The 72,089-nt window shown below is 48.6% G+C and overlaps 2 gene segments (V, D, J or C); both read right to left on the bottom strand.

Annotated features, from left to right (window-relative positions):
• Positions 1-8,660: 8,660 nt before the first annotated feature.
• On the bottom strand, positions 8,661-9,318 carry LOC130283801 (immunoglobulin kappa variable 4-1-like). The segment is given in 2 exon segments: positions 8,661-9,079; positions 9,270-9,318. Coding segments are annotated over 2 exon segments (468 nt in total).
• A 47,685-nt stretch (positions 9,319-57,003) lies between these two features.
• LOC130335921 (immunoglobulin kappa variable 3-20-like) lies at positions 57,004-57,491 on the bottom strand. The segment is given in 2 exon segments: positions 57,004-57,329; positions 57,443-57,491. Coding segments are annotated over 2 exon segments (375 nt in total).
• Between the last annotated feature and the right edge of the window lie 14,598 nt (positions 57,492-72,089).

Below are 72,089 nucleotides of genomic sequence, written 5' to 3'. Positions count from 1 at the left end.
CCTTTTTAAAATTGTAAAAATTTTGGGAAACCAAGCATTTTAGGTAAAAAAAATATATATTTTTTTACATATGCAAAAGTCGTGAAACACCTGTAGGGTATTAAGGTTCACATTACCCCTTGTTACGTTCCCCGAGGGGTCTAGTTTCCAAAATGGTAAGCCATGTGTTTTTTTTTGCTGTTCTGGCACCATAGGGGCTTCCTAAATGCGGCATGCCCTCAAGAGCAAAATTTGCTTTCAAAAAGCCAAATGTTACTCCTTCTCTTCTGAGACCTGTAGTGCGCCAGCAGAGCACTTTTCACCCCCATATGGGGTGTTTTCTGAATCGGGAGAAATTGGGCTTCAAATTTTGGGGGGTATTTTCCGCTATTACCCTTTTTAAAAATGTAAACATTTTGGGAAAACAAGCATTTTAGGTAAAAATTTTTTTTTTTTTTTTACATATGCAAAAGTCGTGAAACACCTGTAGGGCATTAAGGTTCACGTTACCCCTTGTTACGTTCCCCGAGGGGTCTAGTTTCCAAAATGGTATGCCATGTGTTTTTTTTTTTGCTGTTCTGGCACCATAGGGGCTTCCTAAATGCGGCATGCCCCCAGAGCAAAATTTGCTTTCAAAAAGCCAAATGTGGCTCCTTCTCTTCTGAGACCTGTAGTGCACCAGCAGAGCACTTTTCACCCCCATGCGAGGTGTTTTCTGTATCGGGAGAAATTGGGCTTCAAATTTTGGGGGGTATTTTCTGCTATTACCCTTTTTAAAAATGTAAAATTTTTGGGAAACCAAGCATTTTAGGTAAAAAAAATATATATTTTTTTTACATATGCAAAAGTCGTGAATCACCTGTAGGGTATTAAGGTTCACTTTACCCCTTGTTACGTTCCCTGAGGGGTCTAGTTTCCAAAATGGTGTGCCATGTGTTTTTTGTTGCTGTCCTGGCACCATAGGGGCTTCCTAAATGCGGCATGCCCCCCAAAAACCATTTGTCGCTCCTTCCCTTCTGAGCCCTCTACTGCGCCCGCCGAACAATTAACATAGACATATGAGGTATGTGCTTACTCGAGAGAAATTGGGTTTCAAATACAAGTAAAAATTTTCTCCTTTTTACCCCTTGCAAAAATTCAAAAATTGGGTCTACAAGAACATGCGAGTGTAAAAAATGAAGATTTTGAATTTTCTCCTTCACTTTGCTGCTATTCCTGTGAAACACCTAAAGGGTTAATACACTTACTGAATGTTTTTTTGAATACTTTAGGGGGTGTAGTTTTTATAATGGGGTCATTTATGGGGTATTTCTAATATGAAGACCCTTCAAATCCACTTCAAACCTGAACTGGTCCCTGAAAAATAGTGAGTTTGAAAATTTTGTGAAAAATTTCAAAATTGCTGCTGAACTTTGAAGCCCTCTGGTGTCTTCCAAAAGTAAAAACTCATAAATTTTATGATGCAAACATAAAGTAGACATATTGTATATGTGAACCCAAAAAAAATATATTTTGAATATCCATTTTCCTTACAAGCAGAGAGCTTCAAAGTTAGAAAAATGCAAAATTTTCATTTTTTTCATCAAATTTTGGGATTTTTCACCAAGAAAGGATGCAAGTTACCATAAAATTTTACCACTAAGTTAAAGTAGAATATGTCACGAAAAAACAATCTCGGAATCAGAATGATAACTAAAAGCATTCCAGAGTTATTAATGTTTAAAGTGACATTGGTCAGAATTGCAAAAAACGCTCCGGTCCTTAAGGTATAAAATGGCCTGGTCCTTAAGGGGTTAAACAAAAACCCTGACCCTCACAATTGGGGGTAGTTAAGGGTTAAATTAACTATCCTATATTTTAAGTGGACATATAAGTAACATGTGACCAAGTATTATCAAAATATTTCCAGCCGTTCGGAAGTTATGCAGTAACATATATTTCCCATTGACTTGTATGGGACTTTAACCCCTACGGGACACATGACGTAACGGTACATCCCGACACCCTGGGTCTTAAGGACCAAGGACGTACATTTACGTCATGGGCAGTTCTGGTCCCCGCTGTGCGCTGGGCGGGGATCGGACCGGGATGCCTGCTGAAATCATTCAGCAGGCACCCCGTGCAAATGCCCAGGGGGGTCATCAGACCCCCCCCATGTCGGCGATCGCGGCAAATCGCAAGTGAATTCACACTTGCGATTTGCGCGATTCCGGGTCACAGTGACCTGGTGACCCGGAATGTAAGGGGGATCGCGGGTGTCTAAGACACCCAGGATCCCCCTGAAGCGATAGGAGTGAGGTGGCATGGGTGCCACCCCTCCTATCGCTGCTATTGATGGTCTAGACGCGACCACCAATAGCAGATCGGGGCGGGGGGGTTAACTTTTGTTTTCCCCGTCCTGCCCTCCCACAGTAGGCGGGGCAGGACGAGGAAACGACGGGGACCGGTGCTGAAGATCCACTTACCGATCCGGGCAGGCAACGGAGGCTGCGGGCGACGGAGATCGGCGGGCGGCGATGACGTGCAGCTGGATCTGACGGAAGCTGGTGAGTTGCCTAGCAACATCTGGAGGGTACAGTTTGAGACCATTATACAGTGGTCTCTTACTGTAGCCCTCCAGATGTTGCAAAACTACAACTCCCAGCATGCCCAGACAGCTGTTTGGGCATGCTGGAATATGTAGTTTTACAACAGCTGGAGGGCTACAGTTCGAGACCACTATATAGTGGTCCCTAAACTGTAGCCCTCCAGATCTTGCAAAACTCCAACTCCTAGCATGCCCAAACAACTGTTTGCTGTCAGGGCATGCTAGGAATTGTAGTTTTGCAACAGGAATTGTAGTTTTGCCCCTGCTAGGCTCTGCAGCTCGTCAATCTTCTGCCACGCTCCTATTGCACCCAAATCCCACACACAATAAATTAAAATTTATATATGTAAGAAACACTTAAACATAGGTAAATTTCCATGACCAATAATACTGGTATACAAGGAGTAATTATATACCACCACATAATAACTGTATAATACCGCCATACTGTATAAAACCACTATATACAGACCAGTATACTATAAAGGATCTGTATAAGTGATTATATACAGCACCATATGGCGGTAGATATCAGCTGTACACAGCATGTGTATACCATATAAGTGATTACAGTTACATTTTGGGACTCACAATTATGTCTTTTCTGATCAGCGGTGTCCTCTTTCCTTTTCTTCTCCGTCTGGATAAGACCGCCATGTGGATCTCTTAACATCTGCAGGAAAAACATGTCAGACTCTGCATATATTCAGTGCCCTCCCCTCCTCTACACAATCTTTCCATCTATAGGCCCACAAACTGTAATAATTCCCTCCTTGGTGTCCTACACAGTAAAAGGGCAGGTAGGTAGGTAGCCAGGTGACCCCCTCTTTCCCATAGGTATATGCAGAGCTATGCTACAACCCCGCCCTTTTTCCCATAGGTATATGCAGAGTTACACCCCCCCTTTCCCATAGGTATATGCAGAGCTACGCTACACCCCCCTCTTTCCCATAGGTATATGCAGAGCTACACCCCCCCCTCTTCCCCATAGGTATATGCAGGGTTACCCCCCCCTCTTTCCCATAGGTATATGCAGAGCTACACCCCTCCTCTTCCCCATAGGTATATGCAGAGCTACACCCCCTTTCCCCATAGGTATATGCAGAGCTACACCCCCCCTCTTCCCCATAGGTATATGCAGAGCTACACCCCCCTTCCCCATAGGTATATGCAGAGGTACACCCCCTCTCCCTCCCTTTCCCATAGGTACATGCAGAGCACCCCCCCTCTCCCTTCCTTCCCTATAGGTATATGCAGAGCATCCCCCTCTCCCCCCCTTCCCTATAGGTACAGTATATGAAGAACACCCCCCCTCTCCCCCCCTTCCCTATAGGTACAGTATATGCAGAGCACCCCCTCTCTCCCCCTTCCCTAAGGGTACAGTATATGCAGAGCACTCCCCCCTTCCCTATAGGTACAGTATATGCAGAGCCCCCCTCTCCCCCCCTTTCCTATAGGTACAGTATATGCAGAGCACTCCCCCTCTCCCCCCTCCCCTATAGGTACAGTATATGCAGAACCCCCCTCCCCCGCTTCCCTATAGGTACAGTATATGCAGAGCACCCCCCTCTCCTCCCCCTTCCCTATAGGTACAGTATATGCAGATCACCCCCCTCTCCCCCCCTTCCCTATAGGTACAGTATATGCAGAGCCACCCCCTCTCCCCCCCTTCCCTATAGGTACAGTATATGCAGAGCCACCCCCTCCCCCCCCTTCCCTATAGGTACAGTATATGCAGAGCACCCCCCTCTCCCCCCCTTCCCTATAGGTACAGTATATGCAGAGCACCCCCCCCTTCCCTATAGGTACAGTATATGCAGAGCACCCCCCCTTCCCAATAGGTACAGTATATGCAGAGCCCCCCCTATAAGTATATGCAGAGCACCCCCCCCCTACTATAGGTAAAGGCAGGGTTAAAAATAAATAAATAAAGGATGCTCACCCGATATCCCACGCAGCAATCTCCTCAGCAGCAGGGCCTGCGTCTTCTCCCCTCCACAGTACAGGTGCCGATGAGTGACGTCACTGGCGCCTGTACTGCATGCTGCGTGGGGGCCGAGGTCACGTCTCCTCTGTGTAGCTGCAGATGCGGCTCACACAGAGGGGACGCCTTCTCCTGTATGTGTGTGTATCGCGCATACAGGAGAAAGCACCGCTGTTTTCTGGGGATCTAGGACGAGCGTCCCGGACCTCAGCAGTGGCGGCGGCGGGTCAGTCCGCCCCTGGCACCCCCCTTGAGAGTGGCACCCGGGGCAGACCACCCCCCCCCCCCCGCCCCCCCTTGGTATGCCACTGCCCCCCCCCCCCCCAATAAAAATGAAAACCGTATTGTATGGCAGTGTTTCCAAAACGGAGCCTCCAGCTGTTGCAAAACAACAACTCCCAGCATTTCCGGACAGCCACTGACTGTCCAGGCATGCTGGGAATTTAGCAACAGCTGGAGGCACCCTGTTTGGGAATCACTGGCGTAGAATACCCCTATGTCCACCCCTATGCAATCCCTAATTTAGTCCTCAAATGCGCATGGAGCTCTCTCACTTCGGAGCCCTGTCGTATTTCAAGGAAACAGTTTAGGGCCACATATGGGGTATCTCCGTACTCGGGAGAAATTGCACTACAAATTTTGGTGGGCTTTTTCTCCTTTTACCCCTTATGAAAAGGAAAAGTTGGGGCTACACCAGCTTGTTAGTGTAAAAAAATTCAAAAAATTTACACTAACATGCTGCTGTTGTCCTATACTTTTTATTTTCACAAGCGTTAAAAGGAAAAAAACGCCCCCCAAACACCCCTCACATAATGTAATAAGGGGTACAGTGAGCATTTATGCCCCACAGGTGTCTGACAGATTTTTGGAACAGTGGTCCGTGAAAATGAAAAATTGTATTTTTCATTTGCACAGCCCACTGTTCCAAAGATCTGTCAAACGCCAGTGGGGTGTAAATACTCACTGCACCCTTATTAAATTCTGTGAGGGGTGTAGTTTCCAAAATAGGGTCACATGTGGGGGGTCCACTGTTCTGGCACCACGGGGGACTTTGTAAACGCACATGGCCCCTGACTTCCATTCCAAACTATTTTTTTCCCAAAAGCTCTATGGCGCTCCTTCTCTTCTGAGCATTGTAGTGCGCCAGCAGAGCACTTGACGTCCACACATGGGGTATTTCCATACTCAGAAGAGATGGGGTTACAAATTTTGGGGGGGTCTTTTCTGCTATTAACCCTTGCAAAAATTTGAAATTTGGGGGGAAACACACATTTTTGTGAATTTTTTATTTTTTTTTACATATGCAAAAGTCGTGAAACCCCTGTAAGGTATTAAGGCTCGCTTTATTCCCTGTTACGTTCCTCAAGGGGTCTAGTTTCCAAAATGGTACGCCATGTGTTTTTTTTTTTTTTTTGCTGTTCTGGCACCATAGGGGCTTCCTTAATGTGACATGCCCCCCGAGCAAAATTTGCTCTCAAAAAGCCAAATATGACTCCTTTTCTTCTGAGCATTGTAGTTCGCCCATAGTGCACTTCAGGTCAACTTATGGGGTACCTCCATACTCAGAAGAGATGGGGTTACAAATTTTTAGGGGTATTTTCTGCTATTAACCCTTGCAAAAATGTGAAATTTGTGGGGAAACACACATTTTAGTGAGAAAAAAAAAACATATTTTTTTTTTTACATATGCAAAAGTCGTGAAACACCTGTGGGGTATTAAGGCTCACTTAATTCCTTGTTACATTCCTCAAGGGGTCTAGTTTCCAAAATGGTATGACATGTGTTTTTTTTTGCTGTTCTGGCACCATAGGGGCTTCCTAAGTGCAACATGCCCCCCAAAAACCATTTCAGAAAAACGTACTCTCCAAAATCCCCTTGTCGCTCCTTCGCTTCTGAGCCCTCTACTGTGCCCGCCGAACAATTTACATAGACATATGAGGTATGTGCTTACTCGAGAGAAATTGGGCTACAAAAATAAGTATACATTTTCTCCTTTTACCCCTTGTAAAAATTAAAAAATTGGGTCTACAAGAACATGCGAGTGTAAAAAATTAAGATTGTGAATTTTCTCTGACTGACTGACTGTATATCATTTTGAATACTTTGGGGGGGTGCAGTTTTTATAATGGGATCATTTGTGGGGAATTTCTAAGATGAAGACCCTTCAAATCCACTTCAAACCTGAACTGGTCCCTGAAAAATAGGGAGTTTGAAAATTTTGTGAAAAATTGGAAAACTGCTGCTGAACTTTGAAGCCCTCTGGTGTCTTCCAAAAGTAAAAACATGTCAATTTTATGATGCAAACATAAAGTAGACATATTGTGTATGTGAATCAAAAAATGTTTTGTTTGGAATATCCATTTTCCTTACAAGCAGAGAGCTTCAAAGTTAGAAAAATGCTATATTTTTTAATTTTTCATCAAATTTGGGGATTTTTCACCAAGAAAGGATGCAAGTTACCACAAAACCACTATGCTAAAGTAGAATATGTCACAAAAAAAAAACAATCTCGGAATCAGAATGATAACTAAAAGCATTCCAGAGTTATTCATGTTTAAAATGACAGTGGTCAGATGTGCAAAAAACGCTCTGGTCCTAAGGTGTAAAATGGCCTGGTCCTTAAGGGGTTAAACATAAACCCTGCCTCTGGCAAATGGGGGTGAGTAAGGGTTAAATCACCTATCCTATGTTTGTTGTTGACATATAAGTAACATGTGTGCCAAGTTTCATGTTAATATCTTTAGCAGTTTGGACGTGATGCTGGAACATACACACTAGTGTTGAGCGGCATAGGCCATATTCGAATTCGCGAATATTCGTGGATATATGGAAGAATATTCATCATATATTCGCGAATATTCGCATATTCGTAACATTCTCGGTTTATTTTCGCATATACGAAAAATTTGCGTATGCGAAAAGAACATATGCGAAAATTAGCATATGAAAATTCACACACCAGTCTCACACAGTAGTATTAGAGCCTTCTTTACACCACACAAGCTGGAAGCAGAGAGGGGTGATCACTGTGATGTGTACTGTGAAAAAAAAAAAAAAAAATATTCGCGAGCAACACTATTACACACACACGTTGAGTTTTATATATATATATATATATATATATATATATATATATATATATATATATATATATATATATAGTGTAGAGGAGCTTAGATCTTCTGATCTCTACTGTAGATGAAGAGGGAAGGAGGTTTCTGTCATAACAACCTCTGCCTCCCAGCAAGAAATAGAATAAACTAAACTATGTATCTGTCCTTAAAGGGGTACTCTGGTGCTTAGACATCTTATCCCCTATCCAAAGGGGATAAGATGCCTGATTGCGGGAGACCCACTGCTGGGGACCCCCGTGATCTTGCACGCGGCACCCAGTTCATAATCAGTCCCCGGAGCGAACACTACGTCTGATTACCGACGACCACAGGGCCAACGGCGTGTCCGCCCCGCCCCCGTGTGACGTCACGCTCTGCCCATCAATGCAAGCCTACGGGAGGGGGCGTGATAGCTGTCACACCCCCTCCCATAGACTTGCATTGAGGGGCGGAGCTTGAGGTCACACGGGGGCGGAGGCATGACGTCACACGCCGCCGGCCCCCTGATCGACAGTAATCAAACCGTGAGCGAACACGCTCCGGGGACTGATTACAAACGGGGTGCCGCGTGCAAGATCACGGGGATCCCCAGCAGCAGGACTCCCGCAATCAGGCATCTTATCCCCTATCCTTTGGATAGGGGATAAGATGTCTAAGCACCTGAGAACCCCTTTAATATATTGTGTAACATGGACTATGGATGGATGAGGAGTAAAAAATGTCTCCTAAACATATACAGGGGGCCTTGAAAGTAAAGAAATAAACATATAAAATAAATTGCTTGTCAGATAGTGATTCAGTAAAATGTATAGCTATCTTATATATCACAACTTCTGATCAGTTATGACTATTATATAGGCCAAAACAAATCATCAAGCATGTAAATGTTGTCATAAAGACACATAATCTGAAGGTTTCAGGCGGATATCTTTTACTTGTAACATAGTAAACAGTTAGGGTGTTTATTTTTTGTTTGTTTTATGTTTTATTAGCTACATCAAAGACAACCTTTACCTATATCTCCTGTAGTTGTTCTCCCTTTACTAATACTAAAGATGAAAAGGGAAGGAGGTTTTTGTACGGCTCTGTATCGCTGTGTGTTTACTGCAAATCTATATTGCATACAGTAATAATCTGCAGCATCCTCTTTTGTAAACCCTTTAATATTCAGGGTGAAATCAGTTCCTGATCCGGATCCTTGGAATCGTTCTGGGATTCCTGATGGTCGTTCAGACACTTTATACATAATACGTTTTGGAGGTTGTCCTGGTTTCTGTTGTAGCCAGGCTATTGCATCATACTTCCATTCTGTATGGAATACACTCTTACTGGCCGTACATGAGATGGTGACTGTATCTCCCGGGGACACCAAAATATAATCTGGGGTCTGGGTCATTACAGCCTGTCCATAAGATCCTAAATAAGTATATGATATAATGTATGATCATTTCTTGTACAGAAAATGTTCTTTTTTATGTAATAAATGTTATCACTAAAATTGTTTTAAAATATTTATCAACATAACAACAATATAGATACAATTATATCCCTTCCTACTAAAAGGTTATTTTACCATATATCCCCCATTGGTCAGATATTACAATACCTGGAATGTAAAGATACAGGACACAAAGCAGATACGTTAGAGATATCATCATTTCTGAGCAGTCACAGATACACATCATAGGTCTCATAACCAGCTGTATATAGAGCAATAAATCTATAGGGAAATACAGGAAAGGAAGCATAATGCAAAATCTATGCAAATTCTGTAAAGTGATCTAATAATAATCCAGCACAATTTCGTACTGCCTTCTGCAGATCTCTATTATAGAATGTCACTTTATGAGAAGTCAATGTAATACAGGCCGGTGGTGAAAGCAGACAATAGCGCAGCCTGTAATATGTATATTGTACGTATAAAGTACCATTTAGGTTACCTGTTATTTCAGGTGACTTTACAGGATACACTGACTTGTGTGTGTACATGAGGAGCAGCACTATTTCCATCCATTGCATAAATGTATGTGGTATTTTTTAGCTCTCTAGGCTTCATCTCTAATTTGCAGTTCTACCAGAGCTGGTCGGTGGAGTTCCCTCCTCTTCCATTTATAGATTTGTATTGTTTATCTTGCAGATACAGAACAAAGTTGAGCTGATTTTCAGAGAGGAATACAGTCTTACAGGAAGGGGGGGGGGGTGGAGGCTTGATATCAGGAAAAAGAAGCATTTTAGGCCAACTTGCTACATGGCATTAAGGAGGATTGCTATTTCTTCCTTGTGTAGATATGAGGTGGCATAACTAGGACGTCACCATCTGTAAACTGCAGAAAGGTTGGAGTCCAGCCCCCTGATGATGGTAGTGATGTAGATAGTGATAATCCAACAGAATAAACAAGATGGCATCAATTGCTGCATCAGAAATGCGGAAAACTGGCACCATGTGAACACATTCTTAAGTATATTTCTAAATGCTGTTAAAATAGCTTAGGCAGGATTGCAGTCCCCATAATATTGTGCTAAAACGAAATTTAAAACAATACAATGGAAAAATTAGCAAAAATTTTTTAGAAAAACAAAAAACAAAAACATGTTACTGTGCTTGATCCTGATTAGTAAAAATATTTAGGCATTACATTCACTTTCAATGAGGTTTCTAAAACCATTCTTTTAGCAACATCTCGTGGTGAAAATCTGATATGAGAGCCACTTTTACTACAAAAGGTCATAAAAAGCCTATTGAGGACATCTTGTGGTGAAATTGATTCATTACACCAATACTAATACTGGCCCTTCCAGGCTTCCATAGTCTTAAGAAACACAAATCGGTACCATCTATCATGTAGAAGAGATCCAGCACAATTGGATTTTCCAAGAATAAAACTTCTTCTTTGTTTCAAATCCATTATAACACACAACCAAGGGACACAGAAAACAGGTCTGAGGTGTTTTGGATTTTAAGCCTGAGTCATAGAAGGAATACATAGTAAATTGCCATCTTTAAAATTCTACCAGGTAAAATACATGGTATAATACATAAACCAATTGAAGAATAGTCCACACAAACACATACCTGGTAGCTATATATATAGCGGTCTGCGGATCTCATCTTGATACCTAATGGCAGTCAAGCTACCTTTGGCAAGCACATGGAGGGCTGTGCGGCCCCCCCAAAGAAATGCCACCCCACACCATTACTGACCCACCGTCAAACTGGTCATATTGGAGGATGGTGTAGGCAGCAAAACGTTCTACATGGCGTCTCCAGACACTGTCTCTGTCTGAATGAAGCTTTAAAGCATCCATTGTGGACTGATACAGTTCCAACTGATCTGCAATTTCTGCTGATCCCTTTTTAGTAAATTGTGGTATTGAGTAGTACTCAGAATCTCCTAGCATGCCATCTCTCCCGGAGAGAGTCATCTCCATCCAAGGACAGATATGCATCCCCCTATCCACATTACCCAGAAAATCACTAAAACATCTCTCGTCTACTCCATCCTGACTACGAATGGGCAATTCAACCCTATGCCCTTTACTTGCAGGAGTGTGCGGTAGCACCCCTCTTGGAACCATTCTTCATTGGAATCTTATAACATTGTTATTGTTTGATTCATTAGTTCTAACTGGGCCCATATTTCCTGGACAAATGAGTCTATGAATGGTGGACAGTGGATAGTGGCATCTTGGCTGGGTTGAACCCCTAGAGCGCCTGGTTGTGGGATAGCTGGGACTGGAGAAGCACATATTGTACAGTCTGAAGTTACGCTGTCACTGGACCACACACCTTGAGGATCGGTTACTGTGTGGCTCGGTCTGGTCTCTGCACTAGTAAGCTCAAATTGTGTGATCAACTGCTAGTTTATTTCTCTTAATTCCTCCATTTCACCCTGTAGGGTAAGATAATTAGCTTGGAGATTACCAATTTTTCTTTTTAATGCATTGGTCACTACTTTTTTTAGATGCTGATTCTGAATACAGCTTATCACGACCAGAAGGTCGCTAACCTCTAATAGTGCATACAATATTGCCGGTAACATCTCTAAAAGATAAACATCCCATTTCTTGCCACTTAGTATTGTTGACATATGGGTTAAATCCCTTCTAATTGAACTATCCCGTTCCTAGACATCTCTAACAAACATCAGGGCATCATCGCTCATCTCAGTTACCCATTCCTTCCTATCAAGTTTTATTTTCAATTGACCTTGCAGATAGTTGGCTACATCATAGATTAATCTCTCCGGACTAGAGGGCATGTCCCCAGACTCTCCTGAACTCATTTTATCACCTTGTAAACCCATTTTAGACCACCATTTTTTTATATGAATATTACCATATAATCAGCAAAAAATACAATGAGCAGTTTTACTTTCTGTAAGATTAACTAATCGCTAGATCTCGGTGAGACCTCCAGTTTGTCAGATAAAATCAAATAGTTCCCTAAGGATCTATCGATTTTATGGCCATATAAAAAATACCAATGGTGTGGATGGCCTGTATGAATTGCGGAAAAATATTTAATGAATGCAATTCATATGACCTGGGCTGACAAATAACAGTTAACCCTAGGTCTTTGATTTGAGCTCTTTTATCTAGCGTAGTTTATATCTATTCAATAATAGACTTGTGCACTAGAAAAGTTTTCGTTTCGTTTTTTTCGTTTTGGAAACATTTTTCGGTTTGGCAATATTTTCGGTTTAGATTTTTCGGATACATTCGGTATTCGGGTGTTCGGGTCGATTTTTTTTTTCGAATACATTCGGTATTGGGGTACATTCGGTAAATCTTTTTATTCTTTTTTGTGACTTTAGCGATCCTAAAAGATTATGGAGATACCTTTTTTTTATTAAGATTTCGTGGGGTACCATAAAAAAAATCATAATAAAAAAGATACAGTAGTGATGGAAAAAAATTGTATCTAACGAAATGTATCTTTTTTATTACGAAGTGTTTATAAATTTTTAAACAGGGATCAATTTATGTGAGCGGGTAAAGCACTAAAAATGTAGCCGACAATAATAAAAATGTAGTGTGTGCGTGTTTTTCACTTTTTTTTTAACATTCTTTAGGTAGTACTACTACTCCCAGCATGGCACACACTCTTCCATGATGGGAGTAGTAGTTACCTGTAATAATTGACAGATCTCCGGGGTCCCTTGTGATCCTCTTGTATAATGTATAGATGTGGCGGCCGCTCTTCTATGGTCCCCTGCACTCACGTATATATACACATATTCATATTTCCGCAGAGCTGTGATTGGCCAGATGGTTCCAGCCCATCACAGTTCTCTGTGTGAAATAGGAATATGTGTATATATACGGCTGTGCAGGGGGCCATAGGAGAGCGGTCGCCGCATCCATACATTATACAGGAGCATCACAGCGGGTGTCAGGAGTGATACCCGCAGTGATCTTTCCTTTACTACAAGTACTACTACTCCCAACATGGAGTACACTCTGCTCCATGCTGGGAGCTGTAGTACCTGCATTAATAGACAGATCGCAGCGGGTGTCAGAAGTTACACTCGCTGCGATATGTCTATTAATGCAGGTACTACAGCTCCCAGCATGGAGCAGAGTGTGCTCCATGTTGGGAGTAGTAGTACCTGCAGTAAGGGACAGATCCCAGGGATGTCACTCCTCCTGACACCCGCTGCAATCGTCCTTATGTGAATGTCGGAATCAGCTGTTCTCAAGGCTACAGAGCCGGGAGAACAGCTGACGCTGAGCCGTAGGTATACATCGTATATCTACTGCCCAGCAAGAACTTACAGTGAGCCTGCAATGTCTATACAGTATACACATTGCTGGCTCACTTAACTCCTTGCTGAGCTGTGCGCTATGCGCAAGCCCAGCAAGGGAAGAGTTAACTTACACTGCTAGACAGATCTATAGATAGCTGTATACAGTGTATACAGAAGACGAAGTCCAGCTTACATCCTTAGAGCATTTCCGTGTAGCTCCGCCCCTAGTGATGACGTCATCAGGGGGGCGGAGCTACAGAAGGGAACTAGGCTAGTTAATCTGAAGCTCTGTTCACATTGTCCGTTTTGTATAATGTGAACAGACCCTTCTAACAGTGTCTACCCAGACAGGGAAACTCCAGCTGTTGCTAAACTACAACTCCCAGCATGCCCAGACAGCCAAAGGCTGTCTGGGCATGCTCGGAGTTGTAGTTTTGCACCAATTGGAGGCTCCCTGTTTGGGTAGACATTGCATCATAGGCAGGGCCGGACTGGGGACAAAAACCAGCCCTGGAAATTATTGCATACCAGCCCTACAGCACTGTGTCATTGTCGGCACAGGCATATATATATATATATATATATATATATATATATATATATATATATGTGTGTGTATATATAGTTTTTTTAAGAAAACAGCACCTGAATGCATTGAAGAGTGCAGGCAAGTGTAGGAATCCACAGCAAATTTTATAAAGAAAAAATACAAAGTGGGTTTTATTCCAACATGTGTAGAGTTACAGGCAACGTTTCTGCTGCTCACCCAGACATTGGGGAGATTTATCAAAACCTGTGGAGAGGAAAAGTTGCCTAGTTGCCCACAGCAGCCAATCAGATCGCTTCTTTTATTTTGCAAAGGCCCTTTTAAAAATGAAAGAAGCGATCTGATTGGCTGCTGTGAGCAACTAGGCAACTTTTCCTCAGGACAGGTTTTGATAAATCTCCCCCAATGTCTGGGTGAGCAGCAGAAACGTTGCCTGTAACTCTACACATGTTGGAATAAAACCCACTTTGTATTTTTGCAAGAAACACAGATGTGCTGCAGGGATTCCTTCTCTCTCTCTTTCTCTTTCTCTCTCTCTCAGTATATACACACACATCTATATTAATTTCTACATCTATATGGACCCGATACCCACTGCGCATGCGCGGACCGACAGGTTTGACCGCAATACGTCATACATGATGACGCGGTCACCGGGCCCACTGGCGCAGCCGCAGTGGGTAGACAATGACGTGCACGGGTCAGGCCAGCCCCGCACCTGATCAGCTCGCAATGTGTTGAGCGATCGGAGGCGGACATGACGTAGTCACGGGCGTGACAATCCTTTGACGCATGTGCAGATGCTTTGTTTACAAACTGAATGTGACAGCGATGGTTGCGATCGGCTGGCAGACGAAGCGACCACGATGGCTAAATGGCTGAAAGTGAAGGTACCTTCCTAATCTCACATATGTACACAGGTTTTATGACACAGATTAGTATTTATGCACATTGATTGTTTTGTATATGTAATGTTACTATGACAACCGAGTTCCTACTATGATTGACATGATGGATTCCCAATGGGATTTGAAAGGAGGTGTGGTGTTGATTAACTACACATTCACAACACATGAGTTGTACCCAATGAAATGCACTTGCTGTATATATATATATGTGCACTTTTGATAATAATGTTATGCTTGATAAAGGCTATTGTTGCCGAAACGTTGTATTTTTGGGGTGAATAAAGAAACCAGCTTATGAAGATCCTAGACCTATTGGTGCTGTGATTCCTGGACTTTGCATATATATATATATATATATATATATATATATATATAATATCACCCATAGAATACAGCCAGTGGTATTGCTAGGGTTGGTGTCACCCGGTGCGGTAGAAAATAGTGTCACCACATACCTACACGCCCCCCCCAAAGTAATTTTTTTGCCAGTTGTGACAGACGCCACTGGTGTAGCGCATTGTGAAAAAATCCAGTATAATAATCAACTATACCAATTGCCATAGAATGGGAAAGCGCTAAAGAAGTCTTCACCATTTAAAACTACAGCTCTCAGAATGACTTAAAGTGGTACTCTGGTGGAAAACATTTTCTTTCAAATAAACTGGTACCAGAAAGTTAAACAGATTTGTAAATTACTTCTATTTAAAAATCTTAATCCTTCCAGTACTTATCAGCTGCTCCTCAGGAAGTTCTTTTCTTTTTGAATTTCCTTTCTTTCTGACCACAGTGCTCTATACTGACACCACTGTCCAGAGCAGGAGAAGTTTGCTATGGGGATTTTCTCCTACTCTGGACAGTTCCTAAAATGGACAGAGGTGTCAGCAGAGAGAACTGGGGTCAGACAGAAAGGAAATTCAAAAAGAAAAGAACTTCCTGTGGAGCATACAGCAGCTGATAAGTACTGAAAGGATTTTCAAATAGAAGTAATTTACAAATCTGTTTAACTTTCTGGCACCAGTTAAATCAATTTTTTTTCCAGTAGAGTACCCCTTTAAGCAGTGGTAAGGTTATGCTAGGAGTTGTAGTTTCACTCATAGTGTCACTGTAGAACTTACAAGTGACTCCAGCTCTGATAGGACATAGTGAGGAGAATACACAATAATATCCGTGACTATAGGTGACGTCTTCTCTATTCTTTTCTTATTTAATTCAGATGGTACATACCGCCAGGACTTGTTCCAGCTAAATGTTCACTCAGCAGAACTTGACGCCCGGATGGCTCCTCACTATGTCAGTGGATTCTGATCCTCTATATGAAAACAATAATCATTATAATACTGCCCAACACTGTACCCTCTGAATATAATACTGCCACACACCTTACCCTCTGAATATTATACCGCCACACACCTTACCCTCTGAATATATTACTACAACACACTGTACCCTCTGTATATAAAACCGCCACACACCGTACCCTCTGTATATAAAACCGCCACACATCGTAACCTCTGAATATATTACTACAACACACTGTACCCTCAGAATATAATACTACCACATACTGTGCTCTCTGAATATAACCTTGCCATGCACCCTCTGAATACAATACCGTAATGTATTGTGGCCCATAAAAACCAAACTACCCCAGAAATTCCTTATAATATACACTATGGCCGACATGTATAATTGTCTTTAGACAGTTTTTTGTGTCTAAAAATGGTGCAAAAAAGGCGCAAGCAGGGTTTATTTGCGCTTCAGTTGCAATCCACTGATTTTGGCAATACACATGATATGGACGGGTTTTATGAACTGCGTCTTTTTGTGAAAAGGCGCAAAAAAGGCGCAAAGCCACTGAAAAGTCTCTAAAACTACACCAGCCCAGACTTACCGTATATACTCGAGTATAAGCCGACCCGAGTATAAGCCGAGACCCCTAATTTCAACCCAAAATCCCAGGAAAAGTTATTGACTCGAGTATAAGCCTAGGGTGGGAAATACCTCATCCCCCCCTGTCATCATCCAGACCCGTCATTAACATCCTCATCATCCCCTTGTCATCATCCCACACATCCCCCCTTCATCATCCCCTTGTCATCATCCCACACATCCCCTTATCATCCCACACATCCCCCCTTCATCATCCCCTTGTCATCATCCCACACATCCCCCCTTCATCATCCCCTTGTCATCATCCCACACATCCCCTTATCCCACACATCCCCCCTTCATCATCCCCTTGTCATCATCCCACACATCCCCTTATCCCACACATCCCCCCTTCATCATCCCCTTGTCATCATCCCACACATCCCCCCTTCATCATCCCCTTGTCATCATCCCACACATCCCCCCTTCATCATCCCCTTGTCATCATCCCACACATCCCCTTATCCCACACATCCCCCCTTCATCATCCCCTTGTCATCATCCCACACATCCCCTTATCCCACACATCCCCCCTTCATCATCCCCTTGTCATCATCCCACACATCCCCCCTTCATCATCCCCTTGTCATCATCCCACACATCCCCTTATCATCCCACACATCCCCCCTTCATCATCCCCTTGTAATCATCCCACACCCCCCCCTTCATCATCCCCACCCCCCTTCATCATCCCCACACCCCCCCCCCCCCCTTCATCATCCTCTTCTCATCATTCGCCCTCAGTGGTCTTCAACCTGCGGACCTCCAGAGGTTTCAAAACTACAACTCCCAGCAAGCCCGGGCAGCCATCGGCTGTCCGGGCTTGCTGGGAGTTGTAGTTTTGAAACCTCCGGAGGTCCGCAGGTTGAAGACCACTGCGGCCTTCAACCTGCGGACCTCCAGAGGTTTCAAAACTACAACTCCCAGCAAGCCCGGGCAGCCATCGGCTGTCCGGGCTTGCTGGGAGTTGTAGTTTTGAAACCTCCGGAGGTCCGCAGGTTGAAGACCACTGCGGCCTTCAACATCATCCAGCCCCCTCTCACCCCCTTTAGTTCTGAGTACTCACCTCCGCTCGGCGCTGGTCCGGTCCTGCAGGGCTGTCCGGTGAGGAGGTGGTCCGGTGAGGAGGTGGTCCGGGCTGCTATCTTCACCGGGGGCGCCTCTTCTCCGCGCTTCCGGCCCGGAATAGAGCCGTTGCCTTAACAACGACGTATCTGCGTCGTTGTCAAGGCAACGTGACTATTCTGAGGCCGGGCCCGAAGCGCTTAGAAGAGGCCTCCCCGGTGAAGATAGCAGCCCGGACCACCTCCTCACCGGACCACCTCCTCACCGGACAGCCCTGCAGGACCGGACCAGCGCCGAGCGGAGGTGAGTACTCAGAACTAAAGGGGGTGAGAGGGGGCTGGATGATGTTGAAGGCCGCAGTGGTCTTCAACCTGCGGACCTCCGGAGGTTTCAAAACTACAACTCCCAGCAAGCCCGGACAGCCGATGGCTGCCCGGGCTTGCTGGGAGTTGTAGTTTTGAAACCTCTGGAGGTCCGCAGGTTGAAGACCACTGCGGGTGGGGGAGTTCACTCGAGTATAAGCCGAGGGGGGTGTTTTCAGCACGAAAAATCGTGCTGAAAAACTCGGCCTATACTCGAGTATATACGGTAGCTTTTTAGTGTATGTGAAGAGAGAAATTTCAGAAAATGTGATCTGCACAAAATTTATCAAATGCTCTGCGACCACTTAATAAATTTGGTGCAACTACATAGAAAAATACTTCACTTACACCTACAATGATAAATGCCGGCCTATACCTCTGAAATGCAAAACACTCTGTGCCCCTGACATATAATGCACCCTGTCCTGTGCCCCTGACATATAATGCACCCTGTCCTGTGCCCCTCACATATAATGCACCCTGTCCTGTGCCCCTGACATATAATGCCCTCTGTCCTGTGCCCCTCACATATAATGCACCCTGTCCTGTGCCCCTGACATATAATGCACCCTGTCCTGTGCCCCTCACATATAATGCACCCTGTCCTGTGCCCCTGACATATAATGCCCTCTGTCCTGTGCCCCTCACATATAATGCACCCTGTCCTGTGCCCCTGACATATAATGCACCCTGTCCTGTGCCCCTCACATAAAATGCCCTCTGTCCTGTGCCCCTCACATATAATGCCCCCTGTCCTGTGCCCCTCACATATAATGCACCCCTGTCCTGTGCCCCTGACATATAATGCACCCCTGTCCTGTGCCCCTCACATATAATGCACCCTGTCCTGTGCCCCTCACATATAATGCCCTCCTGTCCTGTGCCCCTCACATATAATGCACCCTGTCCTGTGCCCCTCACATATAATGCCCTCTGTCCTGTGCCCCTCACATATAATGCCCCATGTCCTGTGCCCCTCGCATATAATGCACCCTGTCCTGTGCCCCTCATATATAATGCCCTCTGTCCTGTGCCCCTGACATATAATGCACCCTGTCCTGTGCCCCTCACATATAATGCCCTCTGTCCTGTGCCCCTGACATATAATGCACCCTGTCCTGTGCCCCTCACATATAATGCACCTGTTACGCCTAGCGCTCCGGGTCCCCGCTCCTCCCCGGAGCGCTCACGGCGTCTCTCTCCCTGCAGCGCCCCGGTCAGTCCCGCTGACCGGGAGCGCTGCACTGTCTTGGCCGGCGGGGATGCGATTCGCACAGCGGGACGCGCCCGCTCGCGAATCGCATCCCAGGTCACTTACCCTTCCCGGTCCCCTGCTGTCATGTGCTGGCGCGCGCGGCTCCGCTCTCTAGGGCGCGCGCGCGCCAGCTCTCTGAGACTTAAAGGGCCAGTGCACCAATGATTGGTGCCTGGCCCAATTAGCTTAATTGGCTCCCACCTGCTCCCAGACTATATCTGCTCACTGCCCCTGCACTCCCTTGCCGGATCTTGTTGCCTTGTGCCAGTGAAAGCGTTTAGTGTGTCCAAAGCCTGTGTTACCTGAACTTCTGCTATCCATCTTGACTACGAACCTTGCCGCCTGCCCCGACCTTCTGCTACGTCTGACCTTGCCTCTGCCTAGTCCTTCTGTCCCACGCCTTCTCAGCAGTCAGCGAGGTTGTGCCGTTGCTAGTGGATACGACCTGGTTGCTACTGCCGCAGCAAGACCATCCCGCTTTGCGGCGGGCTCTGGTGAACACCAGTAGCCTCTTAGAACCGGTCCACTAGCACGGTCCACGCCATTCCCTCGCTGACACAGAGGGTCCACTACCTGGAAGCCGAATCGTGACAGCACCCCTGTCCTGTGCACCTGACATATAATGCACCCTGTCCTGTGTCCCTCACATATAATGCCCCCCTGTCCTGTGCCCCTCACATATAATGCACCCTGTCCTGTGCCCCTCATATATAATGCACCCTGTCCTGTGCCCCTCACATATAATGCCCTCTGTCCTGTGTCCCTCACATATAATGCCCCCCTGTCCTGTGCCCCTCACATATAATGTACCCTGTCCTGTGCCCCTCACATATAATGTACCCTGTCCCCCTTATATATAATGCACCCTGTCCTGTGCCCCTCACATAATGCACCCTGTCCTGTGCCCCTAACATATAATGCCCCCCTGTCCTGTGCACTTCACATATAATGTACCCTGTCCTGTGCCCCTCACATATAATGCCCTCCCTGTCCTGTGCCCCTAACACATAATGCCCCCCCCCCCCTGTTCTGTGCCCCTTATATATAATGCACCCTGTCCTGTGCACCTCACATATAATGCCCCCCTGTCCTGTGCTCCTCACATATAATGTACCCTGTCCTGTGCCCCTCACATATAATGCCACCCTGTCCTGTGCCCCTCACATATAATGCCCTCTGTCCTGTGTCCCTCACATATAATGCCCCCTGTCCTGTGCCCCTCACATATAATGCACCCTGTCCTGTGCCCCTCACATATAATGTACCCTGTCCCCCTTATATATAATGCACCCTGTCCTGTGCCCCTCACCCTGTCCTGTGCCCCTAACATATAATGCCCCCCTGTCCTGTGCACTTCACATATAATGTACCCTGTCCTGTGCCCCTCACATATAATGCCCCCCTGTCCTGTGCCCTTCACATATAATGTACCCTGTCCTGTGCCCCTCACATATAATGCCCCCCCCCTGTCCTGTGCCCCTAACACATAATGCCCCCCCTGTCCTGTGCCCCTTATATATAATGCACCCTGTCCTGTGCACCTCACATATAATGCCCCCCTGTCCTGTGCACTTCACATATAATGTACCCTGTCCTGTCCCCTCACATATAATGCCCCCCTGTCCTGTGCGCTTCACATATAATGTACCCTGTCCTGTGCCCCTCACATATAATGCCCCCCCTGTCCTGTGCCCCTAACACATAATGCCCCCCCCCCCTGTCCTGTGCCCCTTATATATAATGCACCCTGTCCTGTGCACCTCACATATAATGCACCCTGTCCTGTGCACCTCACATATAATGCACCCTGTCCTGTGCCCCTAACATATAATGCCCCCCTGTCCTGTGCACTTCACATATAATGTACCCTGTCCTGTGTCCCTCACATATAATGCCCCCCTGTCCTGTGCCCCTCACATATAATGCACCCTGTCCTGTGCCCCTCACATATAATGTACCCTGTCCCCCTTATATAATGCACCCTGTCCTGTGCCCCTCACATATAATGCCCCCCTGTCCTGTGCCCTTCACATATAATGTACCCTGTCCTGTGCCCCTCACATATAATGCCCCCCCCCTGTCCTGTGCCCCTAACACATAATGCCCCCCCTGTCCTGTGCCCCTTATATATAATGCACCCTGTCCTGTGCACCTCACATATAATGCCCCCCTGTCCTGTGCCCCTCACATATAATGTACCCTGTCCTGTGCCCCTCACATATAATGCCCCCCTGTCCTGTGCCCTTCACATATAATGTACCCTGTCCTGTGCCCCTCACATATAATGCCCCCCTGTCCTGTGCCCCTAACACATAATGCCCCCCCTGTCCTGTGCCCCTTATATATAATGCCCCCTGTCCTGTGCACCTCACATATAATGCACCCTGTCCTGTGCACCTCACATATAATGCACCCTGTCCTGTGCCCCTAACATATAATGCCCCCCTGTCCTGTGCACTTCACATATAATGTACCCTGTCCTGTGTCCCTCACATATAATGCCCCCCTGTCCTGTGCCCCTCACATATAATGCACCCTGTCCTGTGCCCCTCACATATAATGTACCCTGTCCCCCTTATATAATGCACCCTGTCCTGTGCCCCTCACATATAATGCCCCCCTGTCCTGTGCCCTTCACATATAATGTACCCTGTCCAGTGCCCCTCACATATAATGCCCCCCCTGTCCTGTGCCCCTAACACATAATGCCCCCCCTGTCCTGTGCCCCTTATATATAATGCACCCTGTCCTGTGCACCTCACATATAATGCCCCCCTGTCCTGTGCCCCTCACATATAATGTACCCTGTCCTTTGCCCCTCACATATAATGCCCCCCTGACCTGTGCCCTTCACATATAATGTACCCTGTCCTGTGCCCCTCACATATAATGCCCCCCCTGTCCTGTGCCCCTAACACATAATGCCCCCCTGTCCTGTGCCCCTTATATATAATGCACCCTGTCCTGTGCACCTCACATATAATGCACCCTGTCCTGTGCACCTCACATATAATGCACCCTGTCCTGTGCCCCTCACATATAATGCCCCCCTGTCCTGTGCCCTTCACATATAATGTACCCTGTCCTGTGCCCCTCACATATAATGCCCCCCCTGTCCTGTGCCCCTAACACATAATGCACCCCCTGTCCTGTGCCCCTTATATATAATGCACCCTGTCCTGTGCCCCTTATATATAATGCACTCTGTCCTGTGCCCCTCACATATAATGCACCCTGTCCTGTGCCCCTCACATATAATGCACCCTGTCCTGTGCCCCTCACATATAATGCCCCCCTATCCTGTGCCCCTCACATATAATGTCCCCCTGTCCTGTGCCCCTCACATATAATGCCCCCTGTCCTGTGCCCCTCACATATAATGCCCCCCTGTCCTGTGCCCCTCGCATATAATGCACCCTGTCCTGTGCCCCTCACATATAATGCCCTCTGTCCTGTGCCCCTCAGATATAATGCCCCATGTCCTGTGCCCCTCGCATATAATGCACCCTGAGGGGCACATGACAGGGGGGCATTGTATGTGAGGGGCACATGTCAGGGGGCATTATATGTGGGGGCACATGACAGGGGGCTTTATAAGTGAGGGGCACATGTCAGGGGGCATTATATATAAGGGGCACATGACAGGGGGGCATTATATGGGCACATGACAGGGGGGGTCCTGTCATTTGCCCCCACATATAATGCCCCCCTGACATGTGCCCCTTATATATAATTCTCCATGCCCTGTGCCCCTCACATATAATGCCCCCCTATCATGTGCCCCTCAGGGTGCATTATATGTGAGGGGCACAGGACATAGGGCATTATATCTGAGGGTCACAGGACAGAGGGCATTATATATAAGGAGTACAGGACAGGGGGGCATTATATGGGCACATGATAGAGGGGGGGGTGCTGTCATTTGCCCCCCTGCCATGTGCCCCTCATATATAATGCCCCCCTGACATGTGCCCCTTATATATAATACCCCATGCCCTGTGCCCCTCACAATATAATGCCCCGCTGTCATGTGCCCATATAATGCCCCCCTGTCATGTGCCCCTTATATATAATGCCCTCTGTCCTGTGCCCCTCAGATATAATGCCCCCTGACATGTTCCCCTCACATATAATGCCCCCCATTCATGTGCCCCTCAGGGTGCATTATATCTGAGGGGCACAGGACAGAGGACATTATATATAAGGGGCACATGACAGGGGGGCATTATATGGGCACATGACAGCGGGGCATTATATTGTGAGGGGCACAGGACAGAGAGCATAATATATAAGGGGCACATGACAGTGGGGCATTATATGGACACATGACGGGGGGGGTCCTGTCATTTGCCCCCACATATAATGCCCCCCTGCAATGTGCCCCTCATATATAATGCCCCCCTGACATGTGCCCCTTATATATAATACCCCATGTCCTGTGCCCCTCAAAATATAATGCCCCCCTGTCATGTGCCCATATAATATCCCCCTGTCATGTGCCCCTTATATATAATGCCCTCTGTCCTGTGCCCCTCAGATATAATGCCCCCTGACATGTGCCCCTCACATATAATGCCACCCTATCACGTGCCCCTCAGGGTGCATTATATGCGAGGGGCACAGGACATGGGGCATTATATCTGAGGGGCACAGGACAGGGTGCATTATATATAAGGGGCACATGACAGGGGGGCATTATATGGGCACATGACAGGGGGCATTATATTGTGAGGGGCACAGGACAGAGGGCATTGTATATAAGGGGCACATGACAGGGGGACATTATATGGGCACATGACGGGGGAGAGGTCCTGTCATTTGCCCCCACATATAATGCCCCCCTGACATGTGCCCATCACTTATTATTTGCTTCCCCCGTGACACCCGTCACCTTTCTCACGCTGCGGGCTGCGGCTGCTCCGTTCTTGATGTGTCAGTAACAGCCGCGGGGACGTGATTTCCGGGCGCCGGCGCGATGGTGTGATCGCGCCGGCCTGCCATGGATGGCGTCACTTCGGCTGTCACTAACACTTCAAGAACGGAGCAGCCGCAGCGTGAGAAAGGTGATGAAGTGGTGGAGCGGGACAGCTGACAGCTCCCGCTCCACCATGCTAGCCGGAGCTTATAGCTCCTTCATTATGCGGCCGCTGCTGCTCTGCATACAAGGGCCTGAAACTAGTATCAGGCCCTTGTATGCTAGTGTAGTGTGCATGGGCGGCCGCCGCGGCCCGACCGCACTCCGCCGCAGCCGCGCTAAATATATAAAAACGGGTCAGTCTGATGGTGCCTGAATTGCTCAGGCACCATCAGACTGACCCGTTTTTATATATTGCCGACCCCAGGGTGAGCGGCCCACCGGGAATTCTCCCGTTATCCCGCCAAGCCAGTCCGGCCCTGATCATGGGTGCTCTCCCCAGCGGACAGCGCCAAAAATATCATAACCATTTTTTTGTGTTTTTTTTCTTCTCGTTTCAGATCCATGTATGCAGAGGATTACTGCGGATTCGATGGATTACGACGGATTATTATTATTTTTTTCTTTTAATAAAATGGTTTACGAGGGCTGTGGGGAGTGTTTTTTATAATAAAATAATTTTTCCAATGTGTTGCGTTTTTTTTTTTTATTGAATTTTCAGGCTTAGTAGTGGAAGCTGGTTTTATTAACTGAATCCATTACTAAGCCAGGGCTTAGTGTTAGCCCCCCAAAACAGCTAGCGCTAACCTCCAATTATTACCCCAAACCCACCGCCACAGGGGTGCCGGGAAGAGCCGGTACCAACAGGCCCGGCGCATCAAAAATGGTGCTCGTGGGCCTAGGCGGTAACAGGCTGGCGTTATTTAAGCTGGGGAGAGCCAGTAACAATGGTCCTCGCCCACCCTGGTAACGTCAGGCTGTTACTGTTTGCTTGGTATTGTGCTGAGAATAAAAATACGGGGAACCCTATGCATTTTTTATTTTCTTTTATTTAAATAAATAAAAATAAAAAAACGCATAGGGTTCCCCGTATTTTCATTTTCAGCACAATACCAACCAAGCAGCAACAGCCTGATGTTACCAGTGCGGGCAAGGACCATTGTTACTGGCACTCCCCAGCCTAAATAACGCAAGCCTGTTACCGCCTAGGCCCTGGAGCGCCATTTTTGACGCTGCGGGCCTGTTGGTACCGGCTCTTCCCGGCACCCCTGTGGCGGTGGGTACCGGGGTAATAATTGGGGGTTAGCGCTAGCTGTTTTTGGGGCTAGCACTAAGCCCTGGCCTAGTAATGGATTCAGTCAATAAGACCAGCTTCCACTACTAACCCTGAAAATTCATTAAAAAAAAATACACAACACATTGGAAAAATTATTTTATTTAAAAAAACACTCCCCCACAGCCCTCGTTAACCATTTTATTAAAAGAAAAAAAAATAATCCGCTGTGATCCATCAAATCCGTCGTAATCCTCTGCATACACGGATCTGAAACGAGAAGAAAAAAAACACAAAAAATTGGTTATGACATTTTTGGCACTGTCTGCTGGGGAGAGCACCCATGATGCATTGTCTACCCAAACATGGAGCCACCAATTGGTGCCAAACTACAACTCCCTGCATGCCCAGACAGCCTTTGGCTGTCAGGGCATGCTGGGAGTTGTAGTTTAGCAACAGCTGGAGTCTCCCTGTCTGGGTAGATACTGCCAGAAGGGTCTGTTCACATTATACAAAACGGACAATGTGAACAGAGCTTCAGATTAACTAGCCTAGTTCCTGTTTGTAGCTCCGCCCCTAATGACGCCATCACTAGGGGGCGGAGCTACACGGGCCTGCCCGGTACTCGAGGGAAGTAAGCGGACTTCGTCTTCTGTATACACTATATACAGCTATCTATAGATAGCTGTATATAGTGTATACCGCCCGAAGGGTTAACCTACACTGTCCAGCAGTGTAAGTTAACCTCTTAAGGACCCAGCCATTTTACACCTTAGGACCCGGCCATTTTTTGCACATCTGTCCACTGTCACTTTAAACATTAATAACTCTGGAATGCTTTTAGTTATCATTCTGATTCCAAGATTGTTTTTTCCTGACATATTCTACTTTAACATAGTGGTAAAAAAAATGTGTAACTTGCATCCTTTCTTTTTATGAAAAATTAGAAAATTTAGCATTTTTCTAATTTTGAAGCTCTCTGCTTGTAAGGAAAATGGATATTTAAAATATTTAATTTTTTTTTCACATTTACAATATGTCTACTTTATATTTGCATCATAAAATTGACAAGTTTTTACTTTTCGAAGACACCAGAGGGCTTCAAAGCTCAGCAGCAATTTTCTTATTTTTCACAAAATTTCCAAACTCACTATTTTTCAGGGACCAGTTCAGGTTTGAAGTGGATTTGAAGGGTCTTCATCTTAGAAATACCCGACAAATGACCCCAATTTAAAAACTGCACCCCCCAAAGTATACAAAATGATATTCGGTCAGCCTTTTAACCCTTTAGGTGTTTCACAGGAATAGCAGGAAAGTGAAGGAGAAAATTCACAATCTTCATTTTTTACACTCGCATGTTCTTGTGGACCCAATTTTTGAATTTTTACGAGGGGTAAAAGGAGAAAATGTATACTTATGTTTGTAGCCCAATTTCTCTCGAATAAGGACATACCTCATATGTCTATGTAAATTGTTCGGCGGGCGCAGTAGAGGGCTAGAAGGAGTGACAAGGGGATTTTGGAGAGTATGTTTTTCTGAAATGGTTTTTGGGGGGCATGTTGCATTTAGGAAGCCCCTATGGTGCCAGAACAGCAAAAAAAAAACACATGCCATACCATTTTGGAAACAAGACCCCTTGAGGAATGTAACAAGGAATTAAGTGAGCCTTCATACCCCACATGTGTTTCACGACTTTTGCATATGTAAAAAAAAAAAAAAAAAAATGTCACTAAAATGTGTGTTTCCCCCCAAATTTCACATTTTTGCAAGGGTTAAAAGCAGAAAATACCCGCCAAAATTTGTAACCTCATCTCTTCTGAGTATGAAGGTACCCCATAAATTGGCCTGTAGTGCACTACGGGCGAACTACAATGCTCAGAAGAGAAGGAGTCATATTTGGCTTTTTGAGAGCAAATTTTGCTCGGGGGCATGTTGCATTTAGGAAGCCCCTATGGTGCCAGGAGAGCAAAAAAAAAAACCATGGCATATCATTTTGGAAACTAGACCCCTTGAGGAACGTAACAAGGAATAAAGTGAGCCTTAATACCCCACAGGGGTTTCACGACTTTTGCATACGGAAAAAAAAAAAAAAATCACTAAAATGAGTGTTTCCCCCCAAATTTCACATTTTTGCAAGGGTTAATAGCAAAAAATACCCCCCAAAATTTGAAACCCCATCTCTTCTGAGTATATAGGTACCCCATAAGTTGAGCTGAAGTGCACTACGGGCAAACTACAATGCTCAGAAGAGAAGGAGTCATATTTGTCTTTTTGAGAGCAAATTTTGCTCGGGGGGCATATCGCATTTAGGAAGCCCCTATGGTGCCAGGACAGCAAAATAACCCCCACATGGCATACCATTTTGGAAACTAGACCCCTTGAGGAACGTAACAAGGGGTACAGTGAGCATTTACCCCCACTGGTGTCTGTCAGATCTTTGGAACAGTGGTCTGTACAACATTTTCAATTTGCACAGCCCACTGTTCCAAAGATCTGTCAGACACCAGTGGGGTGTAAATTCTCACGGCACCCCTCATTACATTCCGTGAGGGGTGTAGTTTCGGAAATGGGGTCACATGTGGTATTTTTTATTTTTTTTGCGTTTGTCAAAACCGCTGTAACAATCAGCCACCCCTGTGCAAATCACCTCAAATGTACATGGCGCACTCTCCCTTCTGGGCCTTGTTGTGCGCCCCCAGAGCACTTTGCGCCCACATATGGGGTATCTCCGTAGTCGGGAGAAATTGCATTACAAATTTTGGGGGGCTTTTTTCCCTTTTACCTCTTGTCAAAATGAAAACTATAGGGCAACACCAGCATGTTAGTGTAAACAACTTCAAATTTTCATAAGGGGTGAAAGGAGAAAAAGCCCCCCAAAATTTGTTAGTCAATTTCTCCCGAGTACGGCGATACCCCATATGTGACCCTAAACTGTTGCCTTGAAATACGACAGGGCTCCAAAGTGAGAGCGCCATGCGCATTTGAGGCCTAAATTAGGGATTTGCATAGGGGTGGACATAGGGTAATTCTACGCCAGTGATTCCCAAACAGGGTGCATCCGGCTGTTGCAAAACTCCCAGCATGCTTGGACAGTCAACGGCTGTCCAGCAATACTGGGAGTTGTTGTTTTGCAACAGCTGGAGGCTCCATTTTGGAAACAGTGGCGTACCAGACGTTTTTCATTTTTATTGGGGAGGGGAGGGGGGCTGTGTAGGGGTATGTGTATATGTAGTGTTTTTAACTTTTTATTTTATTTTGTGTTAGTGTAGTGTTTTTAGGGTACAGTCACATGGGCGGGGGGTTACAGCGAGTTTCCCGCTGCGAGTTTGAGCTGCCGCGCAAAATTTGCTGCATCGCAAACTTTCAGCCTGATACTCACTGTAAGCCCCCTGCCCATGTAAATGTACACTGTACATTCACAGGGGGGGACCTCCAGCTGTTGCAAAACTACAACTCCCAGCATGCACAGTCTTTCAGTGCATGCTGGTAGTTATAGTTTTGCAACAGCTGGAGGCACACAGGTTGGGAAACACTGAGTTAGGAAACAGACAATGTTTCCCAACCAGTGTGCCTCCAGCTGTTGCAAAATCACAACTCCCAAACATTCTCAGGCATGCTGGGAGTAGTAGTTCTTCAACATCTTTAGAGCCAGATATTGCCGAACAACAATTTCCAGCATGCTTGGAGTTGTAGTTTTGCAACATCTGGAGGACTACAGTTTGCAGACCACTAATACAGTGGTTCCCAATCTGTGCCCTTCCAGATGTTGCAAAACTACAACTCCCAGTATGCCAAAACTGTCCAGGCATGCTGGGAGTTGTAGTTCTGCAACATCTGAAGGGCCAGATGTTACAGAACTACAACTTCCAGCATGCCTGGACAGTAAGGGCATGCTGAGCATGTGTAGTTTTGCAACAACCGGAAGGGCACAGTGGTCTCCAAACTGTGGACCTCCAGATGTTGCAAAACTGCAACTCCCAGCATGCCCAGACGCCAAGGGCTGTAGTTTACAGGGTCCCATTACAGCAATGCATGTCGCTTTATGGCGACATGCATTGCTGTAAAGGGCCCGACCACGGCTGAAGATCAACCCACCTGTCGCCGCCGCCGTCTTCATCGTCTGGATCCGGGTCTTCAGGGATGAGGTAAGTACCGGGGCCGGTCCCCAGCACTCCCCCGTCCCCCGCCGCATCCTCCGGTCTTCCTCCCGTCCTCTCCGGACTTTCAGGGGCCGGGCAGGGCGGGAGGAAGTAACCGCCCCCCCTCCTGCAATTGGTCGGTTAACTAACCGAAGAATCGCAGGGGATAGGAGGAGGTGGCAGGCTTGCCACCTCGCTCCCATACTTTAGCATGGTCCTGGCTGTTTGTGACAGCCGTGATCATGCGAAATTACCGGGCGGTCGGGTCCCAGAGACCCGATCAGCCCGGTATCGCCGCAAATCGCAAGGGCGATTTCCCTTGTGATTTGCGGCGATCGCCGACATGGGGGGCCTACATGGCCCCCCTCGGCGTTTGCCCTGGATGCCTGCTGAAGGATTTCAGCAGGCATCCAGTTCCGATCTCTGTCCGGCGTGCGGCAGAGACCGGAAAATTCCATCGCGTATGGATACGCCCTGGGTCCTTAAGGCCCAGGGTGTGAGGGCGCATCCATACGCCCTGGGTCCTTAAGAGGTTAACTCTTTCCTTGCTGGGCTTGAGCGTAGCGCACAGCTCAGCAAGGGGTTAAGTGAGCCAGCAATGTGTATACTGTATACACATTGCAGGCTTACTGTAAGTTCTTGCTGGGCAGTAGATATACGATGTATACCTACGGCTCAGCGTCAGCTGTTCTCCCGACTCTGTAGCCCTGAGAACAGCTGATCCCGACATTCACATCAGGAGGATCGCAGCGGGTCTCAGGAGGAGTGACATCTGCTGGGATCTGTCCCTTACTGCAGGTACTAATACTCCCAACATGGAGCACACTCTGCTCCATGCTGGGAGCTGTAGTACCTGCATTAATAGACATATCGCAGCAAGTGTAACTTCTGACATCCGCTGCGATCTGTCTATTAATGCAGGTACTACAGCTCCCAGCATGGAGCAGAGTGTACTCCATGTTGGGAGTAGTAGTGCTTGTAGTTAAGGAAAGATCACTGCTGACACGCGCTGCGATCTTCCTGTATAATATATGGATGCGGCGGCCGCTCTCCTATGGTCCCCTGCACTGCCATATATATACACATATTCCTATTTCTCACAGAGAGCTGTGATTGGCTGGAACCATCTGGCCAATCACAGCTCTGCGGGAAATATGAATATGTGTATATATACGTGAGTGCAGGGGACCATAGAAGAGCGGCCGCCGCATCTATACATTATACAAGAGGATCACAAGGGACCCCTGTGATCTGTCAATTTGTACAGGTAACTACTACTCCCATCATGGAAGAGTGTGTTCCATGCTGGGAGTAGTAATACTACCTAAAAAAAATTTTCAAAAGTGAAAAACACGCACACACTGCATTTTTTATTACTGTCGGCTACATTTTTAGTGCTTTACCCGCTCACATAAATTGATCCCTGTTTAAAAATTAATAAACATTTCATAATAAAAAAGATATATTTCGTTAAATACAATTTTTTCCATAGCTACTGTATCTTTTTTATTTTATTTTTTTGTTATTTGAATGAATTATTTACGTTCGTTTATGGAAAACGAATGCATTCGTTATTTACCGCATGCATTCGGTAAATAACGAATGCATTCGTTATTTTGCTATTCGTATTATTGTGGCTATTCGGGAATGTTAGCTAAAGGCTGCCCAGACATGCTGGGAGTGTTAGTTTAGCTTAGATTAGACAGCAAAAGGACTACAACTCCCAGCATTCCAAGACAGCTGAAGGCTGCCCAGGCATGCTGGGAGTTGTAATTTAGCTTAGATTAGACAGCGAATGGACTACAACTCCCAGCATGCCCAGACAGCTTAAGGCTGCCCGGGTATGCTGAGAGTTGTAGTGCAGTGAAGGGACCATAACTCCCAGCATGCCCAGACAGCTAAAGGCTGCCCAGGCATGCTGGGAGTTGTAGTTTAGCTTAGATTAGACAGCAACGGGACCACAACTCCCAGCATGCCCACACAGCTGAAGGCTGCCCGGGCATGCTGGGAGTTGTAGTGAAGTGAAGTCACCACAACTCCCAGCATGCCCAGACAGCTAAAGGCTGCTCAGGCATGCTGGGAGTTGTAGTTTTACACAGGTATAAAGTAGTTAGCGTAGCGTTAGCTCAGTTTTAGCGTAGCTTTAGTTTAGTGTTAATGCAGTTTTACAGTTTTTAGCGTAGCATAGTGTTAGCGCAGTTGTAGCGTATTTAGCATAGCGTAGTGTTAGCACAGTTGTAGCATATCTTAGTGCTAGCGTACTTTTAGCGTATTTAGGGTAGTGTGGTGTTAGCGTAGTTTTAGTGTATTTAGTGTAGATTAGTGTTAGTGCAGTTTTAGTGTATTTAGCGTAGTGTAGTGATAGCGCAGTTTTAGCGTAGAGTAGCTTAGTGTTAGCGCAGTTTTAGTTTATTTAGCGTAGAGTAGTGTAGTGTTAGCGTAATTTTAGCGTATTTAGCGTAGCTTAGTTTTATCGCAGTTTTAATGTATTTAGTGTAGTGTAGTGTTAGCACAGTTTTAGCATATTTAGCGTAGCGTATTGTTAGCGTACTCTTAGAGTAGTGAGCGCAGAGTAGTCTCGGAGTAGTTAGCGTAGTGTTAGTCCAGTTCTAGCATAGTTGGCATAGTTGTACACGGGTGTAGTGTAGCTAACTTTGTTTTACAGGCAGATAAACTGTAGTTTGGAAAGTTTAGTGTGGGGTGTAGCTTAGTTTAGTCAAAAAGTGAAGGGGCTACAACTCCCAGCATGCCCAGAGAGCCAAAGGCCGTCCGGGCAGGATGGAAGTTGTAGTTTTGCAAAAGTAGCAGAGGCAGTTGCACTCTGCTACGTCAATGCAGTATACAGCCATCTGTATAGATGGCTGGATACGGTGATCAGAAGGCCACTTACCCACCTCCGTTCCTGCTCCGTCACTGGATGTGTAGCAATGCAGGAAGATGACGGAGCTGGAACGGGGGTGGTAAGTTAGGCTCTCCAGGTACTAACCAATTTTTTTGTGTTTTTCTTCACGTTTCAGATACGTGAATGCGGAGGACTACATCAGAATCGGTGGACTACGATGATGACCTGCAGTTTTTTCTTTTCTTTTAATAAAATGGTTAACAAGGGGTGTGGGGGAGTGTTTTTCCTAATAAAAAATGTTTTAACTTGTGCGTGCTTGTGGAAGCCGTTGTGTAGACGGAGTCCATTACTATATCGGGGCTTAGCGTTAGTCCCAAAAACAGCTAGCGCTAACCCCCAATTATTACCCCGGTACCCAACGCCACAGGGGTACCGGTAGGAGCCGATACCAACAGGCCTAGAGCGCAAAATATGGCGCTCTTGGGCCTAGGCGGTAACAGGCTGGCGTTATTTAGGCTGGGGAGGGCCAGTAACGATGGTCCTCGCCCACCCTGGTAATGTCAGGCTGTTGCTGTTTGGTTGGTATTTGGCTAAAAATGAAAAGACGGGGAACCTCACACGTTTTTTTTTTTTTTTTCAATGTTTAAAAAAAAAAAACCTGAGTGGTTCCCCGTCTTTTCCTTTTCAGCCAAATACCAACCAAACAGCAACAGCCTGACGTTACCAGGGTGGGCGAGGACCATCGTTACTGGCCCTCCCCAGCCTAAATAACGCCAGCCTGTTACCGCCTAGGCCCAAGAGCACCATATTTTGCGCTCTAGGTCTGTTGATATCGGCTCTTCCCATTACCCCTGTGGCGGTGGGTACCGGGGTAATAATTGGGGTTAGCGCTAGCTGTTTTTGGGGCTAACGCAAAGCCCCGACTTAGTAATGTACTCCATCTACACAACGGCTTCCACTACTAAGCCTGTAAAGTAATAACAAAGAAAAACAAGCTAAAACATTTTTATTAGGAAAAACACTCCCCCACAGCCCTCGTTAACCATTTTTTTAAAAGAAAAGAAAAAACTGCAGGTCATCGTCGTAGTCCAACGATTCCGATGTAGTCCTCCGCATTCACGTATCTGAAATGAGAAGAAAAACACAAAAAAATGGGTTAGTACCTGGAGAGCCTAACTTACCACCCCCGTTCCAGCTCCGTCATCTTCCTGCATTGCTACACATCCAGTGACGGAGCAGGAACGGAGGTGGGTGAGTGGCCTTCTGATCACTGTATCCAGCCATCTATACAGAGGGCTGTATACTGCAGTAACGTAGCAGAGCGCAACTGCCTCTCCTACTTTTGCAAAATTACAACTTCTATCCTGCCCGGATGGCCTTTGGCTCTCTGGGCATGCTGGGAGTTGTAGCCCCTTCACTTTATGACTAAGCTAAGCTACACCCCACGCTAAACTCTCTAAACTACAGTTTATCTGCCTGTAAAACTGAGTTAGCTACACTACACCCGTGTACAACTACGCCAACTATGCTAAAACTGGACTAACACTACACTACGCTAACTACTCTAAGACTACGCTGCGCTCACTACTCTAAGACTACGCTAACAATACACTACGCTAAATACGCTAAAACTGTGCTAACACTACACTACACTAAATACATTAAAACTGCAGTAAAACTAAGCTATGCTAAATATGCTAAAACTACGCTAACACTACTCTATGCTAAATACGCTAAAACCGCGCTAACACTACACTACTCTACGCTAAATACACTAACACTGCACCAGTGGCGTACCTAGGGGGGGGGGGGGGGCGGGGGGTGCGGCCCGCCCCGGGTGCCGCTCACAAGGGGGGTGCCAGGGGCGGACTGACCCGCCGCCGCCGCTGCTGAGGTCCGGGACACTTGTCCCAGATCCCCAGCAGACAGCTGTGCCTTCTCCTGTATGTGCGATACACGCACATACAGGAGAAGGCGTCCCCTCCGTGAGCCGCATCTGCAGCTACACAGAGGAGACGTGACCTCCGCCCCCACGCAGCACGCAGTACAGGCGCCGGTGACGTCACTCATCAGCGCCTGTACTGTGGAGGGGAGAAGACGCCGGCCCTGCAGCTGAGGAGATCGCTACGTGGGAAATCAGGTGAGCATCCTTTTTTCTTTATTTTTTTTGCTCTACATTTACCTATGGGGAAGGGGGGTTGCTCTGCATTTAACTATAGGGAAGGGGAGGAGATGGAGGGGGGGGTGCTCTGCATTTACCTATAGGGAATAGGGGGGGGGGGTGCTCTGCATTTACCTATAGGGAAGGGGGAGAGAGGGGGGGGGTGCTCTGCATTTACTTATAGGGAAGGGGGAGAGAGGGAGGGGGGTGCTCTGCATTTACCTATAGGGAAGGGGGGGGGGAGAGGGGGGGTGCTCTGCATTTACCTATAGGGAAGGGGGAGAGAGGGAGGGGGGGGGTGCTCTGCATTTACCTATAGGGAAGATGGGGGAAAGGGGGGGTGCTCTGCATTTACCTATAGGGAAGGGGGGGGGTGCTCTGCATTTACCTATAGGGAAGGGGGGGAGAGGGAGGGGGGAGAGGGTGCTCTGCATATACCTCTAGGGAAGGGGGGAGAGGTGCTCTGCATATACCTAGGGCTGGGCGGTATGACCATATATGTGTATCATGGTATTTTTTTAACTTACGGTGGTTCCACGGTATATAACGATATTCCCCCCCCCCAAAATCAATTGACCCGCCAGCGCTGTTCAGCCCCCCCCCCCCCCCCCGCCCCTATCATGTGACCCGCGCGCGGTGTTCGGCTTCTCCACCCCTCCCCCCCCAAAATCATGTGACCCGCCAGCACTGTTCTGCTCTCCCAATTAATGATCAGCCCAGCAGGGTACTACTCACATATGTCAAGCACTGCTGCCCTCCTCCTCTTTGTTGGGGGCCTGCCGGCGATGGAACTCACTGTACGCCAGTGGTCTCCAACCTGCGGACCTCCAGTTGTTGCAAAACTACAACTCCCAGCATGCCCGGACATGCTGGGAGTTGTAGTTTTGCAACAGCTGGAGGTCCGCAGGTTTGAGACCACTACTGTACGCTGTATACGGCTTCATATATGACAGTGGGCTCAGCCTATCACTGGCAGGGGCAGGGCATTGCTCTGGCTGGTGATAGGCTGACGGCTGTCCGGCGTTCCCGTCCCCAGCGACGTGGGTGAGTTAAAAGTTTATTTTCTGTATCTTTTGCAGCCCGGGCATAGGTATACAGCGTACAGCAGTGGTCTCAAACCTGCGGACCTCCATCTGTTGCAAAACTACAACTCCCAGTATGCCCGGACAGCCGTTGTCTGTCCGGGCATGCTGGGAGTTGTAGTTTTGCAACATCTGGAGGTCTGCAGGTTGGAGACCACTGGCGTACAGTATAGAGTTCCAGTGCCCGGCGGCCCCCCACAAAGAGGAGGGCAGTGCTTGACATATGTGAGTAGTACCCAGCTGGGCTGATCATTAATTGGGGGGGAGCAGAACAGTGCTGGCGGATAACATAGGATTAGTTCCCCGATGTGGGGACAGCACTGTGCTAGGCTGATAATACATTCCCGAGGGGGAGGGGCCCAACCGGTATTGCCGTATGGGGGAAAATCCATATTGTGCAGCCCAAAAAATGTGGTATTCGGTATGAACCGGTATACTGCCCAGCCCTAGATATACCTATGGGAAAGAGGGGGGGGGGGGGGTGTAGCTCTGCATATACCTATGGGAAAGAGGGGGGGGTGTAGCTCTACATATACCTATGGGGAAGAGGGGGTGGGGGTTTAGCTCTGCATATACCTATGGGAAAGAGGGGGGGTGTAACTCTGCATATACCTATGGGAAAGAGGGGGTTACCTGGCTACCTACCTACCTACCCTTTTACTGTGCAGGACACCAAGTAGGGCATTATTACAGTTTGTGGGCCTATAGATGGGAAGATTGTGTAGAGGAGGGGAGGGCACTGAAAATATGCAGAGTCTGACATGTTTTTCCTGCAGATGTTAAGAGATCCACATGCCGGTCTTATCCGGACGGAGAAGAAAAGGAAAGAGGACGCTGCTGATCAGAAAATACGTAATTGTGAGTCCCAAAATGTAACTGTAATCACTTATATGGTATATACATCCTGTGTACAGCTGATATCTACCGCCATATGGTCCTGTATATAATCACTTATATTGTATACAGATTCTTTATAGTATACTGGTCTGTATATAGTGGTTTTATACATTATGGCGGTATTATCCAGTTATTATGTGGTGGTATATATTTACTCCTTGTATACCAGTATTATTGGTTATAGAAATTTACCTACGTTAAAGTGTTTCTTACATATATACATTTTAGTTTATTGTGTGTGGGATTTGGGTGGAATAGGAGCGTGACAGAAGATTGACGAGCTGCAGGGGCCCTTGCTTTTTTTTTTGGTCCGGGGGCCCCGAGTGTTGTCAGTCCGCTCCTGGGGGGAGGGGAGGGAGGGGGTGTAATTAAGGGGGGGTGCGTGTGTGTGTGTGGGGGGGTGCCAAACAAAGGGTCTGCCCCGGGTGCCAAATGCTCTAGGTACGCCCCTGCACTGCGCTAACACTAAGCTACTCTATGCTAAAACTGCGCTAACACTACACTAAGCTAAATACACTAAAACAGTGCTAACACTAAGCTACGCTAAATACACTAAAACTGCACTAACACTAATCTACACTAAATACACTAAAACTACGCTAACACCACACTACCCTAAATACGCTAAAAGTATGCTAGCACTAAGCTATGCTACAACTGCGCTAACACTACGCTATGCTAAATACGCTACAACTGCGCTAACACTATGCTACGCTAAAAACTGTAAAACTGCATTAACACTAAACTAAAGCTACACTAAAATTGAGCTAACGCTACGCTAACTATGCTAAAATCACGCTAACACTACGCTAACTACTTTATACCTGTGTAAAACTACAACTCCCAGCATGCCTGGGCAGCCTTTAGCTGTCTGGGCATGCTGGGAGTTGTGGTGACTTCACTTCACTACAACTCCCAGCATGCCCGGGCAGCTTTCAGCTGTCTGGGCATGCTGGGAGTTGTGGTCCCTTCACTGCACTACAACTCTCAGCATACCCCGGGTAGCCTTAAGCTGTCTGGGCATGCTGGGAGTTGTAGTCCTTTCGCTGTCTAATCTAAGCGAAACTACAACTCCCAGCATGCCTGGGCAGCCTTTAGCTGTCTGGGCATGCTGGGAGTTGTTGTACTAAACTACAACCCCCATGCTGGGAGTTGTGGTGCCTAAACTATGCTAAATTACAACCTACACTAATCTACCTACCTACGCTATTTGCGTAGTACTACGCATGCGCAGTACTACTTTAGCTGCGCTCGCTGCTCTACTTTCTGCTCCCCATTCCCTGACAGTTAGCAGGGGACGGGGAGCATTGCCATAGAATGAGATGAGCTCCGTGCAGCTTAAATATGTCCCGTGACAAGTGTGAGCCAATAGGATGTCATGGAGGCGGAGCATCTCATTCTATGGCAAATCTCATTTTATGGCAATGCACCAGGACCTACTGCTATGGTGGCCGTACCAGAGGAGCAGTGGTCGGAGCACCGAAGTAGGGCAAAAAACAGGCATACAGCCTCCAGCCATGCAGTGTACAGGCTGTATGTCTGTGGGGGAACATACTACACCTAATGTCGGGGAACTATACTGCACCTAATGGGGAGGAACCATACTGTACCTAATGTGGGGGAAACTATAGCCTAATGTGGGGGAGAACTATACTGCACCTAATGTGGGGGGACTATACTGCACCTAATGTGGGGAACTATAGCCTAATGTGGGGAGAACTATACTGCACCTAATATGGGGAACTATACTGCACCTAATGTGGGGAGAACTATACTGCACCTAATGTGGGTAACTATACAGCACCTAATGTGGGGAGAACTATACTACACCTAATGTGGGGTAAACTATACTGCACACCTAATGTGGAGGAACTATACTACCAACCTAATGCGGGGGAACTATACTGCCAACCTAATGTGGAGGGAACTATACTGCCAACCTAATGTGGAGAACTATACTGCACACCTAATTTGGGGGGAACGGTGCCGTACCTAACGTGGGGGGGAACTGTGCCGCACCTAACGTGGTGGGAACTGTGCCGCACCTACGTGGGGGAACTGTGCCGCACCTAACGTGGGGGGAACTGTGCCGCACCTAACGTGGGGGGAACTGTGCCGCACCTAATGTTGGGGGAACTGTGCCGCACCTAACGTGGGGGGAACTGTGCTGCACCTAATGTGGGGGCCTCGTATCGACGTTCGCTCACATCGCGCTCCCAGAATTCAAGGGCCGGTGTTACAACATCCTAGAGCGTGATGTGCGTGAACATGAAGGGGGGGGGCCTCCATGTCCATTTTGCTTGGGGCCCCCAAATTCCTTCAAACGGCCCTGCATACAGTTGTTAGTTACCACGGGTTACCGAATGTTGCCATAACTTAGTCTTAAAACCACTTTAAAACTACTTCAGTACATTCCTAGGTGACCCTAGCAGTGTTATACAGGACTTTAGATCTCTTAGGCAGGGAGCCAGGCGAACCAAACATTTGAAAAGTTCGCTCATCTCTAGTCATTACCTTCTTTTACTCTTTAGTTACACTCAGAGGCGTACCTGGTGCCCCCCCCCCTTGAGAAAAAAAAAAAAAAAACTGGCATTGGATTTACCAGGCTTTTGTCTATGCCCGCCATGGGTCTTGAGGTAAGTGCCAGGCAATCTCAGGCTCCAAAACAAGTTCACGCCTTTTGGCTGAATAGATCTAGTGGCCGGGCCCTCCAGTGCTGCCTGTTACCTATTCCCAATCTTGCACAATGTTTTTTTTTTGTTTGTTTGTTTTTTTAAAAGCTGGCAACCACTAGTAAGTAAGTAAAATGCTTACAGACAGTGCATAGCTACAGCATCCTAAATTATTTAAGGGGTTAGTGCCCTATAATAGGCCCTGTGTAATAGGAAAATGTATCTGCAACTAAGATGTGTAAACTGCGCAATGATTCATGCTGCGATTCTCTGGTCCGGAATTGCTGCCAGAAAAGTGCGCGAAGAAGGCCCGCGCTGCGCCACGCCCTGCCCCTGGGCGTGGCTGTCATTTTGCTGTGTCACAGCCGAAAGGGAACTTGGAGATACAGGAGTCGTCTCTGGAGGGACCGGAAGTCGGGGCTGCACCGATGACGTCCTTCCTGCCGGCCGCCATTTTGGGGAAGCCCACTATAAAAGACGCAACACAGAGCAACCTCTTCAGTCTGCACAAAGAGCCAGAGAGTACAGACATGGCGGAGATAAGCGTTCCACGTGGTGAAGATGGCAAAATGGCGCTGGAACAACGAAAAGTCGTGGCAGTTGCAGCCCGACTTTTTAAAGAACTTGCTGACCGTCTGCAGCGGTTGTCATTAGACGAAGAGGGGGCCTACAAACTTCCCCCACTGCCTGATGATGACGATGATTGGCCAGAGACACCTCCAGCGGAGAGCACAGGGACACCTGGAGGTGAATCGCCGGTGAGATTGTCCCCTCACCACAGGACTTGGGGCTCGTGGGCCGAGATCCCATCGGAGGAGTCTACAGTGAGTACCCCGCCAGTGGCAGCCTATTCTTCCTCCTCCAGCCCTGAAGCTAAAGTTCCTCTATCTGATTTGCCAAGTGCACAACCGTGCTCACCAAAATTGCCGCAGTGGGTGTTTGGAGATGAGCCGGAGCTGATCGAATATATGCACAAGGTACTTCAACCATTACATGGGAAGCCACTCCCACCAATCCCAACTGCAAAAAAAGAAAGGGCCCGTCAAGAAGCCGAGCTGGCCGAATTGATGGAAAAGCTAAAGGCCCGACACAAAGAACTCTACTCCCCCAAGCACGTGCATTTGCCCCATGAAGAGAAAGTACGGTGGCAAGAAAACACCAAAGAAATGGAGGCATTGTACATTTGTAAATGGGATCACCCCCGAGAAGGGGAGGAGCCATTGGAGAGAAGAAAAGCAACTGTGACCAAGTTCGACAAGGTAAGAGGTTATGGGACACTCCTTGACTGCCACACTGGGCAGACCCAAGTGCCAAGGCCATATCTTCATAAGAAGTTCTACACCTTCGAGGTGGGTGAGATTGTGGAGAATGGGCTGCAGCGGTCACCAGACCAACAGCCCCAACACAGCTTCCCTTCAAATATTTTCCGTCAACTGATTGGGAGGTCCCGATCCCTTCAACTTGAGGCCGAAAAGGTCTGCTCCTAAAGCCTCCCACCAGCGTACCCAAGGAGGAGGAGCCTCAACAGCCAAGATCATCTTCTGTGTACAGAAGAGTCAAGTTCTTCATCTTCTACATACCGCCGAGAGTTAAGTGTCTGCACAGGGTGAAGAAAGCAGGCCAAAGTTGTGGCCACCCAAGTCAGTACCTAGACCCTCTTGGAGCAGTGAGAGTTTGTCTGACCCTGTGGGTACCAACATATATAAATGGGCCCTCTCGGAGCCATGAGAGTTCGTCTGTTCCTGAGGTACCAACGGAAGGGTCATGGGTCCATCCTAGTTTGGAGATGGTACTCAAGCCCTATTGCCCCACTTTAATCCCGGCTAGAAAGCCTGTGTCCTCTTCTAATGCTGCCATCCACCACTCCATCCTCCCCAATGTGGTGTGGCAAAGCTTTGTCAATTCTACACCTGCCCCTGATGTTGGAAGGTATAGGGGAACCAGGAGAGGGCACAACAAGAGTAAAGAAGAATATCATCTGAAGAGACTTTAAAGTAATGTCAGATTATTTCTTGTGTTAACCACTTTTATTTTTGCAGCAACCAAGTTTAAGAATTGTGCCTAGCAGGACTGTGCTAAGATTGTTTCAGTTTAAAGTTCAGCAATGTAATCACCAAGCTTGTGCCTGACTATTAAGTCAAGAGACTCCCTAGTCAATAGGAGATTCATCAAGGACTGTAACCGGCTGAGTTGTGTGGTTAAGGTCGTGCTTACCTTTCCCTTTAATTGGACTCCTAGTGTAGGTGGACTGCTGATCCTTACACATCCGTTTTATGTATACACCAGCAGCTTCATAAGAACTAAATGTTGCACTTCTCAGGTGTATGCACCTGAACCCAGTTTGAGTGTTGATGATTGTGTAAATTGTATAATGGATATGTGTTACGCCGAGCGCTCCGGGTCCCTGCTCCTCCCCGGAGCGCTCGCGTTGTTCCTCTCTCTGCAGCGCCCCGGTCAGACCCGCTGACCGGGGAGCGCTGCACTGACACTGCCGGCAGGGATGTGATTCGCATAGCGGGACGCGCCCCGCTCGCGAATCGCATCCCAAGTCACTCACCTGTCCCGGTCCCCCGGCTGTCACGTCCTGGCGCGTGCGTCTCCGCTACTTAGGGCGCGCGCACGCCAGCTCTTTAAGATTTAAAGGGCCAGTGCACCAATGATTGGTGCCTGGCCCAATCAGTCTGATTAGCTTCCACCTGCTCCCTGTCTATATAACCTCAATTCCCCTTCACTTCCTTGCCGGATCTTGTTGCCATTGTGCCTTGAGAAAGCTATTACTATGTTTGCCATTACTGTGTTCCTGACCTCTTGCTATATCCATTGACTACAACCTTGCCGCCTGCCCCGATCTTCTGCTATGTCTGACCTTGCCCTCTGTCTAGTCCTTCTGTCCCACGCCTTCTCAGCAGTCAGCGAGGTTGAGCCCGTTGCCGGTAGATACGACCTGGTTGCTACCGCCGCAGCAAGACCATCCCGCTTTGCGGCGGGCTCTGGTGAAGACCAGTAGCAACCTAGAACCGGTCCACCGACACGGTCCACGCCAATCCCTCGCTGACACAAGAGGATCCACATCCAGCCTGCCGAATCATAACAGTAGATCCGGCCATGGATCCCGCTGAGGTGCCGCTGCTAAGTCTCGCTGACATATCCACGGTGGTAACCCAGCAATCCCGACTGATCGCCCAACAAGGTCACCAGCTGTCGCACTTGACCACCATGCTACAGCAACTTCCAGTCACAGCTAAAGCAGCAGCTACAGCAGCAACCATCTCCTCCGCCGGCTCCTGCACCTCCTCCGCAGCGAGCGTCCGCTCCTAACCTCCGCTTGTCCCTGCCGGACAAATTTGATGGGGACTCTAGACTCTACCGTGGTTTCCTGTCACAATGTTCCCTACATTTGGAGATGTTGTCGCACCAATTTCCTACAGAACGGTCGAAGGTGGCTTTCGTGGTTAGTCTCCTGTCTGGGAAGGCCCTGTCATGGGCCACACCGCTCTGGGGACCGTGATGATCCTGTCACTGCCACTGTACAGTCCTTCTTCGCTGAGGTTCGCAGTGTCTTCGAGGAACCAGCCCGAGCTTCTTCTGCCGAAAACTGCCTTGCTGAACCTGGTTCAGGGAAATTCTTCTGTAGGCGAATACGCCATCCAATTTCGTACCCTCGCCTCATGAATTATCTTGGAACAACGAGGCCCTCTGTGCAACCTTTAAAAAAGGCCTATCCAGTAACATCAAAGATGTGCTGGCCCGCACAAGAAATTCCTGCCCAACCTGCATGAACTTATCCATTTGGCCACCCCGCATTGACATGCGTTTTTCTGAAAGACACCAGGAAGCTCCGCCAGGAAAAAGACCTTGATCTCTGGGCACCTCTCTCACAATATCCTTTGCAATCTACCCCTGTGCCTCCCGCCGAGGATGCTATGCAAGTGGATCGGTCTTGCCTGACCCATAAAGAGAGGTCTCGCCGCAGAGATAAAAATTTATGTCTGTACTGCGCTAGTACCGAACATTTCTTGGTGGATTGCCCTATTCGTCCTCCACGTCAGCGAAACGCACGCACGCACCCAGCTCACGTGGGAGTGGCGTCTCTTGGTCTGAAGTCTGCTTGAGTGGCGTCTCTTGGTCTGAAGTCTGCTTCTCCACGTCTCACTGTGCCCGTACGGATTTCTCCTTCTGCCAACTCCTCCTTCTCAGCTGTGGCCTTCTTGGATTCTGGATCTGCAGGAAATTTCATTTTGGCCTCTTTTGTTAATAAGTTCAACATCCCTGTGACCCATCTCGCCAAGCCGCTCTACATTTCCTCGGTCAACGGAGTGAAATTGGACTGCACTGTGCGTTACCGCACAGAACCCCTGCTCATGAGCATTGGACTGCATCACAAAAAAATTGAACTTTTTGTTTTGCCCAACTGCACCTCCGAAGTCCTCCTCGGTCTGCCATGGCTCCAACGCCACTCTCCTACCCTTGACTGGACCATCGGGGAGATCAAGAGCTGGGGTGCTTCTTGCCACAAAAAATGCCTCATGTCTGCTCCCAGTCCCGTCTGTCAAACCTCAGTTTCTCCTCCTATACCTGGTCTCCCCAAGGCCTATCAGGGCTATGCCGTGCCTCCTCATAGCCCCCGTCCTGGTAACACTCTGCCCCGTGCCAAGCTTCACCCTCTGCCCCCCCTCCCATTCCCACTCCTTCTGAACTGCCTGCCGTTGATGAGCATACCCAGGACTTCACTGTCCTCCAGAAGGAGACTCTACAATCGCTCCCAATGTGCTCGTCCCATGTGGAGCGACATCCAGACAAAAAGAGGGGGAGACCTAAGGGGGGGGGGAACTGTTACGCCGAGCGCTCCGGGTCCCTGCTCCTCCCCGGAGCGCTCGCGGAGTTCCTCTCTCTGCAGCGCCCCGGTCAGACCCGCTGACCGGGAGCGCTGCACTGACACTGCCGGCGGGGATGCGATTCGCATAGCGGGACGCGCCCGCTCGCGAATTGCATCCCAAGTCACTCACCTGTCCCGGTCCCTGGCTTTCACGTCCTGGCGCGCGGCTCCGCTCCTTAGGGCGCACGCGCCAGCTCTTTAAGATTTAAAGGGCCAATGCACCAATGATTGGTGCCTGGCCCAATCAGTCCTGATTAGCTTCCACCTGCTCCCTGTCTATATAACCTCACTTCCCCTTCACTTCCTTGCCGGATCTTGTTGCCATTGTGCCTTGAGAAAGCTATTACTGTGTTTGCCATTACTGTGTTCCTGACCTCTTGCTATATCCATTGACTACGAACCTTGCCGCCTGCCCCGACCTTCTGCTACGTCTGACCTTGCCTCTGTCTAGTCCTTCTGTCCCACGCCTTCTCAGCAGTCAGCGAGGTTGAGCCGTTGCCGGTGGATATGGCCCGGTTGCTACCGCCGCAGCAAGACCATCCCGCTTTGCGGCAGGCTCTGGTGAAGACCAGTAGCAACCTAGAACCGGTCCACCAACACGGTCCACGCCAATCCCTCGCTGACACAGAGGATCCACATCCAGCCTGCCGAATCATAACAATATGTATATGGTTTTTGTACACAGGAAGGTATCCTCATGTCTGTGTACATAAAAAATAGGTAATGGTTGTACATAAAAAGTGAGTCAGAGCTGTACACGAAAAATGTCAGTGTGTTGCACGTGTACACTCAACACTAAAAACGTAAATGATTCCTGTACATACAAATGTATAAAAAGTTTTAAAGGTGTTTAGTAGTTGCTAAATAGGTGACACCCCGGCTCCTCCGGGGGTAGTTTTATTGCTGTCGCCCATTGCTAGCACCTGTCTCAACAAAAATAATAGGGAAGATTACCCTTAAAATAGTACTTGCACACATAGTACTCTAGATTAATCACTTAAATGTACTACTTTGATCTATTTCAGTACATACACAAAAATAAAATATATCTCACTTAAAAAAACACTTTAAGGATTGTAGCCTATTGTAATTCAATTCCTGCCACTGTTAGGTACACCTACCTGGCCAGTAGGTGCTCTTGCGAGCTAACAAATGAAACAGGTAATTCTTAAAGTAACCTAGGTAGGTTATGTGAATTGCTTTAGGGGTAAGTAGCATGTAGCCGTGCACCTTAATGACAAGCCAGTTAATGCCTGGTGGACTAGTGATACCTTTGGAGGAAACTCCTGAGACAGAGACAGAGAGTAATGTGCGCCGGCAGCGGGACCTCAGGCAGGTGGCAGCTACAGCCCACACAGTAGGTTTTTAAACTTGGCGGGCACTGGCCAAACGGGGGGAGGGGGGGGAAGAGTCTCATACGCTACCCTGATGTCATGTGGGGCACGCAGGTCAGCAGGTTACGCAGCCACATATAATGCCCCCTCATGCACTCCTCACATATAATGCCCCCATCATGCGCCCCTCACATATAATGCCCCATCATGCGTCCCTCAAATATAATGCCCCCATCATGCACCCCTCAAATATAATGCCCCATCATGCACCCCTTACATATAGTGCCCCATCATGCACCCCTCACATATAATGCCCCCATCATGCACCCCTCACATATAATGCCCCCATCATGCACCCCTCATATATAATGCCCTCATCATGCACCCCACAAATATAATGCCTTATCATGCACCCCTTACATATAGTGCCCCATCATGCACCCCTCACATATAATGCCCCCATCATGCACCCCTCACATATAATGCCCCCATCATGCGCCCCTCATCATCCGCCAGCAACACCCCCCACCAGCAGTAGCACCCCCATCATCCACTAGCAACCCATCTCCCCATTCCCCCTACCCCCCTGTGGTAATAGCATCAGCTGACGGATGATGGGGGAGCATTAGGAAGGTAGCAGTTTCCCCACATTAGGAAGATTGCATGTTCCCGACATTAGGAAGGTAGTATCCCCACATTAGGAAGGTAGCATGTTCCCCACATTAGGAAGGTAGCAGTTTCCCCACATTAGGAAGGTAACAAAGATAAGATGACCATAGAGTCAGGAGTTTGTCCGGCGCAGAAAGGAACCGTCAGGGAGGGAACCGTCAGGGAGCAGAGTAAAAGCAGGAGATTTATTAAATGCAACGCGTTTCGCTGGGCATGCGCAGCTTCTTCAGGCAAGCCTGAAGCCTAATGCCTGAAGAAGCATTTAATAAATCCCCTGATTTTACTCTGCTCCCTGATGGTTCCTTTCTGCGCCGGACAAACTCCTGACTCTACGGTCATCTTATCCTTGTTCCATTTCTACTAAGGAGGGCTGCAGTGGACCGATTAATCTATTTCATGCTAGACCTTGTTGTGTGTGGGCGCAAAACCAGCTTTGGTAAGCAGCTTGGGAATACCTTCCCCTCCCCCCCACTAACAAGATCTGCTGATCCTGCACATGGGGCACCTTCTCCCCCTTCTTTACACATTAGGAAGGTAGCCTGTTCCCCACATTAGGAAGGTATTGTCTCCCCCCTCCGACACACACACACAGACACACACACACCCACATGCACACACAGACCCACATGCACACACAGACACACAAATGCACCCACAGACACACACACACACACCCACATGCACACACAGACACACACGCACATGCACACACAGACACACACACACATGCACAGACACACACACATGCACACACAGACACACACACACACACACACACAGACACACACGCACACACAGACACACGCACACAGACACACACACACATGCACACACAGACACACACACATGCACACACACATGCACACACAGACACACATGCACACACAGACACACACACATGCACACACAGACACACACACACACATGCACACACAGACACATATACACACTTACCTGTCCTGCGCTGCACTTCTCCTCTCCGGCGGCGGCCTGACGATTGACGTCTGTCACGATTCGGCTTCCAGGTAGTGGATCCTCTGTGTCAGCGAGGGATTGGCGTGGACCGTGCTAGTGGACCGGTTCTAAGAGGCAACTGGTGCACTGGCCCTTTAAGTCTCAGAGAGCTGGCGCGCGCGCGCCCTAGAGAGCGGAGCCGCGCGCGCCAGCACATGACAGCAGGGGACTGGGACGGGTAAGTGACCTGGGATGCGATTCGCGAGCGGGCGCGTCCCGCTGTGCGAATCGCATCCCCAACGGCCATGACAGTGCAGCGCTCCCGGTCAGCGGGACTGACCGGGGCGCTGCAGGGAGAAAGGCGCCGTGAGCGCTCCGGGGAGGAGCGGGGACCCGGAGCGCTAGGCGTAACAGTACCCCCCCCCCCCCCCTTAGGTCTCCCCTTCTCTTTGTCCGGTAACTGCCTCCCCTGGGATGAGGACACCGGGAAAGAATGGAGGGTTTCCTCAACGGCAGGCAGTACAGCAGGAGTGGGAATGGGGAGGGAGGGCAGAGGGCGAGGCCTGGCACGGGGCAGTGTGACACCAGGACGGGGGCCATGGGGAGGCACAGAGGCTTGCCTGACGGGACTGGGAGGGGGGGAGAGGCACTTCCTGTGGCAGGCAGAGTCCCAGTTCCTGATCTCCCCGGTGGTCCAATCAATGGTGGGGGAATGAAGCCGGAGCCAAGGCAGACCGAGGAGGACCTCAGAGGTACAGTTGGGGAGAATGAAGAACTCAATCCTCTCAAGGTGGGGTCCAATGGACATGAGGAGGGGCTCTGTGCGGTAACGCACGGTGCAGTCCAATCTGGCTCCGTTGACCGCGGAAATGTAGAGCGGCTTGACGAGACGGGTCACCGGGATGCTGAATTTATTAACAAACGACTCCAAAATAAAATTTCCAGAGGCACCGGAGTCCAAGCAGGCCACGGCTGAGAGGGAGGAGTTGGCTGAAGAAGAAGAAATCCGCACGGGTACCGTGAGACGTGGAGGAGCAGACTTGGAACCAAGAGACGCCACACCCACGTGAGCTGGGTGCGTGCGTGCGTTTCCCAGGCGTGGAGGACGGATAGGGCAATCCACCAAGAAATGCTCGGTACTGGCACAGTAAAGACAGAGATTTTCTTCCCTACGGCGATTCCTCTCTTCCTGGGTCAGGCGAGACTTATCCACTTGCATGGCCTCCTCGGCGGGAGGCCCAGGCGTAGATTGCAACGGATACTGTGGGAGAGGTGCCCAGAGATCTAAGTCTTTTTCCTGGCGGAGCTCTTGGTGTCGCTCAGAAAAACGCATGTCAATGCGGGTAGCTAGATGGATGAGTTCTTGCAGATTGGCAGGAATCTCTCGTGCGGCCAGCACATCCTTGATGCGACTGGATAGGCCTTTTTTAAAGGTCGCGCAGAGAGCCTCGTTATTCCATGATAACTCGGAAGCAAGAGTACGAAATTGGATGGCGTACTCGCCCACTGAAGAATTACCCTGGACCAGGTTCAACAGGGCAGTCTCGGCAGAAGAAGCTCGGGCTGGCTCCTCGAAGACACTCCGGAGTTCAGCGAAGAAGGCCTGGACTGTGGCTGTGGCAGGATCATTGCGGTCCCAGAGCGGTGTGGCCCAAGACAAGGCCTTTCCTGAAAGAAGGCTTACTACGAACGCCACCTTAGACCGTTCTGAAGGAAACAAGTCCGACAACATCTCCATATGCAGGGAACACTGAGACAAAAATCCACGGCAGAGTTTAGAGTCCCCATCAAATTTGTCCGGCAGGGACAAGCGGAGGTTAGGAGCGGCCACTCGCTGCGGAGGAGGTGCAGGAGCTGGCGGAGGAGGTTGCTGCTGTAGCAGAGGCAGAAGTTGCTGTAACATGGCGGTCAACTGCGACAGCTGCTGTCCTTGTTGGGCAATCTGCTGCGATTGCTGAGCGACCACCGTGGGAAGATCAGCGAGACTTGGCAGCGGCACCTCAGCGGGATCCATGGCCGGATCTACTGTCACGATTCGGCTTCCAGGTAGTGGATCCTCTGTGTCAGCGAGGGATTGGCGTGGACCGTGCTAGTGGACCGGTTCTAAGAGGCTACTGGTTTTCACCAGAGCCCGCCGCAAAGCGGGATGGTCTTGCTGCGGCAGTAGCAACCAGGTCGTATCCACTAGCAACGGCTCTACCTCGCTGACTGCTGAGAAGGCGTGGGACAGAAGGACTAGGCAGAGGCAAGGTCAGACGTAGCAGAAGGTCGGGGGCAGGCGGCAAGGTTCGTAGTCAGGATGGGTAGCAGAAGTTCAGGTACACAGGCTTTGGACACACTAAACGCTTTCACTGGCACAAGGCAACAAGATCCGGCAAGGGAGTGCATGGGAGGAGATCAGATAAAGCCAGGGAGCAGGTGGAAGCCAATTAAGCTAATTGGGCCAGGCACCAATCATTGGTGCACTGGCCCTTTAAGTCTCAGAGAGCTGGCGCGCGCGCGCCCTAGAGAGCGGAGCCGCGCGCGCCAGCACATGACAGCAGGGGACCGGGACGGGTAAGTGACCTGGGATGCGATTCGCGAGCGGGCGCGTCCCGCTGTGCGAATCGCATCCCCAACGGCCATGACAGTGCAGCGCTCCCGGTCAGCGGGACTGACCGGGGCGCTGCAGGGAGAAAGACGCCGTGAGCGCTCCGGGGAGGAGCGGGGACCCGGAGCGCTAGGCGTAACAACGTCACTGATGTCATCCTGCGCGAGGTCGGCGGAGGGACATCACATGCGCGACGTCCCTCATCAGACTCGGACTGGTCAAATAACCGCAAACGGGGGGAGAAGGGCGGGGTAAGTGAAGGTAATGGGCTCTTTTAGACAGGGCAGGGGTGAAGTCTTCCGGCATTTAGCGCTGCTTGCCCGAAGCAGGGCTAAATGCCTGAAGAAGTCACCTGCCCGGCACCCGGAACTGCATGTCCCAGGTGTCAGCAAATACAAATTACCCATCCTTGGCGCAGGCCGCAAATGGCCCGCCGGCCGGGAGTTTGAGACCCCTGCTCTATATCATGTTTCTCATTTATTCCCAATATGGCATCTCTAATCTATCCTCTATATCGTGTCTCTCATCTATTCCCAATATGGTGTCTCAGCTATGACATTCTTCCATCTTTTATTACCACCTAAGACTCCTCCCACTTGACCGCTGCATCAATTAGAGGACGATCTCTTACTTTGCTTTTAGTGGCAGCTAATTTTTTTACCCCTCCATTGGCAGTCAGACTACACCTATGATAGAGGAATGGCTGAATAAAGGGTAACAGATTGTGAGGTTGGAGGAATTTAGTAGTTGATTCACTAGATACCTGACTCTATAGAAAGCCTGGGGAACTTATGTTTCTCATTTGCATATTACCCCAACACACCTGGAGTAAGGTTACATGCCTAGAGGAGATTGATAGAATTCTTAGTGCCACCACTTTAATCATTTCTATGCCTGAGTCACTGCCATTTTCCATTGGTTATATGTGATTATTTCCATTTTTGTTATTGTAATTGTTGTTGTTAAAGAAACAAATAGTAGTATATTGAAGAGTACCCTCCTTTTACCGAATGTGCAGAATACCATTGCCTGCTTACTACCTTTGACCTCCTCTATTCATCTCTATTCTTCACCGTGTACCCATTGGCTTACAGGGACTGCACACTTACACTCCTTTCTAAAAAAAAATCATGTCAGCTACACTGTTTGAGTGTAGGGATCATGGGTATCCCAATAGCACAAAAATCATTTATTTTAGACATTCCACACTTTCTGGCCGCCAGCAGCTCCATCCATGTAGATAGACTATAACAACTGAGAGCAATTCCGCAAGTTTTGATTGAAAGAGCTTTATTTTCCGTTCAGTCATTACAAGTCATACAATAAATTACAGTCACACAAAGCATGATAGTACAATACACAGCAAAGGTTCCCTAAGCTATACATCGCACACCATGCTACTCTAACACTCAGCTCAATCCTGTAGTAGAAAGGCACAAGAGATCGAACAACAAAACAATACAATCTGTGATCGGGATAGGGGTGTGGGTGACTATGTGGGGGTGGGTGGGGGGGGGGGGGGCTGATCACAGGGCCAAACTGCTGGGCTGTATCTTCAGGGAGACATGGGAGAAGGAGAGGGGTCTTCACTCCTCTTCTTCCTCATCAACGGCCGGGCTGTCCAAGATGGAATAGTCTCTAAGCAGGTTCTTGATGAACCTGCGGCAGTCCCGGACGGACATGTTTTCCCTGTTGATCACGAGGCGGTTCCTGGCAAGCCACACTGCGTCCTTACAACAGTTCATAAGGAGCCAGGCAGCTCCTGGGTACAGAGTCTCTGAGTTCATGTTCTAGGGCGTCCAACAGACCCTGTGCAAAGGGGCACTGCCAAAACACGTGAAAAGATGTTTCCTCCACGTAGGGGCACCGGGGGCAGTACCGGGTCTTGCACAGGTTGCGGGCATGCATGAATGACCTGAGAGAGAGACCTCCCTTGACGGCCATCCATGACAAGTCCTTGTGTCCATTGGTAAGCCGCTTTGAGGCCACATTATTCCAAACTGTCTCTGCAGTGGCTGCGGGGAGTCCCGGAACCAGCTCGGTCAAGTCCTTAGCTTGGATGAGCTTGTGGATTGTCTTCGGCTTCCATAGGTCGGGTTTCAGGCCTTCCAGCTGGTACTCCCTCACAAACCGGACAACATCCCCATAGAACCAGGGAGTGTTCCAGTTGTAAGGGATGGAGCTGTCCCACTTGTCCCAGCCCAGCTGTCTCCAGAGTGGCATGAGAAGCAAGTGAGACATGGACCTGCCCGCTGAGCCAGTCTTTTCAACAAGAGTCCACTGCACGGTGACACATGCAAAGGAGGCCCTCAGCAGAGTGGGGATGTCGGGTATTCCCTTCCCACCCTTGCGGGGCTCCTTGTACATCACAGTCCTCTTGACTCTGTCCATTTTGCCCCAGATGAAGCCAAACACTGTCCGGGTGATGGCCTTGCAAATGGTGGTATGGGGAGGCCAGGCCTGTGCGGTATATTGGAGCACAGGCAAAACTTCACTCCGCAGGACAAGTGCCTTGCCTACCATCGAGAGCGGTCTGGAGCTCCACAGTCCGATCTTCGAGTTTATCCTTCCTAGTCGGTCTTGCCAAGACTTAAGGGCCGCTCCTTCCTTCCCGAACTAGACTCCAAGAATTTGAATGAAGTCCGGCTTAACTGTGAAGGGGAAGGGGCCGGAAGAAGCAAGGTTTCACTCCCCGAAGAGTATGGCCTCCTACTTCCCGCAGTTGACTTTTGCCCCCGAAGCTCTGCCGAAGTCCTCGCAGGTCTGGACGAGCGCAGTCACCGAACGCTGGTCAGCGCAGAAGACGGTCACGTCGTCAATGTAGAGCGAGCACTTGACCTCGTAGCGATCTGGTCCTGGTGCGGTGATCCCTCTGATCTCTCCATTCTGCCGGATAGTCTCAGCGAAGAGCTCTATAACACAAACAAAAAGAAGAGGTGAAAGAGGGCAGCCTTGTCTAACCCCTGAAAGGATGGGAAAGGGGTCAGTCTTCCAGCCGTTCACCAACACCGTGCTGTAAATGTCAAAATACATAACGTTAACAAAAGAGCAAAACATCTTCCCCAGGCCCAGCCTGCGCAAAACCCTGTCCATGAATGCGTGGGAGACACGGTCGAACACCTTCTCCTGATCTAAACTGACCAGGGCGGCGTGGCCCCCGCGGTCCTGGATGTAATGGACCGTGTCTCTCACAAGGGCAAGGCTGTCAACAATCCTGCAACCAGGAATGCTGCAGGTCTGGTCCGGATGGACGATCTGCCCCATGACAGGTTTCAGCCTGTGTGCCAGCACCTTGGCGAGAATCTTGTAGTCCACGTTCAGGAGAGAGATGGGACGCCAGTTTTTCAGGTCACATCTCTCCCCCTTCTGCTTATACAAGATCGTGATCATCCCTTCCCTCAACGACGGAGGCATTCTGCCCCCCACCACCATCTCCTCGTACACCTCCAACAGGTCCGGACAGATCAGCTCACCCAGCGCTACATAGAGCTCGGCCGGGAGATCGTCACTGCCCGGGGTCCTGCCGGGCTTAAAGGATTTAGCGGCAGAGAGCAGCTCCCCCACCGTCAAGGGATCGTCCATAGCTGCCGCAACTGTGGGATCAACAACATTAGTGATACCTGACAGGAACCTCTCGGCGGCTTCGGGGTCGGATGACTTGGGGGCGTAGAGGTTGCCGTAGAAGTCGGAGACGACCCCCATCACTTCCTCCTTGCCACTCCACATGTGTCCGGTCTCATCTCGTAGCTCAGTCAGGGGCATGTGGCCAGCATGGAGCTTCCTGAAAAAGAAAGAGTTACACTTCTCACCCTTCTCCAGGTTCTCCACCTTGGAACGAAAGACGATTCGCTTGGATTCCTCCTCAAAGTGCCTTTTCAAGCCCTTTTTGGTCTCCTCCAGCTCCTCCCTGACGTCCCAGCCACACTGGAGCAGGTCCTGAAGGGACCGCAGCTCGCGCTGCAGTTTCCTGAAGTCCCACTTCTTCGCACACGCCTGTTGTCTGCCTTTTGCCTGAAAGAAACAACGGAATTCGACTTTAACATATTCCCACCAATCGCTGATGCACTTGAACAGACATTTGTCATTATGCCATACAAGGTACGCGTCCCTAAGTTCCTCCATGACCTCCCTCTGCTCCAACAGGGCACAATTCAACTTCCAGGAGCCTGGGCCAGGTGGGAATCCATGGCCCAGAGTCCCCCGGAATCGAATGGCCCTGTGGTCAGAGAAGAAGCAGGGGACCATAGAGTACGACACCTTTCTGACTGCTCTTGAAGTGAAGATGAAGTCTATCCGAGAACGGAGTGAGCCATCGGGGCGGCTCCACGTATAGTTTACGGAGCCATTCCCGATGGACCCAACAACGTCCTGCAAGGATGCCTCTGTCACCATCTCAATCAGCAGTTTAGACGTCACGTCCAGGTTGGCGGATGTGCCAGAACTGCGCCCGTCCACCTCAATGGGGCAGTTGAAGTCACCACCCAACACTACTGCCCTAGTGGTGGCGAGTTCAGCCCGCAGGGCCTGGAGAACCTCCAGTCGGACATCCCTCTAAGGGGAGGCATACACGTTGATGAGCCGCACGGGCTCACCCGCCCAGGAACCGTCTGCGACAAGAAGTCTGCCACAGACGAGCTCCCGGACGGAATCAAGTGCAAAGTTACCTCCCCTGATCAGGATGGCCACCCCCGCAGACCTATTGTCACCCCCACCAGACCAGTAGGGAGGGCCGTGAGGCCACTGCCTGGCCAGATGGTTATAAGACCTAGAAGCAGACAAAGCACATTCCTGCAGCATGTAAACATCACACCTCTGGGAATCTAAGAACGTAAGGACAGTCTGAAATCTAAACCAAGCTCTAATACTCCTCACATTAATGCAGAAGATGTTGAGATCAGCCATGGGAATAAATAGAGAGGTTAGTTCAGATACTAGTTACCACTCTGGTCGGGCGGGTCCTCTTCTCTGGCGCCTGTCGGCTCCTGTGGCTTCTCATAGCGCCCTTCCAAGAACTCGTCGTAGACCGTGTTGGCCGGAGTGTCCAGGATTTTCTTGACCTCTGGGTCCTGCAGCAGCTCCTCCATAGATTGAGCTTGGACTGGCTCTGCTTGGACCTGCTCCACTTGGGCCTGCTCCATCTCCTCCTCTCCTTCTGAAGCTTCAAGGCTCTCGCAGACCTGCTCCATCTCCTCCTCCTCATCTGAAGCTTGAGGGGTCTTGCAGGTCTCGATAATCTTTCTTTTGTGGGAATCTTCTGATGCGTTGTCCCTTCCTTTCCTCTTCCTCTGTATGGTACCTGGGGGAGGAATCACAGGAAAGTCCTCCGAAGGGCAGGCACCAGCAGCTGGAGGGGGGTTAGGTGCTGCTGGGCCAGGAGAGAAAGGAGGCTGGGTGGGGCGGGGGGCAGGAGAGAGTGCCCGGGCAGGGGAGGGGAGGACGGGGCAGGGGTGGCCCGGGCAGGGGAGCATGGGGCAGGGGTGGGCCGGGGTACGGGGGGCAGGGGTGGGACGGGGTGGGGCAGGAGGGGCAGGGGTGGGACGGGATGGGGCAGGAGGGGCAGTGGTGGGACAGGATGGGGCAGGAGGGGCAGGAGATGGGGCGGGAGGGGCAGGGGCGGGAGGGGCAGGGGAGGGACGGGACGGGGCAGGGGTGGTGGCTTTCGCCTTCTTACCCTCCTTGGTCGGCTTGGCCATCCGTGCTGCTGGCTCCGGAGCTGGGGCTGGCTTCGGTGCTCTCGCTGCCACAGATGCCCATGTTCTCTCCCTCTGGGGGCAGTCCTTGTAGCTGTGGGCTGCCAATCCGCAGAGGTTGCAGGTCTTGCTCTTGGGGCAGTCCTTGGTCGTGTGACCTGTCACACGGCAAAACCTGCAGGTATCCTCCTTACAGTCCTTGCCCTCGTGGCCCATCTTGCCACATCTCCTGCAGGTCTGCGGCATGTCCGGGTAGAAGATAAGTCCTGTGGAGTTGCCCAAGGAAAATGTCGTTGGCAGGTGCTGTAGTCCATCTGGAGAAGCAAGGTTCTTGTTCAGTCTGACGACCGCAGACCACTTGCAGGTCCAGTATCCGAGGGAGTTCAGGATGCGGGTGGGCTCCCTCACCACGGTGCAGAAGCGCTTCAGGAAGGTCGAGATACCCGTGCCTTGGGTGTGTGGGTTCCGCATTGAGACCGTCACCCGCCTCTCCTCTCTTTGAATAGGGCAGTTGCCCACAAAGCGAGAGAAAGGGGATTCGGGACTTGCCGCTTTCACCGCCTCCCAGTATCTTCTACAGGTCCCAATGGTGGCAAAGGTGATGTAGAAGATTCCAGAAAAGAAGGTTGCTATTCCCAGGGTGTCAGCCGGGGAGAAGCCTTGATCCGCCAGCATCTTCTTGCAGAACACATCGTGGGACATGTCCGGCACCCTTCCGTCCACAGGCTTGAGCTTCAAGGCAATAGTCTGCCTCATCCAGGGCTCCAGGGTTGGAGCTTCCAGGTTGGGAATTCTGCCGCCCTTCTGCCTTGCCGTGGTGGAGGTTGAAGCTTGCTGTGGTTGGGGCTGGACCTCCAGGCCTTGCCCTGCAGCCTCCTGGGTGGACTTGCTGGTTGAGGCCATGGCTTCTTCCAGCAGGCTTTTTTCCGCTTCCTTGCTTGTGGAGAGAGGCTTCGCAAAGTCTTCTTTCCCGGGTGGGAGGAGATATGCAGATCCGGTCCCGGTGGGAGGAGTTATGCAAATCCTTCTCCAGAGGCAGCGAGTTTCTTCGAAAAGATTCTGCGCTGCCTTCGTCTTCGCCGCTGTTCCGGAATTCACCGCCGATTCCCTTCTTTCAGGTTCTTCGTCGGCTTCTTCCGGAGCTGCAGTCTTCAAGATCTTCTCCTTCTTCAGATGTTCCGAGGCAGGCAGGAGACGATCTTCAGGTGATATGCTCTTGAGAATTGCGGTTCTAATAAGAACGAAAAGTACTGCAATCGTACTACGCAAAATCTCTACCACAATGCTTGGAGTTCTTCAGACCGTAGCGATCATGGTATCTCCCCTGCCAGGTAAGAGCAATTCCGCAAGTGCAGTGTGAACAGCTCTAATACTACAGAGATACACGTATAAGAGGCAGAGAATGAGGAAGGAGGTTTTTGTACGGCTCTGTATCACTGTGTGAGAGGGAAACTTTTCCACTGGTAACAGAAATAATCTCCTACATCATCTTCTGTCGCTCCTCTGATTGTAAGAGTGAAATATGTTCCAGATCCGGATCCAGTGAATCTCTCTGGGATCCCACCTAATCTTTTAGTAGCATCATAGATAAGACACCTAGGAGGTTGTCCTGGTTTTTGTTGGTACCAGCCTAAGACGTCGACTTTCCAGTCGGTGTTGTAGATACTTTGACTGACTGTACAAGACATGGTGACATCTTCTCCGGGTGACACTGAAATGTATCCTGGAGTCTGAGTGATCACAATCTCTCCACAGGATCCTGGGGAAAAGAACCAGAACATTCACATCTTCTTCCTACATATAACTGGTCAGCGCTGGTTATATACAGATAATAATGTAACCTCATTCTATGTATAAGAAATATCACTGTACCTTGTATGTACATATACAGGACACAGAGCAGAGATCTCAGGGAAACCATCTTTATTCTTCTGGACGACGTCACTGATCATTTGTTCTCAGGAAACATTGTTTATATCCTGAGATGTCTCTAGGGATCTCACCTAAGAAATGTATGTAAATTAGGAAAGATGCAAATAACACCCAGAGCTTCTTATGTGCACATGACTGTGTGACCTACAGATGGGCAGACAGACCTAGAGCAGGTTACAGATTAAACCTATAAGAAAAAGCAAAGTGTGTAGATTATAAGCAATGTAAGGATATATTTAGCTATAATATGGGCACATTGGGGGAGGTTTATCAAAACCTGTGTAGTAGAAAAGTGGTGGAGTGGGCAACTTTCCTCTGCGCAGTTTTTGATCCATCTCATCATGTTACAGCAGCAATGCTCAAACCTCCTGCAGTTTTACAGAACCAAGAGGAGATCACCATAGATGTCAGATGAACAATAAGATACAGCTTTATTACAGCCATGTGAGACTGACATGAATGGTCAAAGGGATGTACTAATACTACCAGCCAGGCCTACACAAAGACAACCCACCATGACTCAAAAAAGGAAGAATTTTGTATATTTTTTTCAAATGTTATAAATAAAAAATATATATGTTTCTTTATTGTCAGCAGATTCTTTAATATCCGGTTGCAACCCCTCCAAAAGGAGAAGTTTGTATAATTTCTTTTTTTTATTAAAAAAGCCTTTTTTTTTTTACTGTCTACAGGTTCTTTTATATCCTGTTGTAATTTCCAAAAAGGAAGAATTTTGTTTCATTTTTTTTAAATTTGCTAAATTTACAAAAGCGATTTTTTCACTGTAGACAGGTTCTTCACTATTTTGAGACACCAATTCTGTTACAACTTGAAAAAGCTTGTGTCTTCCGATACCTCTTTGTGTATTTTAACACTGGCAGGCATCTAGCAACAACCCGGAATACTTTATACAGCTTTAATTCAGTGTTAAAGGGGTACTTCACTGTTACCCATCTTATCCCCTATCCAAAGGATAGGGAATAAAATGTCTGATCGCAGGACCCGGCATTCTAAACAAACGCCAGGTTTGAGTGGCAGTAATCGTGATGTCACGGTCACGCCCCTCTTGATATCACACCACGCCTCCTCCATTCATGTCTACGGGATGGGTATTACTGCCAACATGCCCCCTCCAATAGACATGAATAGAGGGAGCGTGGCAAAACGGAGTGAGGGGACGTGACCGTGACATCATGATCACAACCTCTGACTCCAAGCATTCTGAACAAAATGTTCAGAACGCTGGAGCACCGGAGTACCCCTTTAACCCCTTATCCTCTTATGAACCCGGGTTTTTTTTTGTTTTTGTTCTTTAGTTTTTTCTTCCTTACCTTAAAAAATCATAATTCCTTAAATTTTACACCTAAAAATCCATATGATGGCTTTTTTATTTGTGCCACTAATTCTACTTTGTAATGACATCAGTCATTTTACCCAAAAATCTATGGCAAAATGGGGGGAAAAAATCATTTTGCAACAAAATTGAACAAAAAACGCAATTTTTGTAACTTTTGGGGGCTTCCATTTGTACGTAGTAAAAATTACACCTTCTCTTCATTCTGTAGGTCCATAGGATTAAAATGATAACCTACTTATATAGGTTGGATTTTGTCATACTTCTGGAAAAAATCATGACTACATGCAGGAAAATGTATACATTTAAAATTGTCATCTTCTGACCCCTATAAATTTTTGCACTGTGATCTGAAGTTTTTAGCGGTACCATTTTTATATTGATCAGACTTTTTGATTGCTTTTTATTCATATTTTCATGATATAAAAAGTGACCAAAAATACGCTATTTTGGACTTTGGAATAGTTTTGCGTATACGCCATTTACAGTGCGGTTTAATCAACAATATATTTTTATAGTTCGGACATTTCCACACGTGGCAATATCACATATGTTTATTTTTATTTATACAGTTTTTTGTTGTTTTTTTTATGGGAAAAGATGGGTGATTCAAACTTTTATTATGGAAGGGGTTAAATGATCTTTTTTAACTTTTTTTCCACTTTTTTTTTGCAATGTTATAGCTCTCATAGGTGGCTATAACACTGCACACACTGACCTTTTACATTGATCATTGTTATCCCATAGGATAACATTGATCAGTGATTCTGCCACTTGACTGCTCATGCCTGGATCTCAGGCACGGAGCAGTCATTCAGCGATCGGACATGCAGGAGGCAGATAGGGATCCTCCTGGTGTCCTCTGTTCGGGATGCCACGATTTTGCTGCAGCGGTCCCGAACCGCCCACTGAGCTAGCAGGATGTAGTTTACTTTCACTTTAGATGCGGCGATCAACCTTGAACACCACGTCTAAAGGGTTAATAGCGCTATTAGCCAAGGGGTCCTGGCGCGCCGTGGCCCCGGGTTATAGAAAGGGAGAGGACTCAGGACGAACAGGTATGCCCTGGGTCCTTAAGTGGTTAAAAAGCATCCAAAATTTTATTCCTACAGTTGTTAGTTACCACGGGTTACCGGATGTTGCCATAACTTAGTCTTAAAACCACTTTAAAACTACTTCAGTACATTCCTAGGTGACCCTAGCAGTGTTATACAGGACTTTAGATCTCTTAGGCAGTGTCGCTGTTCTACGTGCATTTTGAGGCTTATTGCATTGCCAAAATGTCAGGGAGCCAGGCGAACCAAACATTTGAAAAGTTCACTCATCTCTAGTCATTACCTTCTTTTACTTTTAGTTACACACAGAGGCGTACCTAGTGCCCGGGGGTGACCCTGGCGCGAGGTGCTGCATGAGCCCACCCTTTGAGAAAAAAAAAACCTGGCATTGGATTTACCAGGCTTTTGTCTATGCCCGCCATGGGTCTTGAGGTAAGTGCCAGGCAATCTCAGGCTCCAAAACAAGTTCACACCTTTTAGCTGAATAGATCTAGTGGCCGGGCCCTCCAGTGCTGCCTGTTACCTTTTCCCAATCTTGCACCATATATATTTTTTTGTTTGTGGGGGGGTTTAGGTGGTGTAGCTGTGCAGTGATGAAAGGGTGTTGGATTAACCCTTAACTGTTGTGACACCAGGGTGCCCCCTGACAAAGCCCATACGCGAAACGTGCGTTGAGGTGTTGGTGCTTGGTGTTCCTGGCTTGTGGGTATATGACAGGTAGTTTTTATAGGTTTTTTTTGTTTCCTATTTTTGGGTTTCCATTTGGTCTATAATACTGCATTGCTACTCCCTATCTTATATTTATGTATGTTAGATGTTATATCTACATTGTACTATATTAGGAATCTGCAGTTTTGTCAGTTCTTTATTGTACATGCTCTCTACTGAATACCTACATTACCCATACCAGATTCACTGGCACTTGTTGTCTCCTGCCTAAGGTTATCCTCTGCCTTTTTAATAATTTTAATTATTTGTCTTATTTTGTCTAATAAAGATTGTTATACTTTTTTGAAACATTATTAGTATCGTGGGTCTCTTTGTTTTTTGGTTATATATTGGTACCCCTGGGACCTACATGCAGCGCTTAAATGTTTGCCGTGTTGTTGTTTGGCTAAACTAAATATTTAGAATGTATCACTATAAATTCGTAATGATGGATATTCGTTTTCTTTGTTTTTTTTCACATGCAAATTTTTATATGAATTTTCCATGCAAATTTTCTTATGGAAAAAAAATTAAATGAATATAGTGAATATGCGAATTTCACGAACATAGGACAAATAATCGTCAATATATTCGCGAAATATCGTGAATTCGAATATGGCCTCTGATGCTCATCACTACTAATGTCCCGGGTGTCCCATGGCAAATTCTGTCCAGTACATCAAGACCACAATCACTAATAATACCAGTATACAAGGAAACCATCATATATTTTACCATCATATTGTTACTGACCAAATCCTGTATACTGAGACCAATGGTACCAATAATACCAGTATACAGGTGGAATATTTTCACCATACATATCACTTTCATACTGTTACTGACCCAATCCTGTATACTGAGACCAATATTACCAATAATACCAGTATACAAAGAGGAATATTATCACCATACATATCGCTGTCATACTGTTTTTGACCAAATCCTGTATAAAGAGACCAATAATACCAGTATACAAGGAGGAATATTATCACCATACATGTCACTGTCATACTGTTACTGACCAAATCCTGTATACTGAGACCAATAACACCAATAGATTATGTATTCTGATTGGAGTCGTTCACTTCTCCAGCTCAGATCACCATGATGACTTCTCCCTGCACTGTGACATCACTGTGTATTATCCCTATACTGCAACATCACTGTGCATTATCACGGTACTGTGAGATCATTGTGTGTATTATCCCTGTACTGTGACATGACTGTGTGTATTATCTCTGTACAGTGACATCACTGTGTGTATTATACCTGTACTGTGACATCACTGTGTATTATCCCTGTACTGTGATATCACTGTGTGCATTATCTCTGTAAAGTGACATGACTGTGTGTATTATCCCTATACTGTGACATCACTGTGTACATTATCTCTGTACTGTGACATTACTGTGTATTATCCCTGTACTGTGACATCTCTGTGTGCATTATCCCTGTACTGTGACATCTGTGTGTGCATTATCCCTGTATTGTGACATCTGTGTGTGCATTATCCCTGTACTGTGACATCACTGTGTATATTATCCCTGTACTGTACCATCTCTGTGTATATAATCCCTGTACTGTGATATCCCTGTGTATATTATCCCTGTACGGTGACATCACTGTGTATTATCTCTGTACAGTGACATGACTGTGTGTATTATCCCTGTATTGTGACATCTGTGTGTGCATTATCCCTGTACTGTGACATCACTGTGTATATTATCCCTGTACTGTACCATCTCTGTGTATATAATCCCTGTACTGTGATATCCCTGTGTGTATTATCCCTGTACGGTGACATCACTGTGTATTATCTGTCACGATGCCGGCTGGCGGGTAGTGGATCCTCTGTGCCAGAGAGGGATTGGCGTGGACCGTGCTAGTGGATCGGTTCTAAGTCACTACTGGTTTTCACCAGAGCCCGCCGCAAAGCGGGATGGTCTTGCTGCGGCGGTAGTGACCAGGTCGTATCCACTAGCAACGGCTCAACCTCTCTGGCTGCTGAAGATAGGCGCGGTACAAGGGAGTAGACAGAAGCAAGGTCGGACGTAGCAGAAGGTCGGGGCAGGCAGCAAGGATCGTAGTCAGGGGCAACGGCAGGAGGTCTGGAACACAGGCTAGGAACATACAAGGAATGCTTTCACTGGCACAATGGCAACAAGATCCGGCAGGGAAGTGCAGGGGAAGTGAGGTGATATAGGGAAGTGCACAGGTGAAGACACTAATTGGAATCACTGCGCCAATCAGCGGCGCAGTGGCCCTTTAAATCGCAAAGACCCGGCGCGCGCGCGCCCTAGGGAGCGGGGCCGCGCGCGCCGGGACAGGACCGAGGGAGAGCGAGTCAGGTACGGGAGCCGGGGTGCGCATCGCGAGCGGGCGCTACCCGCATCGCGAATCGCATCCCGGCTGGCAGCAGAATCGCAGCGCCCCGGGTCAGTGGATCTGACCGGAGCGCTGCAGCGGAGAGAGTGTAGCGAGCGCTCCGGGGAGGAGCGAGGACCCGGAGCGCTCGGCGTAACAGTACCCCCCCCCCTTGGGTCTCCCCCTCTTTTTAGGGCCTGAGAACCTGAGGAGCAGACTTTTATCTAGGATGTTGTCCTCAGGTTCCCAGGATCTCTCTTCAGGACCACAACCCTCCCAGTCCACTAAAAAAAAAAGTTTTCCCTCTGACCTTTTTAGAGGCTAAGATCTCTTTGACAGAGAAGATGTCCGAGGAGCCGGAAACAGGAGTGGGAGGAACAGATTTGGGAGAAAAACGGTTGAGGATGAGTGGTTTAAGAAGAGAGACGTGAAAGGCATTAGGGATACGAAGAGAAGGAGGAAGAAGAAGTTTGTAAGAGACAGGATTAATTTGACACAAAATTTTGAAAGGACCAAGATAGCGTGGTCCCAACTTGTAGCTAGGGACACGGAAGCGGACATATTTAGCGGAGAGCCATACCTTGTCTCCAGGGGAAAAAACGGGAGGAGCTCTTCTTTTCTTATCCGCGAACCTCTTCATGCGTGAAGAAGCCTGTAAGAGAGAATTTTGGGTCTCTCTCCATATAATGGAAAGGTCACGAGAAATTTCATCCACAGCGGGCAGACCAGAGGGCAAGGGGATAGGGAGGGGGGGAAGAGGGTGACGGCCGTACACCACGAAAAATGGGGATTTGGAGGAAGATTCAGAGACTCTGAAGTTATACGAGAATTCGGCCCATGGAAGGAGATCTGCCCAGTCATCCTGGCGGGAGGAAACAAAATGTCGCAAATAATCACCCAAGACTTGGTTAATTCTTTCTACTTGTCCATTGGACTGGGGATGATATGCAGAAGAAAAATTTAATTTAATCTTGAGTTGTTTACAGAGAGCCCTCCAGAATTTAGACACGAATTGGACGCCTCTATCCGAGACGATCTGCGTAGGCAACCCGTGAAGACGAAAAATGTGTACAAAAAATTGTTTAGCCAACTGAGGCGCTGAAGGAAGACCAGGAAGAGGGATGAAATGTGCCATTTTGGAGAATCGATCAACGACCACCCAAATAACAGTGTTGCCACGGGAAGGGGGTAAATCAGTAATAAAATCCATACCAATCAGAGACCAAGGCTGTTCGGGGACAGGCAGGGGATGAAGAAAACCAGCGGGCTTCTGGCGAGGAGTCTTATCCCGGGCACAGATAGTGCAGGCTCGCACAAAGTCCACAACATCCGTCTCCAGAGTCGGCCACCAATAGAAGCGGGAGATGAGTTGCACAGATTTCTTGATGCCCCCATGACCAGCGAGATGGGAGGAGTGACCCCATTTGAGGATTCCGAGGCGTTGGCGTGGAGAAACAAAGGTCTTTCCTGGAGGAGTTTGCCTGATGGAGGCTGGAGAAGTGGAGATCAGGCAGTCAGGTGGAATGATGTGTTGCGGAGAGAGTTCAACTTCAGAGGCATCCGAGGAACGAGAGAGAGCATCGGCCCTAATGTTCTTATCGGCAGGACGAAAGTGAATCTCAAAATTAAATCGGGCAAAGAACAGAGACCACCGGGCCTGGCGAGGATTCAGCCGTTGGGCAGACTGGAGGTAGGAGAGGTTCTTGTGGTCGGTGTAAATAATAACTGGAAATCTTGATCCCTCCAGCAGATGCCTCCATTCCTCAAGTGCTAATTTAATGGCTAGAAGCTCTCGATCCCCGATGGAGTAGTTCCTCTCCGCCGGAGAGAAGGTCCTAGAAAAAAAACCACAAGTGACAGCATGCCCGGAAGAATTTTTTTGTAAAAGAACAGCTCCAGCTCCCACTGAGGAGGCATCAACCTCCAATAGGAAGGGTTTGGAAGGGTCAGGTCTGGAGAGCACGGGAGCCGAAGAAAAGGCAGACTTGAGTCGTTTAAAGGCGTCTTCCGCTTGAGGAGGCCACGACTTGGGATCGGCATTTTTTTTGGTTAAAGCCACGATAGGAGCCACAACGGTAGAAAAATGTGGAATAAATTGCCTGTAATAATTGGCGAACCCCAAAAAGCGTTGGATAGCACGAAGTCCGGAGGGGCGTGGCCAATCTAAGACGGCAGAGAGTTTGTCTGGATCCATTTGTAGTCCCTGGCCAGAGACCAAATATCCTAGAAAAGGAAGAGATTGGCATTCAAACAGACATTTCTCAATTTTGGCATAGAGTTGATTGTCACGAAGTCTCTGAAGAACCATACGGACATGCTGGCGGTGTTCTTCTAGATTGGCAGAAAAAATTAGGATATCGTCCAGATATACAACAACACAGGAGTATAACAGATCACGAAAAATTTCATTGACAAAGTCTTGGAAGACAGCAGGGGCGTTGCACAGGCCAAAGGGCATGACCAGATACTCAAAGTGTCCATCTCTGGTGTTAAACGCCGTTTTCCACTCATCCCCCTCTCTGATGCGGATGAGGTTATAGGCGCCTCTTAAGTCCAATTTAGTAAAGATGTGGGCACCTTGGAGGCGATCAAAGAGTTCAGAGATGAGGGGTAGGGGGTAGCGGTTCTTAACCGTGATTTTATTAAGACCGCGGTAGTCAATGCAAGGACGTAGGGAGCCATCTTTTTTGGACACAAAGAAAAATCCAGCTCCGGCAGGAGAGGAGGATTTACGGATAAAGCCCTTTTTTAAATTTTCCTGGACATACTCAGACATGGCAAGAGTCTCTGGGGCAGAGAGAGGATAAATTCTGCCCCGGGGTGGAGTAGTACCCGGGAGGAGGTCGATAGGGCAATCATAAGGCCTGTGAGGAGGTAGAGTCTCAGCTTGTTTTTTGCAGAAAACATCCGCGAAGTCCATATAGGCCTTAGGGAGACCGGTTACTGAGGGAACCACAGAGTCACGGCAAGGGTTACTAGGAACCGGTCTTAGACAGTCCTTGGAACAAGAGGGCCCCCAACTCTTGATCTCCCCAGTGGACCAATCCAGGGTTGGGGAATGAAGTTGAAGCCAGGGAAGTCCAAGGAGAATTTCCGAGGTGCAATTGGGGAGGACCAAAAGTTCAATCCTCTCGTGATGAGATCCGATGCTCATTAGAAGGGGCTCCGTGCGGAAGCGTATGGTACAGTCCAATCTTTCATTGTTTACACAATTGATGTAAAGGGGTCTGGCGAGACTGGTCACTGGGATGTTGAACCTGTTGACGAGAGAGGCCAAAATAAAATTTCCTGCAGATCCAGAGTCCAAGAAGGCCACGGTAGAGAAGGAGAAGGCAGAGGCAGACATCCGCACAGGCACAGTAAGACGTGGAGAAGCAGAGTAGACATCAAGGACTGTCTCTCCTTTGTGCGGAGTCAGCGGACGTCTTTCCAGGCGGGGAGGACGGATAGGACAATCCCTCAGGAAGTGTTCGGTACTAGCACAGTACAGGCAGAGGTTCTCCATGCGGCGTCGTGTCCTCTCTTGAGGTGTCAGGCGAGACCGGTCGACCTGCATAGCCTCCACGGCGGGGGGCACAGGAACAGATTGCAGGGGACCAGAGGAGAGAGGAGCCGAGGAGAAGAAACGCCTCGTGCGAACAGAGTCCATATCTTGGCGGAGCTCCTGACGCCTTTCGGAAAAACGCATGTCAATGCGAGTGGCTAGGTGAATAAGTTCATGTAGATTAGCAGGAATTTCTCGTGCGGCCAGAACATCTTTAATGTTGCTGGATAGGCCTTTTTTAAAGGTCGCGCAGAGGGCCTCATTATTCCAGGACAATTCTGAAGCAAGAGTACGGAATTGTACGGCATACTCGCCAACGGAAGAATTACCCTGAACCAGGTTCAACAGGGCAGTCTCAGCAGAAGAGGCTCGGGCAGGTTCCTCAAAGACACTTCGGACTTCCGAGAAGAAGGAGTGTACAGAGGCAGTGACAGGGTCATTGCGGTCCCAGAGCGGTGTGGCCCATGACAGGGCTTTTCCGGACAGAAGGCTGACTACGAAAGCCACCTTAGACCTTTCAGTGGGAAACAGGTCCGACATCATCTCCAGATGCAGGGAACATTGGGAAAGAAAGCCACGGCAAAACTTAGAGTCCCCATCAAATTTATCCGGCAAGGATAGGCGTAGCCCAGGAGCGGCCACTCGCTGCGGAGGAGGTGCAGGAGCTGGCGGAGGAGATGACTGCTGAAGCTGTGGTAGTAACTGTTGTAGCATAACGGTCAGTTGAGACAGCTGTTGGCCTTGTTGCGCTATCTGTTGTGACTGCTGGGCGACCACCGTGGTGAGGTCAGCGACAACTGGCAGAGGAACTTCAGCGGGATCCATGGCCGGATCTACTGTCACGATGCCGGCTGGCGGGTAGTGGATCCTCTGTGCCAGAGAGGGATTGGCGTGGACCGTGCTAGTGGATCGGTTCTAAGTCACTACTGGTTTTCACCAGAGCCCGCCGCAAAGCGGGATGGTCTTGCTGCGGCGGTAGTGACCAGGTCGTATCCACTAGCAACGGCTCAACCTCTCTGGCTGCTGAAGATAGGCGCGGTACAAGGGAGTAGACAGAAGCAAGGTCGGACGTAGCAGAAGGTCGGGGCAGGCAGCAAGGATCGTAGTCAGGGGCAACGGCAGGAGGTCTGGAACACAGGCTAGGAACATACAAGGAACGCTTTCACTGGCACAATGGCAACAAGATCCGGCAGGGAAGTGCAGGGGAAGTGAGGTGATATAGGGAAGTGCACAGGTGAAGACACTAATTGGAATCACTGCGCCAATCAGCGGTGCAGTGGCCCTTTAAATCGCAAAGACCCGGCGCGCGCGCGCCCTAGGGAGCGGGGCCGCGCGCGCCGGGACAGGACCGAGGGAGAGCGAGTCAGGTACGGGAGCCGGGGTGCGCATCGCGAGCGGGCGCTACCCGCATCGCGAATCGCATCCCGGCTGGCAGCAGAATCGCAGCGCCCCGGGTCAGTGGATCTGACCGGAGCGCTGCAGCGGAGAGAGTGTAGCGAGCGCTCCGGGGAGGAGCGAGGACCCGGAGCGCTCGGCGTAACATTATCTCTGTACAGTGACATGACTGTGTGTATTATCCCTGTATGGTGACATCACTGTGTACATCATCTCTGTACTGTGAGATCACTGTGTATTATCCCTGTACTGTGACATCTCTGTGTGCATTATCCCTGTATTGTGACATCACTTCGTATATTATCCCTGTACTGTGACATCTGTGTGTGCATTATCCCTGTATTGTGACAACACTGTGTATATTATCCTTGTACTGTGACATCACTGTGTATATTATCCCTGTACTGTGACATCACTGTGTGTATTATCCCTCTACTGTGATATCACTGTGTGTATTATCCCTGTACTATGACATCACTGTATGTATTTTCCCTGTACTGTGACATCACTGTGTATATTATCCCTGTACTGTGACATCACTGTGTGTATTATCCCTGTACTGTGACATCACTGTGTGTATTATCCCTCTACTGTGACATCACTGTGTGTATTATCCCTCTACTGTGACATCAATGTGTATATTAAAGGTGTTGTCCTGTGGGAGGGTTTTCTTTTTAGTACTATGCCTATACCTAGTATATAAAATGCAAACCTGTAATCACCTCCAGCGCTCCCCGTGTCTCCAATGTCCTGGTTCGGTTCCCAGTTGTGATTCTCTATCTGAGCTGCAGCATGATGCCTGGGCCTGGAGTGATGTCCCGCCATGGCCAGTGATTGGCTTAGCAGCAGTTTGACACACTGGACCCTGATGTCACTCCAGTCCGAGGCATCACACTGCAGTTCAGGTAGAGAATCGCAGCCAGGTATGGGCATAGTTCTGAAACGAAAACCCTCCCACTGGATAACCCCTATAACCCTGTACAGTGATGTCACTGGGCATATTTACCCTGTACTGTGATTACTGTGTATATTAACGCTGGACTGTCACTGTGTCACTGTGCATATCAACCCTGGACTGTGACTCACAGTACAGGGTTTATACACACAGTGACATCACAGTACAGGGGTAATGCACCTGATGTGACAGTACAGGGATAATACACCGTCATGTGACAGTACAAGGAGAATACACAGTGATGTCACAGTACAGGGATAATATGCAGTGATGTCACAGTACAGGGATAATACACAGTGATGTCACAGTACAGCGATAATATGCAGTGATGTCACAGTACAGGGATAATACACAGTGATGTCACAGTACAGAGAAAATACACAGTGATGTAACAGTACAGGAATAATACACAGTGATGTCACAGTAAAGAGAAAATACACAGTGATGTTACAGTACAGGAATAATACACAGTGATGTCACAGTACAGGGATAATATACAGTGATGTCACAGTACAAGGATAATACACAGTGATGTTACAGTACAGGAATAATACACAGTGATGTCACAGTACAGGGAAAATACACACAGTGACATCACAGTACAGGGGTAATTGTTACGCCGAGCGCTCCGGGTCCCCGCTCCTCCCCGGAGCGCTCGCAACATCCTCGCAATCGCAGCGCCCCGGTCAGACCTGCTGACCGGGTGCGCTGCCATACCTCTTCCAGCCGGGATGCGATTCGCGATGCGGGTGGCGCCCGCTCGCGATGCGCACCCCGGCTTCCGTACCTGACTCGCTCTCCGTCGGTCCTGTCCCGGCGCGCGCGGCCCCGCTCCTTAGGGCGCGCGCGCGCCGGGTCTCTACGATTTAAAGGGCCACTGCGCCGCTGATTGGCGCAGTTGGTTTAATTAGTGTATTCACCTGTGCACTTCCCTATATAACCTCACTTCCCCTTCCCTTCCTTGCCGGATCTTGTTGCCATCGTGCCAGTGAAAGCGTTTCCCAGTGTGTTCCTAGCCTGTGTTCCAGACCTCCTGCCGTTGCCCCTGACTACGATCCTTGCTGCCTGCCCCGACCTTCTGCTATGTCCGACCTTGCTCTTGTCTACTCCCTTGTACCGCGCCTATCTTCAGCAGTCAGAGAGGTTGAGCCGTTGCTAGTGGATACGACCTGGTTGCTACCGCCGCTGCAAGACCATCCCGCTTTGCGGCGGGCTCTGGTGAAAACCAGTAGCAGCTTAGAACCGGTCCACTAGCACGGTCCACGCCAATCCCTCTCTGGCACAGAGGATCCACCTCCAGCCAGCCGAATCGTGACAGTAGATCCGGCCATGGATCCCGCTGAAGTTCCACTGCCAGTTGTCGCCGACCTCACCACGGTGGTCGCCCAGCAGTCGCAACAGATAGCGCAACAAGGCCACCAGCTGTCTCAACTGACCGTGATGCTACAGCAGCTACTACCACAGCTCCAGCAATCATCTCCTCCGCCAGCTCCAGCACCTCCTCTGCAGCGAGTGGCCGCTTCCGGCCTACGACTATCCTTGCCGGATAAATTTGATGGGGACTCTAAGTTTTGCCGTGGCTTTCTTTCACAATGTTCCCTGCACTTGGAGATGATGTCGGACCAGTTTCCTACTGAAAGGTCTAAGGTGGCTTTCGTAGTCAGCCTTCTGTTCGGAAAAGCTCTGTCATGGGCCACACCGCTCTGGGACCGCAATGACCCCATCACTGCCTCTGTACACTCCTTCTTCACGGAGATTTGAAGTGTCTTTGAGGAACCTGCCCGAGCCTCTTCTGCTGAGACTGCCCTGCTGAACCTGGTCCAGGGTAATTCTTCCGTTGGCGAGTACGCCATCCAATTCCGTACTCTTGCTTCCGAATTATCTTGGAATAATGAGGCCCTCTGCGCGACCTTTAAAAAAGGCCTATCCAGCAACATTAAAGATGTTCTGGCCGCACGAGAAATTCCTGCTAACCTGCATGAACTTATTCATCTAGCCACTCGCATTGACATGCGTTTTTCCGAAAGGCGTCAGGAGCTCCGCCAGGATATGGACTTTGTTCGTACGAGGCATTTTTTCTCCCCGGCTCCTCTCTCCTCTGGTCCTCTGCAATCCGTTCCTGTGCCTCCCGCCGTGGAGGCTATGCAAGTTGACCGGTCTCGCTTGACACCTCAAGAGAGGACACGACGCCGCATGGAGAATCTGTGCCTGTACTTTGCCGGTACCGAACACTTCCTGAAGGATTGTCCTATCCGTCCTCCCCGCCTGGAAAGACGTACGCTGACTCCGCACAAAGGGGAGACAGTTCTTGATGTCTACTCTGCTTCTCCACGCCTTACTGTGCCTGTGCGGATATCTTCCTCCATCTTCTCCTTCTCTACTATGGCCTTCTTGGACTCCGGATCTGCAGGAAATTTTATTTTGGCCTCTCTCATCAACAGGTTCAACATCCCGGTGACCAGTCTCGCCAGACCCCTCTACATCAATTGTGTTAACAATCAAAGATTGGACTGTACCGTGCGTTACCGCACGGAACCCCTCCTAATGTGCATCGGACCTCATCACGAAAAAATTGAGTTTTTGGTCCTCTCCAATTGCACTTCCGAAATTCTCCTTGGATTACCGTGGCTTCAACGCCATTCCCCAACCCTTGATTGGTCCACAGGAGAAATCAAGAGCTGGGGTACTTCTTGTTTCAAGGACTGTCTTAAACCGGTTCCCAGTACTCCCTGCCGTGACCCTGTGGTTCCCCCTGTAACCGGTCTCCCTAAGGCTTATATGGACTATGCTGACGTATTTTGCAAAAAGCAAGCTGAGACTTTACCTCCTCACAGGCCTTATGACTGTCCTATTGACCTCCTCCCGGGCACTACTCCACCCCGGGGCAAAATGTATCCTCTGTCCGCTCCAGAGACTCTTGCTATGTCTGAATACATCCAGGAAAATTTAAAAAAGGGGTTTATCCGCAAATCCTCCTCTCCTGCCGGAGCTGGATTTTTTTTTTGTGTCCAAAAAAGATGGCTCCCTGCGTCCTTGCATTGATTACCGCGGACTTAATAAAATCACGGTAAAGAACCGCTACCCTCTACCTCTTATCTCAGAACTCTTTGATCGCCTTCAAGGTGCCCACATCTTTACCAAACTGGACTTAAGAGGTGCTTATAATCTCATCCGCATCAGGGAGGGGGACGAATGGAAGACTGCATTTA

This window comes from Hyla sarda, chromosome 1, assembly GCF_029499605.1.
Source record: "Hyla sarda isolate aHylSar1 chromosome 1, aHylSar1.hap1, whole genome shotgun sequence".
In the NCBI taxonomy this organism is placed as follows: Eukaryota; Metazoa; Chordata; class Amphibia; order Anura; family Hylidae; genus Hyla; species Hyla sarda.
The sequence above is the reverse complement of the archived record's forward strand: the minus strand, read 5'-3'. Positions and strand labels throughout refer to the sequence as shown.